The 71,768-nt window shown below is 44.8% G+C and overlaps 3 protein-coding genes across 8 annotated transcripts; 2 read left to right on the top strand and 1 right to left on the bottom strand.

The window, feature by feature from the left end:
• Positions 1-21,833: 21,833 nt before the first annotated feature.
• Positions 21,834-55,519, top strand: LOC120030080 (putative sodium-coupled neutral amino acid transporter 10). 5 transcript variants are annotated; one of them, XM_038975412.1, is made up of 17 exons: positions 21,834-22,040; positions 22,234-22,521; positions 22,853-23,016; positions 23,157-23,250; positions 28,495-28,638; positions 30,962-31,086; positions 42,556-42,658; positions 42,838-43,020; positions 43,137-43,248; positions 44,321-44,427; positions 44,727-44,886; positions 47,223-47,408; positions 47,621-48,001; positions 48,304-48,414; positions 50,414-50,434; positions 52,420-52,557; positions 52,732-55,519. In XM_038975412.1, the coding sequence occupies exons 2-17, from the start codon at positions 22,426-22,428 to the stop codon at positions 53,874-53,876; spliced, it is 3,270 nt and encodes a 1,089-aa protein (XP_038831340.1). In that variant the 5' UTR covers positions 21,834-22,040; positions 22,234-22,425; the 3' UTR covers positions 53,877-55,519. The 5 variants fall into 5 exon arrangements, with proteins under 5 accessions (XP_038831340.1, XP_038831339.1, XP_038831342.1 ...); XM_038975411.1 differs by having other exon boundaries at positions 21,834-22,045; XM_038975414.1 differs by having other exon boundaries at positions 21,834-22,521; positions 47,226-47,408.
• On the bottom strand, positions 55,474-57,636 carry ndufaf8 (NADH:ubiquinone oxidoreductase complex assembly factor 8). Of its 2 annotated transcripts, none has more exons than XM_038975443.1 (3): positions 57,333-57,636; positions 56,118-56,228; positions 55,474-56,019 (listed from the first exon to the last, which is right to left on the bottom strand). In XM_038975443.1, exons 1-3 carry the CDS (start codon positions 57,411-57,413, stop codon positions 55,999-56,001), a joined length of 213 nt encoding a protein of 70 aa, XP_038831371.1. In that variant the 5' UTR covers positions 57,414-57,636; the 3' UTR covers positions 55,474-55,998. The 2 variants fall into 2 exon arrangements, with proteins under 2 accessions (XP_038831371.1, XP_038831370.1); XM_038975442.1 differs by having other exon boundaries at positions 56,159-56,228.
• A 4,569-nt stretch (positions 57,637-62,205) lies between these two features.
• LOC120029430 (AP-4 complex accessory subunit tepsin-like) lies at positions 62,206-66,286 on the top strand. Its single transcript, XM_038974642.1, has 5 exons — positions 62,206-62,210; positions 62,260-62,320; positions 65,725-65,815; positions 65,949-66,016; positions 66,114-66,286. The coding sequence occupies exons 1-5, from the start codon at positions 62,206-62,208 to the stop codon at positions 66,243-66,245; spliced, it is 357 nt and encodes a 118-aa protein (XP_038830570.1). The 3' UTR covers positions 66,246-66,286.
• The last annotated feature ends 5,482 nt before the right edge of the window (positions 66,287-71,768 follow it).

Genomic DNA, 71,768 nt, shown 5'->3' with positions numbered 1-71,768 from the left:
CCACGTGCCCTCATGCGGGATTTCGAAGCAACGATTACAGAACGCTACACAGCTCAGCGCACCGGGGCTCCCTCCAACTACCCCCCCCCCCCCGCTCGGCTGAGAGAAGAGAAGGGGAGGGGGAGATCGCTTCTTCGCGTCTCTCCCCTGGCAGCCGTGCAGTCTGCAAGAACACTTGAACAGAGGTAATGGCGTTGTTTGGATATGGATAGGGCTACACGGCAATGAGAGAGGTAAAGCACACGGCTGGACCAGGACTGGATGGACCAGGGCAACGCGGGAGGATATTTATCTGAAGAGGGCATCTAGGTCTTCGATATGGGAGAATTTTGGCAAAGGAAAGTCGTCTTGCGGAAAAACTGTTCGCTTTTCAGAGAGGGGGGATGGGGACATTGGACACGGCACCATCGATACCCAAAATCAACCCCTTTTCACTTAGAAAAACGCAAGAACGCCAAAACATTTAGTCTGGTAACGTGTGTTTTCGTAAGGAACATCCTCGGCTACCGGCAAATACCAGGGATTGGTTTCATATTCGAATTCTACAACAACATAGGAACGCAGCCTATGCGCGCGACACAACGCCGTTTGGAACGCCCCCCATGAAAAAGGAGGTGTCAGCTCCAGGGCGCGAGATTCAAATTTTTGCATAATGTGGTATATTTGTATTCTTGAGCTAAACTGCATCCGTGCTCACTTCTCATGTTACATGCAATCTGCCAGCTCTGAATGAGTTTAAATCCTGGAAAATCGAACAATTGCGTTTTCATCCACTTTGCGTTAACAATTATAGAGGAGTTCCAAATCAATTGCAACGCTTTATGGAAAATATTTTGTAAAATAATAATCGGAGCTGCAAAGGATTTATTTTTAACAAGAAAAGGTGGGCAATGTACTAAATGTGTTTCCCCCCTATTATATTATTAATTCATAGTTGTGATGCAGATTGCAGAGCTAATTCATTAATCTGAATTTATTTTGTATTCGATCATTTGGATAGTCTTTGCGGAACATAAAATGCATGAAATTATCAGCAACAATTTAATGTAGCATTATGAAAAAGCTAATATAACTTCTATAGTTAGTTTGAAAATGTAGGATATAGTAGTCTATTGTCCATATTACTATAATAGGGACAATTTCAGAAAGATTATTATCCAGCATTTGTAAATTGTGTGCATGTTAGTAATTAAATTATTTACCATACACATAACAAAGTATGTTGTTTAGGACGCGTTTCTATTCAATTTGAAATAATTAGATTTATTTCACTATGTACATTTAATTCTCCTTTGTTTTAAATATCAAACGTAGTAGAATACTAACCAGATATACTAATAATATATATACATATCTACAGAATTGTTGTGAAAGTGCCCTTTCACTCCTGTAGGAGCCATTGGTGCATTGAAGGCATAAAATCCACAGCAATAAAACCTTAAAATCGATCAAACGGGCGGGGTGAGCGCGCCTCTTTCGCCATGTTGAAATCCTTTGTGTAGCCTATATAGATAAAGACTATAGCCTGTTGTTAACCATAAACGTATTTTTTTTTTTACTTCAATACAATCAACTATATCTGGTTAAACATTAAGCATGGTGTGACCCTGAATTGTTTTTGAGGATAATAGGTTTAGAAGATTTTATTTCAAAATCAACTCATTTGACTTGATTTTACAATGTGTTTATAGATAAGACTACTTCAATTCCACTTTAAACTCCTTTCTGATAATTTATTTTCAACGTGTGAGTGTGATACAGTATAATTAAAAACCATGACTAAGTTTGCCAATTTTGTGTGCACATTAGTATGTTAATTGATTAATATCTAGTCGTTGACACTGCATTATTTGATAATGCTACAATTTATTTTGCATTACAATTAAGCCTATATATGATCTAAGAATAAACCATTTTAGTAATATTATTTCTTCATTTTTAAATGTGTTTAAAAATAAGTTATTGTTGTCAAGGCCACTGGAAAATTTCATCCTAAAGTAGAGTCTGCAAAATAAAAAGTTAGCTACAAAGGGTTAGAGTTGAATGATATTTTGTATAAAATAAAATCCTAAATGACCATGTTAGTGTTTATAAACATGACTTAATGTGAACGAACACATTTTGCAAAAACAAAGAAACCTTAATGAGTTAGAGTTTAAAGAGACTTCTCAAAATGTATACAAATCCTTATTATACATGTATTATAATTATAATGATTATAATAATAAGGCTGTAACAAAAAAACGTTATTTTGGAACGTCTTGCTTCACTATCTTCTCCCATATCGTGTTCCCACATACAGGCCTTTAACACAGTTTGACTGCTTGGTTTAATCTTGGCCTAAACAAAATTCCACCATGCACACTACCATTCACATAGAATAAAAGACGTGTTTATTTATTGTCGATTATGAACGACATATAGGGCCTACACACACAAGTCTGCATTATGTGGTGTGCTTTTGATTAACAACAAGTGGGCATTGAGACAAATTAGAAATAGCTCTAGCTCTTTTTTTTGTCAGAACGTTTGAACGTAACGTTTTTGAGGAATGGAATGGAGCCTATGGAGGCTCAAGCAGGGACCTGTGCACGGCTGTAGTGAAGTTAATTCGAAGTGACTGCGGCGGGAGGGGGAGCTTTTGACTATGAACATGATGACGGCGATAATAGCAATAATAACAACACCGCCAGTCTGAACACAGGGCCTAACCTTAAATATATTAGGAAGAGAATATCAACATTTTCACGACATTGATCTCGTTTGAGTTAACATTGTCCCGTGTGGCTCAGTTGGTTGAGCATGGTGCTTGCAACACTAGGGTTGTGGGTTCGATTCCCACAGGGGACCAGCACGAAAATATATGCACGTACTACTGTAAATCGCCCTGGATAACAGCGTCTGCTAAATTACGTAAATGAAGAAAAAAAATTACTTGAAGAAGAGATAACTACAAGGCAGTCTTCAGAATTTCAATGTAGGTTATAGGACAAACCCTGAGTATCTTAAAACATATATTGTAGTTAGATGGTTATTGCATGACTCTTTAGGAGCATAAATGCACAGAAGGAAACTGGGGGCAGCATACTGGTGCGTCGATGTTGCATGTTTTACTTTTGGATGGGGGCACTTTCCGTAGCGTTTAGCTAGCCAAACAAACAATTCAGTCCCCTTAGATAAGATTGTCAGTAACAATGGCTTATTTGTTGAAAGAAAAAAATATTATCAAAATTCCAGTAGGCCCAAATTCAGTGTAATATTAATAATAATATATAAATATTCATATTTATATAAAACGTAGGCCTACAGTAAATATAGTATATCACACATGTAGGTATGGCTGCAAGACCACCTCCCAGTTTAGAGAAATGTAGCCTACAATGTCCTTATTTGTATTTCGAGTATTCAAATACTTCCAAAATGTTACATTAGGAACATATTTTGTTGTGCGTAAAGATAAAACATCTCGAATTCGTTGTAGAATTTAAAAAATACCTACATCTAATATGTGAGGGGAAGGGGCAATTATAGCGTTGAGACCTGCAGAATCATGTAATGAGGTAGGGCTACTGATCAACAACTTGGACATGGGCAGGAAGCTATAGCCTATAAGCCCCTGCATTTAACTTGCAATAATTTACTACAAAGGCTAATAGAATATGTTTCTAAACAACTACATTTGTTTCACGAGAAGCACCGGTGTGAAGAAAACACTTCAAATCAGAAAGCAAGGACTATTCAGACTCCGTAGATGTAGGCTGTCCTTTGATGGCTTGCGTTCCAAACCCCCATTTTGTACTCTGGCCCTTTACGCAGGATGTTTTGTAAGCTGAACGCGTCTTAAATATTAAAGAAACCCACCAGCCTCCTGAAACATTATTTGTTCATCAGGGGATAGGCCAAGAGAGCCTTATTTTACACAGCTTGGGGATTTCTCCACAAATAGGCCTGTGAGCCGCTTATATGGGCGTTATACCAGCTGGCTACCATCTCGCCTCATACAACTGCACCATGTTTTGTATCACGCACAAACTTTTGACTAGAGGTTATGTGATTTTAAACAATAGTGGAGATAGTGTGGTCCATAGTAGAGGATAGCAGCAGCCACGTCGAAGTAGTCAACCGATTTCAGTTCAGATCATTAAGTTGCCTTATTTGCATAGATAAATCATTAGGCTACCGTCTCTGATAGTCTACAATACTTCCAGTAGGCCTACTTTGCCTTGGGGACTTGGCTGCATCAGAATTTATTTCTTATTTTTCTCGACGTAGATGATAGGCCTGTACAGTTTTCTTAGGCAAGACAGGCCAGAACTACCCGTGGTCAAAGATACAAGATGCCTTCCTTCGCTACCAGTTGATTGTTTGGTGGCCAGCAAGGCAGAGTAGCTGCCTGCCTGCAGCGGGGGAAGGGGCCTCCATCGCGGCGGGGGCTTCACTCGCCACCCCGCTGAGTTGGGACGGGCAGAGAGCGAATCCTCACCCTAGGCATACTGCGCCCAGCTAAGAAATACAATACAACGTCAATTAAATGCAGTCTCCGCTGCGATTTACTGCAATGAATTATAAATTGGTAGTCTTTCTCACATACTAGGATCTTTCAAATTGTAATAATAGGCAAAATCGTTATGTAAAATATGCATACATTTACCACATTTAGTCTCGCTGGTAAACCATCTCTCGCTTTTGTTGCAAATTCCAGTCTAAATAACCAGGTTTGTTTCAAGGCGTCAGTGTTTAAGGTCAAATGGTTTTATTGCTAGATTGCTAGTTATCCTTTTTACCAGACGTTGGAAAATAAAAATGTACACATTTGCGAATAACAAAATAATTTCGTTGCTGTCGACCGTGAAATGAGAACAGGGAAAATATGGTTTAGCGGTAAACAGTGTAAACAATAATTACAAACAGAAGGGGGAGGACGTGGCCTGACAGACAGACACGCAGGGCTGCTATCCCAGGTCTGCAGGCCATAGGGCTGAAAGAGAAGCGCGGGGGGGGGGGGGGGGGGGGGGTCTACCTTCTAGACCTCAGGTATTTTAGAAGTAGACCTACATACGATATAAACTCGTACTTATTTAATGAAATAACTTCGATAATGGAACAGAATGACATGGTTTCATCATTCTGGTTTCAATCTAGTAAACTATGGATTTCACAATCTGTTGTTGCAAGTAGGCTTCCATGGATCCAACCATGCACATTCAATAGCCGTTTCTTCTATGTGCCTATACATACTAGGCAACTATAAGGCTTTTCATTTGCAGATGTACCATGATATGTTCACGTACAAGCCTTACCCAATTACCTCGTCCGTGTAGAAAAATGTGATAAAACAACAACATCGATTCAATGTTTCCCTCCTTCAGCCTTTCATTTCGCAGACACATTCATGTTAACAGGGCGAGACGAGGCGTGTTGGGAACTGTGAAGAAATATTATCAAGGTACATTTATTGAGGTAGCTAGAATATAGAACAATTGCGCCCGCGCGTCAGAAGCATATCTCCATCGTGGATCTTGGCACGTGAAGTCCATGCCTGGTCAAGTGATTTTACCTTCTATTTTAAAAGTAGGACTGTTCAATGATTCAATTTCAATGGGTCAAATGTCTGTTTTAATCGTGTATTTGGAGATAAAAATGTCGATTTATAATTAAAGAAAAAATCTGATTAAACAATCTAAACTCACAGCAATAGCCTGCCACCTTTTCTATAATTTACATTCCTTAAATTTACAATGTTGACATGTACAAATTGATGCCCCTGTCAGTGTCAATGCCTTTTATGGGTTTTGTTTGGTACGATTTCTTAATCTGTAATTGAGCCAAATATGAATTCTTGATTTTATGATGTTTTCAATTTACATAATACAATTCATCAAATCTTACTAAAATATGATGGGGACAGAAAGTAATTTAATGATAGATAGTCTGGACCTTTATATAGTAGCTAAGTCATTTCAGGATTTCCTATGTAAACTGTAAATGGGATTGCATTTATTTAGGCTATGACAAATGTTTTGTCAGACTTGTACCTATGGACATGCCTCTTCTTCCGGATCTCTTTCTTTGCATTCCCTCTTTCTTTCTCTCAATCTCCTCCTCAGCGGTATGGGCCATGGATGAGAGGCGTTTTATACCTCTCCTCCACCCTCCATCCTGTATTAAATCCCACTACAAATGTTTTGACAGCAATAAAAATCATTTTTAAAAGATCAGCACACGCAAATCCTCTGTTGCTGAACCTTTAGCTCTCTGTCTCTATCCTGCTCTCCCGTCTCTCTCTCCCCTCCTCCCTCCCTCTCTCTTTCTCCAGGGTGTAGGAGAGTCGGGTGTGGGGTTGTAGGGAGAAGAGCAGTGGTGCTTATTTAATTAGTTGTGGACCTCCCAGAGTTTCAGTATTTCCAATGAATGGTTAGAACCCCCTCTGATCAACTATTTTATGCTGATCTATTGTAATGTATGGTTTGCATTGAAATGTGCCAAAGTCTCATGTCATTTTATGTTGTTGTGTTACAATGTAATGTACAATGTTATCATAATATCCAATAATAAAGAGATGAACTCACATTTGGCCTTGTACTCATTGCCTTTTTTGCACTGACACATATGTAGGCCTACACACACAAACAGACAGAAGCAGACACAAACATTTTCTATCCTTGTGGGGACCTACAATTTCCCCTAACCTTAATCCTGAACCTAACCATAACCATAACCCAAAACCTAATTTTATCCCTAACCCCTAAACTTAAAATAGTCTATGTCCTCATGGGGATGTGGGAAATGTCCCCACAAACGAGAATTTTCCTTGTTTTACTATCCTTGTGGGGACTTTTGCAGATTTCAGGTCCGCAGGAGGATAGAAGAACAAGACCACACACACACACACACACACACACACACACACACACACACACACACACACACACACACACACACACACACACACACACACACACACACACACACACACACACACACACACACCACCAGGGGGCAGTGTCAGATGTTAAGGTCATGGGGGAGTCCAGTGGAACCACACACACCTACCTATCCCAGGCACCAGACCACAGGCAGGGATAACCAGACCCCAGCCAGCAGCAATGCAAGCCAGGGCCCATGGCTGAGACTGACAGGCCAGAGGACCACTGGGGCAGACGAAGGGGGCAGGTGTTCTGCTTTCAGAGGAAAGAAGGAGACAGGGGAGGTCAGCAGGGCCAGCAGAGGAAGAGAGGAGGGAGATGGCTGGGGAAGAATAAACGAGGGGAGAGAGAAGAGGTGAAGAGAAAAGGGAGAGAGAGGGAGAGAAAATAAGAAAAAGATAGGAGAGAGTGAGGGAATGGTAGGGGGTCTTTCCTAACGTGTGTATCCGGTGTGGGATAGTCCATTTATTACCCTCACGTGCTGGGGGTTTACTTTGCCAATGATCGAGAGTGGAGAGACCAGAACACTACGGGGAGAATTAATGTGTGTGTGTATGTAGAGGGGGGAGGGGTATGGTCTGGGCCCCCTCGAACAGAGACACAGACATTCAAGTTCGAGTTGCGTCTTCTTTTGTACAGGGGTGCAGTCAGTGTTGCTAGCTCTCTTGGACCACATCCCTCCCTCCCTACCAAAACGAACCCCCCTCCTCCTTGCCTGCCTAACGGCTAGGCGCACAACTGCATTGTCGGGGTGGAAACAGGGTGTTTGTTGCTAGCCTTCTGTCTCTGTATGCTGAGTGCTTGACCATGGGATGTTTTTTTAATACGCAGACAATGAAAAGAAATACAAATTCCTCCCTCCTGTCTGTTGTCACTTTTTAAAAGCTCTGCCCTTCTACATTTCCCTCTTTTTTCTTCAGACTTTCTTCAGCTTTATTCAACCCGTTTGAATCTTATGGCACAGCTGAAAACATTTCATGGCATTTGGCATTGAAAAAGTTAGCACTGAAAAGTTTAGTGCTGAAATTTGGGCATTGTTATTATCTCTTTATACAGTATTATTCCCTAGTTTGACATCAACCAAAACGATTGTGCAAAGGTGAAGGTTGTCATTATACTTGAACGTTTTTTTCTAATGACTAGCTTAAATAGCTGATGCAACAGTTTATGTATCATTCATGGCTTCATTATAACCTATACAGCAAGACTTCTAATTCTCGAATAGAAACAGTGCTGCCAATCTGCCTTTAATTGTTTAACAGTGTTCTTTTACCTCCAACAATGTGTGCAGTTTGCGGTCGTGGGGGGTTTAAGATGGATCTTCCCTATGTAACTGGACACTTAATAAGTCCTATTTAGTATTCATATTTGTAACTTCACAGTTAGTGTTTGCGAGGGGTGAGGAGAAAGGGGGAGGGGGTACATCAGTAGAGAGGAAACGATTGCCAAACCAGATGTTTAAGGGGGGGGTTGAGTCTTTCCCCCTCCCCTTCCCTACCTGCCGATGAAATGAATGACAATAAAACACTGTCACACACGTAGGTGTTTACGGAACCTATGTACAGAAACCTCAACCCAACCATTACTTCTCTCTCTCTCCCAAATACACACACACACACACACACACACACACACACACACACACACACACACACACACACACACACACACACACACACACACACACACACACACACACACACACACACACACACACACACACACACACACACACACCACCAGGGGGCAGTGTCAGATGTTAAGGTCATGGGGGAGTCCAGTGGAACCACACACACCTACCTATCCCAGGCACCAGACCCCAGGCAGGGATAACCAGACCCCAGCCAGCAGCAATGCAAGCCAGGGCCCATGGCTGAGACTGACAGGCCAGAGGACCACTGGGGCAGACGAAGGGGGCAGGTGTTCTGCTTTCAGAGGAAAGAAGGAGACAGGGGAGGTCAGCAGGGCCAGCAGAGGAAGAGAGGAGGGAGATGGCTGGGGAAGAATAAACGAGGGGAGAGAGAAGAGGTGAAGAGAAAAGGGAGAGAGAGGGAGAGAAAATAAGAAAAAGATAGGAGAGAGTGAGGGAATGGTAGGGGGTCTTTCCTAACGTGTGTATCCGGTGTGGGATAGTCCATTTATTACCCTCACGTGCTGGGGGTTTACTTTGCCAATGATCGAGAGTGGAGAGACCAGAACACTACGGGGAGAATTAATGTGTGTGTGTATGTAGAGGGGGGAGGGGTATGGTCTGGGCCCCCTCGAACAGAGACACAGACATTCAAGTTCGAGTTGCGTCTTCTTTTGTACAGGGGTGCAGTCAGTGTTGCTAGCTCTCTTGGACCACATCCCTCCCTCCCTACCAAAACGAACCCCCCTCCTCCTTGCCTGCCTAACGGCTAGGCGCACAACTGCATTGTCGGGGTGGAAACAGGGTGTTTGTTGCTAGCCTTCTGTCTCTGTATGCTGAGTGCTTGACCATGGGATGTTTTTTTAATACGCAGACAATGAAAAGAAATACAAATTCCTCCCTCCTGTCTGTTGTCACTTTTTAAAAGCTCTGCCCTTCTACATTTCCCTCTTTTTTCTTCAGACTTTCTTCAGCTTTATTCAACCCGTTTGAATCTTATGGCACAGCTGAAAACATTTCATGGCATTTGGCATTGAAAAAGTTAGCACTGAAAAGTTTAGTGCTGAAATTTGGGCATTGTTATTATATCTTTATACAGTATTATTCCCTAGTTTGACATCAACCAAAACGATTGTGCAAAGGTGAAGGTTGTCATTATACTTGAACGTTTTTTTCTAATGACTAGCTTAAATAGCTGATGCAACAGTTTATGTATCATTCATGGCTTCATTATAACCTATACAGCAAGACTTCTAATTCTCGAATAGAAACAGTGCTGCCAATCTGCCTTTAATTGTTTAACAGTGTTCTTTTACCTCCAACAATGTGTGCAGTTTGCGGTCGTGGGGGGTTTAAGATGGATCTTCCCTATGTAACTGGACACTTAATAAGTCCTATTTAGTATTCATATTTGTAACTTCACAGTTAGTGTTTGCGAGGGGTGAGGAGAAAGGGGGAGGGGGTACATCAGTAGAGAGGAAACGATTGCCAAACCAGATGTTTAAGGGGGGGGTTGAGTCTTTCCCCCTCCCCTTCCCTACCTGCCGATGAAATGAATGACAATAAAACACTGTCACACACGTAGGTGTTTACGGAACCTATGTACAGAAACCTCAACCCAACCATTACTTCTCTCTCTCTCCCAAATACACACACACACACACACACACACACACACACACACACACACACACACACACACACACACACACACACACACACACACACACACACACACACACACACACACACACACACACACACACACACACACACACACACACACACACACATCAATAGGACATCATGGCAGAAGATCACACTGTTGCAGCCACAGCCCTCTCCAGGAACTGACTCTGTGTTTGCAATGACATCAGCCTGAAAGAGTGTGTGTATGTGTCTGTGTGTCAGAGAGAGTTCAGGGTGAGATCAGGTGACATAACAGATGACTTGGTTGGAATCTCTAACAATTCAGCGTTGCCATGACAAACAGAAGATTATGCAACAGGCTGGAATGGGATGAGAAACAGAAATGGAGGGAGGAGTAGGGAGATGAAGGTGCCTCTAGATACTGATCTTAGGTCAGTTTCCCCCACAGCTTCCCCTCCCCCAAACCTAAACTTAAACATTAATTAACGTGAAAGCACAAAACTGACCTTAGAAAAGGATCTATGCGCAACCTCAATTTATACTTCAATGATATCACTCTCTGAATGAGAGAATGAAAGGATGCTTTGGGGCCCCCCCTACTGGTAAATACACAAAACTACATGTTGATGCAGGAAGGAGGCAACAGAGGAGTATGGATAGTGTGTGAACAATATAATGTTCTAATGGTGGCAAACAGATATTTGTAAAATATTTAATGACTATCATTGGTATACCAGCTGATCAACATACAGATCTACTACAATTACTACCAAAACTGTTGATCAATCTGCATGGAGGTCTGTGAGTCTGCATTGGGATGTCTGGCAGCCAGCTGTAGAATAACAGGACAGTTTCTCTTCAGTTTGTGGAGGAGGGAAAGAGGGGAGGTTCATATCAGTAAACTGTAACACCTGTAGGATATACAGCATATGATTGGTCATAACATAGACATGTGCACACACTCAGAAAGAGGCACGTACGCACACACGCGCGCTAAGAGGCGCACGTGCAAGCACACGTGGCGTGCACACACACATACGTGGGCGCACACACACACAAACACACACAGACACAGGGACACACACACACACACAGGCATGCACACACACAGGCATGAACACACACAGGCATGCACAGGAGGCAAACATCTGTAAGGGATTTGTACAGTGAGATGACACCCAATAATAAATAATGCCAACATTTGAAACTCATTTTGGTCCCCCTCTGTGTGTCAGAGGTGTGTGTGTGTATGTGTGCGTGTGTGTCAGTGAGTGACTTCAAGAGAAATGAAGGATGATCTTTATGTGGTAGTTTACTTGTTTTTGAATGCAGGTAACTCTGAGCCCCAGGGGAGAGGGCTCCAAATACAGCATGTTACTACCAGAGGGCAGGCACACAGAACTAAATAGGGCTACATAACGTTACAGAGAGTTGCATAGAATAACCCATAGCTACATAGTATTTTGTATTGGACACACACACACACACACACACACACACACACACACACACACACACACACACACACACACACACACACACACACACACACACACACACACACACACACACACACACACACACACACACACATACACACACACACACAGCAGGATTGGCCAAAAAACCCTCCATGGCCTAACTACTAACTATGTGGCCTCTGGACAGGAAGGGACACTGATCAGCGGCTGGATAGCAGCTAAGGATTTAGGGAGAGGGGTCAAATAAAATAAAATTGTATTTGTCACATGCTTCGAAAACAACCGTAAAATGCTTACAATATAGGCCCTTCCCAACAACGCAGAGAGAAAAATATAGAAACAAATAATAACACACTGAATAAATACACGAGTAACAATAACTTGGCTATATACACGTGGTACCAGTACTGAGTCGATGTGCAGGGGCACGAAGTAATTGAGGTAGATATGTATATATAGGTAGGGTTAAAGTGACTAGGCAACAGGATAGATAATAAACAGTAGCAGCAGTACGTGATGAGTCAAAAGAGTTTGAGCAAAGAGGGTCAATGGAGATAGTTCGGGTAGCTATTTGGTTAACTATTTAGTAGCGTTATTGCTTACCGGTAGAAGCTGTTCAGGGTCCTGTTAGATCCAGACTTGGTGCATCAGTACCGCTTGCTGTGCGGTAGCAGAGAGAACAGTCTGTGACTTGGGTGGCAGGAGTCTCTATAGGCGGTCTCATCGTCGTTGGTGATCAGGCCTACCACCGTTCTGTCGTCAGCAAACTTAATGATGGTGTTGGAGTTGTGCACGGCCACGCAGTCATGGGTAAACAGAGAATACAATAGGGGACTAAGAATGCACCCCTGAGGGACCCCCGTGTTGAGGGTCAGTGTGGCGGATGTGTTGTTGCTTACCCTCACCACCTGGGGGTGGCTCGTCAGGAAGTCCAGGATCCAGTTGCAGAGGGAGGTGTTCAGTTCCAGGGTCCTGAGCTTAGTAATGAGCTTGAAGGGCACTATGGCGTTGAACGCTGAGCTGTAGTCAATGAACCGCATTCTCACATAGATGTTCCTCTTGTCCAGGTGGAAGGGCAGTGTGGAGTGCAATAGAGATTGTGTAATATGTGGATCTGTTGGGGCGGTATGCAAATTGGAGTGGGTCCAGGGTGTCTGGGATGATGATGTTGATGTGAGCCATGACCAGCCTTTCAAAGCATTTAATGGCTACAGATGTGAGTGCTACGGGGCGAAAGTCAATTAGACAGGTTCCCTTCACGGTCTTGGACACAGGGACTATGCTGGTCTGCTTGAAACATGTAGGCATTACAGACTGGGTTAGGGAGAGGTTGAAAATGTCAGTGAAGACACCCGCCAGCTGGTCAGCGCATGCTCAGAGTACGCATCCTGCTAATATGTCTGTCCCCACGGCCTTGTGAATGTTAACCTGTTTAAAGGTTTTACTCACATCGGCTACGAAGAGCGTGATCACACAGTTGTCCGGAACAGCTGGTTCTCTCATGCATGGTTCAGAGTTGCTTGCCTCGAAGCAAGCATAGAAGGTATTTAGCTTGTTTGATAGGCTGTCACTGGGCAGCTCGCAGCTGGTTTTCCCTTTGTAATCTGTGATAGTTTGCAAGCCCTGCCACATCCGACGAGTGCCAGAACCGGCGTAGTAGGATTTGATCTTAGTCCTGTATTGCCGTTTTTCCTGTTTTTTCCTGTCTCGTCGGAGGTCGTAGCGGGATTTATTATAAGCGTCCAGATTAGTGTCCCGCTCCTTGGAAGCGGCAGCTCTAGCCTTTAGCTCAGTGTGGATGTTGCCTGTAATCCATGGCTTTTGGTTGGGATATGTATTTACGGTCACTGTGGGGACGATGTCGTCAATGCACTTTATTAATGAAGATGGTGACTGATGTGGTAAACTCCTCAATGTTATTGGATGAGTCCGGGAACATATTCCAGTCTGTGCTAGCGAAGCACTCCTGTAGCTTAGCATCCGCTTCATCGGACCATTTCCGTATTGAGCGCATCACTGGTACTTCCTGTTTGAATTTTTGCTTGTAAGCAGGATTGAGGAGGATAGAGTTATGGTCAGATTTGCCAAAGGGAGGGTGAGGGAGAGCCTTGTATGCGTTTCTGTGTGGAGTAAAGGTGATCTAGGTGTGTGTGTTTGTTTCCCGGGCGAAAGGGGACAGAGGAGGTACAGGTCATATATAAATGCACCCACATGTTGCAGGGGGATACACATCTCTCTCCCCTATGGGGTTTTTCCTTGTGGGTGGGTGATTGGGGTGTTGAATATCAGAGGCATGCATATACGCATAACTCCATACTCCAACACAGAGGGATCCGACAAAGAGTCTGTGAAAGAGAGAGAGAAAGAGAGAGACGGATGTAGAGATAGAGACAGAGAGAGAGAGAGAGAGACACAGGGAGACAAGAGTCCCTGGCAGAGGCTGCATTCAGGAAAGTAAATAAATGTCCCCATTATGTGGGCCTACAATAGCTAGCCGCTCCCTTGTTTCTCTTCTATTCAAAAAGAGGGGCAGAACATGTAATCACAAAGGGAACCCGTGTCTTTTCTTCTTAAACCACAGCGGTACTGCTCTCCTCTTCTCCCCCTCTCGCTCCCTTTCTCCTCTATCTCATTTCTCTCTCTGATCTAAAATAACCATTTAAGTTGATGTTTCTCAAATATGTAGGAAGCAGATCAATCAGGTCCACCGACAGTGAATTAAACAGCTGAATTTTGATGAGAGAAGAAGAAAGGAAGGAGACTAGAACTAAGTATGGGAGAAGAGGGGAGGGGGTGATGTGTGTGGGTCATCTGGACTGTAAAGTGTTTAGTGTGGTCAGGGTTGTAGGCGACAAATATGTATGGAGTGCGGAGTACACAGACAAAACACAAATAGGATCTGGGCAGGAACCAGGAACACACATTCAGTGTTAAGTGTACACATCTCAAGTTATGATTCAGACCTTAATGATTTAGACTTCATTGCACAATTTCTAATACATTACACATTCCCTTATAATGAAGATCCACATTCTCCATCATGATCTGTTTACATTGCTGTACATAATGTTCACTGCTGCTTCACATTTTTGTCATGAAGTAGGACAAGCAGCCATGTTATGAGGTCAGGGTTCGCCTGGGATAATGAATGGCTGCGTCTGTGTTCTATTTACTGGTATTAAAGAGATATTTCCTGTTTATGAGAACCTTAATGTTTTTTTCCCCAGAAGCAACTGCTTCTCAGCCACCAGCTGCTGTGGGGCCATCCACACGCATAGTTGAGTGACAGAGGAAAGGGGGAAGAGGAAGGAGAGAGCGAGAGAAGGAGAGTTTGGAGAATGAGAGAGCAAGGAGGAAGACATATAGAGGAGAGAAAGAAAGAAAGTATGAGGGGTTGCGGGATGATGCAGAATAGTGAGACAGAGGAGGGGGAAAAGGAGAGAAAGGAGGATAGATGTGCGAGTTAAATTAACTAATGGATCCAGACAATCTATGAATATTGTCTATACAGTCAATGGGCTTAACTGGAAACCAGCGGAGGCGAGGGTTCAACAACAGGACCAAGATGGCATCGACTTCTCTTAGCTCAGTAAGAGTTAAGGTCAACTTCACCCCAGTAAAGACAGTAAAGTCTAATCACAGAGTTGGTAGACTCAGTTATGAACGAGAGAAATGGAAGGATGGAGTGAAGGATGGAAGAAGGGATGAAGGGAGGGAGTGGGGGGTGGTGTCAATTAAGGAGTAATATGGCAGGGTTCATTTCCGCCAATCACTGAGTGACTTCAGTTTTACCCCGGCCAGTCAGTGTGAAAGTGAAAAGCCTGTGTAAATGATCATCCCTAGATCCCTGATTTTCTACATTTCGAACTCCACCAAAGAGACCTCTATCTCCATTTAAATGTGAAGGAATTTCCTCCCTACACTGAACTACACTCATCACCACACACACACACTGACACACACGGGCTGTAGATCATAGGTGTGGGCAGGAGTGTCAGCACTCAAACACACACTGTACCTTATAGCCTGGTTTAATAGAGGAGACCCAGCATGAATCCACACAGACGCTCTGTTCCATTCACTCACACAGGTAACAGTCTCCGCCATTCACACTGCACGCTGTCCCCGGAGGGTAATATACCGTCTGTGCGTGCGTGTGCGTGCGTGTGTGTATATACATCGTTCTGTGTGTGTGACTGTGTGTATGTATCTGTACGTGTGTGCATCCCTATATGTGTGTTCCCATAAGTGTGTATCTGTGTGTGTATCTGTGTGTGTGTGTGTGTGTGTGTATGTGTGTGTGTGTGTGTGTATCTGTGTGTTTGAGCTGATGTAGACAGTGTAGAGGGGCCATCAGTGCAGCGTTTCCACCTCTCCTCTTTATGAGTCTGGCCTTTTAAAAACACACTGGATTTATGGTCAGTTTAGGCGGTATTTCATAGAAAGAGGGTGTGTGTGTGTGTGTGTGTGTCCAGGCCTAAAATAGGTGACGGTTAGAAAGAGGCACCATTCGTATACGAGAAGAGTGTTAGAGGGAGGATTGAGCTGTCCTCCTTACCAAAAATGTTACACTGACACTTTTACTGTCCCAAGCTCCCCCTCCACACACTGGAAATAGATGTTATTTAGACAGGACCATAACGGAACTTTATTAAGACATTATAAGAGTGTCTGTATATATTTGACATAACAACTACATCATAATGCATTAAACCTGCCAACATTAAGAAATGGATTAAGGATTCCACGGTAACGGAATTATGCTTTCAGTCAGTTTTTTTTCACTTTAAAATGTATGCCAAACAAAAACCATTGATTTCAAAGTTTAACAAACCATATAACTCTATGCACAAGGACTATTTTTAACAATTTCCATTGAAAAATTACAATAACTAATTTAGTGGAAGAACTGTGCAATGCTAACTTTTTGTTACAGTAAAATTCCCTTATTCTACTGTACTGTACACTACCTTTCTTTACTGTACTGTTGTCACGCCCTGACCTTAGAGATCCTTTTTATGTCTCTATTTTGGTTGGTCAGGGCGTGAGTTGGGGTGGGCATTCTGTTTTTGTTCTATGTTGTCTATTTCTATGTGTTTGGCCGGGTGTGGTTCTCAATCAGAGGCAGCTGTCTATCGTTGTCTCTGATTGAGAACCATACTTAGGTAGCCTTTCCCCACCTGTATTTTGTGGGTAGTTGTTTTCTGTTTTGTGTCTGCACCAGACAGGACTGTTTCGTTTTTGTTCCACTTTTGTTTTTTGTTTCAGTGTTCAGGTTATTAATTAACATCATGAACACGCACCACGCTGCACCTTGGTCCTCTTCTTCAAACAGCCGTTACAACTGTACACTACCTTTCTTTATTGTACTGTACTTTACTGTGCTCTACTCACTGTACTGGTACTGTATTGTACTCTACTGTGCTTTACTCACTATACTATCCAAACTTGTGAAACATACATCTATGATTGATTTGATTTGACCAAATCTGAACCTATCAAATTAAATTAAAGTCTGTGGGCATTAACATCAAGGCCAGGGTGGACTGACCAAATGTCAACTACTTTCCAACGTCCATGGACGTCCCGTGTCGATAGGTGCTCAGTTGGTTCTGGTTCCAGTACATGGGAAAAGAGGGAGCCCATCGGTAGGTGTCAGTAAGTGCTGGGAGAGATTACATTAACTGGAGAGTGAGAGGCAGAGAGGGAGAGAGAGTAGGAGGGGTTGTCCAGACTCACACTCTTGGTTTGACCACCAGAAAACAGAAAGACAAAGAAAACAGTTATGAGCTGAACATAACAGTATGCCAGTAGAAGGGAGGACAGTGGCAGGTGGCCAAACTGTGATTTGTGAATATTATGATTTCCCATTGTAGCCAATTCAGTTGCAGTAACTCCATTATTGATTTTGGGGTAATTCTGTTAATTTGAGAACGGAGTTACACGTCTGAATAAGTTAACAATTCTTAACCAAAATAAATATTTAAAAAATAATCACTATAACTAATTGGTAGGTCTACCATTACTTGTTACTTCTGTGAACTTTCATTACCCTCCCTCTTGAGGGAGAGAAATTAGAAAATATCTTCAAGATATGTGGGGTTTGGTAACGGAATTACAAGGCAATATTTCTTAAACTTACAGAAGGTAAAACATTTCTCCAAAACTAAATATAAGTGTTGATATTACACTGAACAAAAATATAAAAGTAACATGTAAAGTGTTGGTCCCATGTTTCATTTAGCTGAAATAAAAGTTTCCAGAAATGTTCAATACGCACAAAAAGCTTATTTCTCTCAAATCTTGTGCACAAATGTGTTACATCTCTGTTAGTGAGGATTTCTCCTTTACCAAGATAATCCATCCACCTGACAGGTGTGGCATATCAAGAAGCTGATTCAACAGCATGATCATTACACAGGTGCACCTTGTGTTGGGGGCAGCAAAAGGCCACCCTAAAATGTGCCGTTTTGTCACACAACAATGCCACAGATGTCTCAAGTTTTGAGGGAGCATGCAATTGGCATGCTGACTGCAGGAATGTCCACCAGAGCTGTTGCCAGAGAATTGAATGTTCATAATGCACAGCCTCATGTCTTGGATGCTGAAAATGTCCCAGTTCTTCCATGGCCTGTATACTCACCAGCCATGTCACCAATTGAGAATGTTTGGGATGCTCTGGATCGACGTGTATGACAGTGTGTTCCCGTTTCTGCCAATATCCAGCAACTTCACATAGCCATTTGAAGAGGAGTGGAACAACATTCCACAGGCCACAATCAACAGCCTGATCAACTCTACGTGAAGGAGATGTGTTGCGCTGGATGAAGCAAATGGTGGTCACATCAGATACTGACTGGTATTCATATCCACACCCATACCTTTTTTTAAAGGTATCTGTGACCAACAGATGCATATCTGTATTCCCAGTCCTGTGAAATCCATAGATTTGGGCCTAAGGAATTAATTTCTAATGACTCATTTCCTTATATGAACTGTAGCTCTGTAAAATCTTTGAAATTGTTGCATGTCGCATTTATATATTTGTTCAGTATAGTTGGCAGGGGTCTTCACGTCAACATTATTGTATTTTGATGTATTTCTGATAACTTTTAAGACTTTTTATGCTCTATGTTTTCCATGCCAACATCTGTTTATCCAAAAATAAAAGCACTTACAGTACTACCTCATTTTTAAGCTGAAAAATGGTTGAAAATGTATTCTATGCCTTAATTTAAAAAAAAATATGGACTCTTATTTGACACCCAATTTGATATGCTCCTATAAACTTCACATGTTGGTACTCATGGGTCCTTTAGATGGAAATTCCCATAACTAGCTTTCTCATGACCCAAATACTTAGAACATAACCCTCAATTTTTCAAAGACAGAATCAACTAAAATGAACTGAAGTTTAATTTTAGAGCTTCATTCCGATTCTACATGGCCTCCCCATTTAACAACAACAACACCAGACCTAACCATCCAGCCCAGAAGACATCTTTTGTCCATTCCTTCATTCTATCTGTAGTCTAGTAGCCTATTAGCAGAGTGGTCATTAGAGCCTCTAGCCCCCAGTGTATTACTGATGGTCAAATGACAGGGGGTTAATAGAATGTTGAGGGGCCAGAGGCACAAAGGTAGGCAATGTTCAGTTGGATAGGCAGGGCCATGCAGTCTCTCTCTCTGTATAGGAGGCTGGTTGAAAACCCCATTCATGGCCAGGGCTAATGCTGCGTTGTAATTAACTGTGATTACTGGAGCAGAGGGCTCTCTCTCCCTCTCCCTCTCCCTCCCTCCCTCCCTCCCCTGGTTTCCTGGGCAGACTTAGGACCTCAAGCCCCCGGTGCTCATGGGAAATCGTGTGCATGCCTGGCCCCAGAAAGGCCTCCATTCAGCCGTCCGCATGCTTGACCTCTCAGGGGTCAGAGCTCTGCTTTGTGTCCCGCGACCCCACCGCGACCTGGGGTCACCTACAGAGGTCAGTAGGTCAAATCCAGATGCCTGTGTCTAATTTCACCCCGACTGGATTATACTCCCAAATCTGCCCTGAAATGTGTCCCCAGAAAAATGCCCCTAACTACAACTGCTGGCCATGTACCTGGTCCTGCCTCCGCCAGTCTTATCAAGGCAACTGCCTTCCATACCTTCATGCACCCATCTCCCGCCGGCCTCATTGCACGCAAGCACACACACACTCCCTCAGACCCCAGCCGTATCCCAACCGAGGCCATGGGCCTACCTTGAGGGATTAGGTGTGGACAGCCAGGACCCTCCAGCCAATCAACCAGTCTGTCACATTGATTTTGAGGGGTCACTGGAGCACAATGGCCAGGCTTTTCGTGTCTTAACCTTCCCATACCTCCGTGACGCACACACACTTGCGCATGCACCCACACACACACTCTTTCCCCTTCCCACCAACGAAAGCTCCATCGGATCCCTGCCTGTCAAATCCCCCTTCCCCAGAGCCCCTACTGGCGTAAAGTGCTCGGGTCATCCCCCTCCTCTGGTCCCACACCTTCCTGGTCAGATGACACAATAACCACTAGGGCTCAGGGAAGTTACCCTAACCACAGATCTAGCCTATAGGATAGTCTTCCTTTCCCCCAGTCATAACTGTAACATTTGGAAGAAATACACAAAACTGAAGCAAAGAATCTGAAGCAAAGAACATCTATTCTTCTTTAAAGTTTTATGTCATACTACACCTATTGGTGTATTGCCGCCACCTACTGTATGGGTTCTTCTTCTTTGTTATTAGTGTGGTCTGCAAACAAATGCTATAGGTGCATGCCTCCACCTACTGTTTTGGCTGTATATCAGCAAAAAATAATTAACATAAAAGTAAACTAAATAAACTAAACTAAACTCAATGTACTCCTTTATTCAGATTCAACTGCCAACGTCCATCCCTACAGGCTCTGGTGCCTGAGATGGAAGAGCATCTTCAAATCAAATCAAATTGTCTTTGTCACATGTGCAAAATACAACAGGTGTAGACCTTACAGTGAAATGCTTACTTACAAGCCCTTAACCAACAATGCAGTTTAAAAATATTGACTTGGCGCTAGATCTTTGGACAGTAATCTTTGCAATGTTTCGTCAGTGAAGTCCTGGAAACCCAAAAACCTTTCAGCCGCAGATACTATTAAGGCCAGTTTGTTGGACTTTTTGTTTGTGTGTGCAGTACAATTAATCACATGCATAATAAACACCATAAAATAAGATTGTCTATTCTCTGCCTGAAGGTTTTTCATATGGTCGCGGCTGCGCAAACACAGTTCATTGGTTGGATCTAGGGACGCTACTTTTCCGAAATGCTCTAACACGCCTGGCCGCTAGAGTCCGCCCAAGCGCATCATGCAGTCTTGTCACGATTCAACGACAAAAGAGATAGGAATCACAACGGGCAATGAATAAGACCGTATAACACCCCACCCAGGAGACTATCGACCAATTGTGTTCACGTTGTCATGCTGCGTCACGCAATCCCTTCTTAAAGTCAGGAGTCGAGAAACTTCACTATTTTCCACGAAAGTACGTAATGTCACGATTCCAAAGCTATACGATATTACAGAGAATAGGTTAGTTATCTTACATCTCGGAAAAGATTTGTAATGTTGTACTCCTTGTTCCCGAATTTCATGCTAATGTTGAGTTCTAAGCAAGCGCCCAATTGACTCCCATTGCCTCCTTGAATGAGAACTCGCCTTGTCCCAAAATAGCCCAGAATGCATCGTGCGACGTATGGATAATTTACACAATGGGCGTTAATACGATTTCAAAGGGCTTTCCCATGTCCTCAAAAGTATCTCTGGGTGTAATAAGAGCCAGATGCATTGGTAATAAACTGCACAGCTCTAACAAAGAATAAATAAGAGAAAATAGGCATCGTTGTGAGTGCGGGACTCCGCGATTGTAAAGCAGAGGCATTACAAGGAATCCTGTCGATGAATGTTCCTTCCACATAGGCACCTGGAGTGGGGTGGGGATTTGGGGGATTTATTTTGTTTGTATTGTATATGACGTTGGTATTTTCCCCCAATGGATATTTTTATTTTTCGTTCAGTACCCGTACAGTAGGTGGCGGCAATACACCAATAGGTGTAGTCTGCCATAAAACCTTAAAGACGAAGAAGAGTAAGAGCCAGATTCATACTTCCTGTTTACACGTTCAGGAAATAGTGATTTCCGTAGCTTTTGTAGTTGTTTATCTCATGGTAAATATGAACATAAAACTTTATAGCGTTATGTGATGGATATAAATTGATAACGGTCTATTTTAATCCAGTGGACGAGTCACCGATGATAACATAAGCTTCAACATCAAGGGAATCGAATACTGTTAAGGTTAGGTGTGTGTTGAACAAAGTTTTTGCAACAACAAAAGCTCGATTTCCTTTCAGCTGTCAATTTTTCCTTTTGAACGTACATGCACGATGCAGATAAACGTATTTTATTTCGTGAAATTAAATATACATAGCTACATGTATTTTAGCTGAATGATCTAGTTTGCCTGTTCGGTATGTTTTGGTTTCTCTAGCTATCCTACTAGCGCCACGTCACATAACTCTTGAAAAGGATACGCTTTGGAAAAAGCAAAGCAGAATCAGACGGATTCAACTACTGTCATCATCGTTACTTGGACTAAATAACGGCCGCCACTTTACCGTGGTCATTTCTCTACGTAGTATTGAACGGTTTTTGTGTGGTGAAGAAAACCTAACCATTCAAAATGACGGCGGCGGCTTCAAACTGGGGTTTGATCATGAACGTGGTCAACAGCATCGTTGGAGTGAGCGTTCTGACCATGCCGTTCTGTTTCAAACAGGTACGGTTTCCGCTATCTTATATCGGTCACACGATTATTCCATTGCAGAGGTAGTTTATCTTATCGTGTGTAGCGACTTTGAACTCACGATAAGCTACTGGTGTGACGGCAGTTAATGCGTGAACATTTGTTCGGTGTTTACCTTTCCACGAGCCCTAACAGGTGCATTATACAGGCTGTGCACCTCATGCTTTATGCTGATCTTGACATCTTTGTACCGAATTGCAGTTTTAGGCCCCCATCATGCCCCTGTCAATATGAAATGTGTATGACAGAGTTGCCATATTTGCAGTTTTGAAATAACCCTCTGTCTCTGCTTCTCTCGCTCTAGTGTGGGATAGTGCTGGGGACTTTGTTGCTGTTCTTCTGTTCGTGGATGACCCACCAGTCGTGCATGTTTCTGGTCCACACGGCTAACAGCACCAAACGCAGAACCTATGCTGGCCTAGCTTTCCATGCCTATGGCAAACCAGGCAAAACACTGGTGGAGACCAGGTATGTGTCCTTTCCTTTGAGAGCCAATACTGTTGTGATGTATATCTTGTGTCTTTAGAGCCTTGATCAAATGCTAATATCTGAATGTCTCTCCCTCTTCCTCCCACTCTCTCTTGGGCTCTCTCGCTCTTCCTCTACAGTATGATAGGTCTGATGTTGGGGACCTGTATTGCCTTCTATGTCGTCATCGCTGACCTGGGCTCTAATTTCTTCGCCCAGTTGTTGGGCCTACCGGTAGGAGTCATGAGTTTTGAATTACAGAAGCAATCAGAGAATACAATAGGGCTGCATGATTTGGACAAAATATCTAAGTGCACATGTTTTGGGCCAGATATTGCGATTATGAATTGCGATTTTTTTAAAGCGTGGTAATTCCATCAGCCATGGTTAATACAAGTGTCTGGGTAGAGAACATCACTTCTAAAATGAGATAATATGAATTAATACATACCGTGCTAACTGAATAAAAAACAAATTGAACAAATGTTTTCCAATATTGTTATACATATGATAGCAGATAGGATTATTGCACCTACATATTAACCGATGGAATAGAAAGCTTATGATTGTGTAATTATGTATAAGTAGGCCCAATCATTGTTATAATTTAAATGAAGTCAAATTGCTTTAAAAACATCTAACACGTAGCCTACTGATTGCAAGGTGCAGCCTGTGACCAAAACATTGGAGTCTGGTCCAGTCATCAACGCGATGGCCTTTACCGCGTTTGGTCCAGTCATCAACGCGATGGCCTTTACTGCGTTTGGTCCAGTCAACAACGCGATGGCCTTTACCGCGTTTGGTCCAGTCAACAACGCGATGGCCTTTACTGCGTTTGGTCCAGTCATCAACGCGATGGCCTTTACCGCGTTTGGTCCAGTCATCAACGCGATGGCCTTTACCGCGTTTGGTCCAGTCAACAACGCGATGGCCTTTACTGCGTTTGGTCCAGTCATCAACGCGATGGCCTTTACCGCGTTTGGTCCAGTCATCAACGCGATGGCCTTAACTGCGTTTGGTCCAGTCATTCAACGCGATGGCCTTAACTGCGTTTGGTCCAGTCATCAACGCGATGACCTTTACCGCGTTTGGTCCAGTCATCAACGCGATGGCCTTTACTGCGTTTGGTCCAGTCATTCAACGCGATGGCCTTTACCGCGTTTGGTCCAGTCATCAACGCGATGGCCTTTACCGCGTTTGGTCCAGTCATCAACGCGATGGCCTTTACTGCGTTTGGTCCAGTCATCAACGCGATGGCCTTTACCGCGTTTGGTCCAGTCATCAACGCGATGGCCTTTACCGCGCTTGGTCCAGTCAACAATGCGATGGCCTTTACCGCGTTTGGTCCAGTCATCAACGCGATGGCCTTTACCGCGTTTGGTCCAGTCATCAACGCGATGGCCTTTACCGCGTTTGGTCCAGTCAACAACGCGATGGCCTTTACCGCGTTTGGTCCAGTCATCAACGCGATGGCCTTTACCGCGTTTGGTCCAGTCATCAACGCGATGGCCTTTACCGCGTTTGGTCCAGTCAACAATGCGATGGCCTTTACCGCGTTTGGTCCAGTCAACAATGCAATGGCCTTTACCGCGTTTGGTCCAGTCATCAACGCGATGGCCTTTACCGCGTTTGGTCCAGTCAACAACGCGATGGCCTTTACCGCGTTTGGTCCAGTCAACAATGCGATGGCCTTTACCGCGTTTGGTCCAGTCATCAACGCGATGGCCTTTACCGCGTTTGGTCCAGTCATCAACGCGATGGCCTTTACCGCGTTTGGTCCAGTCATCAACGCGATGGCCTTTACCGCGTTTGGTCCAGTCATCAACGCGATGGCCTTTACCGCGTTTGGTCCAGTCAACAACGCGATGGCCTTTACCGCGTTTGGTCCAGTCAACAACGCGATGGCCTTTACCGCGTTTGGTCCAGTCATCAACGCGATGGCCTTTACTGCGTTTGGTCCAGTCATCAACGCGATGGCCTTTACTGCGTTTGGTCCAGTCAACAATGCGATGGCCTTTACCGCGTTTGGTCCAGTCATCAACGCGATGGCCTTTACCGCGTTTGGTCCAGTCATCAACGCGATGGCCTTTACCGCGTTTGGTCCAGTCATCAACGCGATGGCCTTTACCGCGTTTGGTCCAGTCAACAATGCGATGGCCTTTACCGCGTTTGGTCCAGTCATCAACGCGATGGCCTTTACCGCGTTTGGTCCAGTCAACAATGCGATGGCCTTTACCGCGTTTGGTCCAGTCATTCAACGCGATGGCCTTTACTGCGTTTGGTCCAGTCATCAACGCGATGGCCTTTACCGCGTTTGGTCCAGTCAACAATGCGATGGCCTTTACCGCGTTTGGTCCAGTCAACAATGCGATGGCCTTTACCGCGTTTGGTCCAGTCATTCAACGCGATGGCCTTTACTGCGTTTGGTCCAGTCATCAACGCGATGGCCTTTACCGCGTTTGGTCCAGTCATCAACGCGATGGCCTTTACTGCGTTTGGTCCAGTCATCAACGCGATGGCCTTTACCGCGTTTGGTCCAGTCATCAACGCGATGGCCTTTACCGCGTTTGGTCCAGTCATCAACGTGATGGCCTTTACCGCGTTTGGTCCAGTCATTCAACGCGATGGCCTTTACTGCGTTTAGTCCAGTCATCAACGCGATGGCCTTTACCGCGTTTGGTCCAGTCATCAACGCGATGGCCTTTACTGCGTTTGGTCCAGTCATCAACGCGATGGCCTTTACCGCGTTTGGTCCAGTCATCAACGCGATGGCCTTTACCGCGTTTGCGCCATTTTATTGTAATTCAGACTTGCTGCTCCTCATTCAGGCCCCAGGTGACTAAAGCTTCTCTCAAACCCAGAGTGATGTTTTCTCATGTGTGATCTCCGGGGAAGAAGCCTATGATGTTTGCAAGCACCGACCTTTCAGTTGAAACTACTCATCAAGTCGGTTGTAAACAACGTGTGAACTCTGTTTCAACTTCTCCCTTCATTTTGTTATATAGTGTTGGCATGGCGACTTGGGAGAAATGCAGTCTTTTATCTCCTGTCCAGTTTTTTTAAATAATCTTCTTGAAGACGTCTACAGTTACATGCACACAATAATATGATTATTGTGAATAGTCAGATTTAAACATTTACATTATTTGCAAGAATACTGATTTCCCTAATGATCCTGTTTACATGGATACATCTGAAATCAGGGTAGCCTATTTGATTCTGAGTTCGGACATATAAAGTTTCTATTTAAAAACAATTTCTAAGATTAATGCATTCAGTTTTTCCGAACTCACTTCATTCTTGGTTTTAATGTTCATGCGTCACATGCACAAAAGACGAAGGAAGCTTGTGCTTTTAATTGGTGTACACTTACTTTGAGTATGATTTAGGCAGATTAAGGTAAGCAGAGTAAGGTGTTTACGTGTCTAATGCCATACTCGGCCTAGTGCCATAATCAGTTTAATATAGAATTACTAGTGTGCATGTAAACGTACTACAGTAAGTGTAGATATGAGTCATGTCTTTGGCTATACGATAGATGGGTGACAGCCTCTGTAATTTCTGTGTGTCTGCGGGTTGTGTTTTCGTAGGGTGTTACACTTGAAAACGCATTAGCAATCAATGCCTGCCTAACGTACAGTGCATTCGGAAAGTATTCAGATCCCTTGACTTTTTCCACGTTTTGTTACATTAGTCTTATTCTAAAATGGATAAAATATTGTTTTCCTCATCAATCTACGCACAATACAAAATAATGACAAAGCGAAAACAGGTTTTTAGACATTTTTGCTATTTTATATATATAAAATAGCAAAAATGTCTAAAAACCTGTTTTCGCTTTGTCATTATTTTTTAATTTTTTTTTAAATAGCTTATTTACATAAGTATTCAGACCCTTTGCTATGAGACTCAAAATTGAGATCAGGTGCATCCTTTTTTCCATTGATCATCTTTGAGATGTTTCTACAACATGATTGGAGTAAATTCTATTTATTGGACATGATTTGGAAAGGCACACACCTGTCTATATAGTTGACAGTGCATGTCAGCGCATAAACCAAGCCATGAGGTCGAAGGAATTGTCCGTAGAGCTCCGAGACACGGTTGTGTCGAGGCACAGATCTGGGGAAGTGTACATTTCTGCAGCATTGAAGGTCCCCAAGAACACAGTGGCCTCCAACATTCTTAAATGGAAGAAGATTGGAACCACCAAGACTCTTCCTAGAACTGGTCGCCCGGCCAAACTGAGCAATCGGGGTAGAAGGGCCTTGGTCAGGGAGGTGACCAAGAACCCGATGGTCACTCTGATAGAGCTCCAGAGTTCCTCTGTGGAGATGGGAGAACCTTCCAGAAGGACAACCATCTCTGCAGCACTCCACCAATCAGGCCTTTATGGTAGAGTGGCCGGACAGTAGCCACTCCTCAGTAAAAGGCACATGACAGCCCGCTTGGAGTTTGCCAAAAGGCACCTAAAGGACTCTTAGAACAGGAGAAACAAGATTCTCTGGTCTGATGAAACCTAGATTGAACTCTTTGGCCTGAATGCTAAGCATCACGTCTGGAGGAAACCTGGCTCCATCCCTACAGTGAAGCATGGTGGTGGCAGCATCATGCTGTCAATGTTTTTCAGTGGCAGGGACTGGAAGACTAGTCAGGATCAAGGGAAAGATGAACGGAGTAAAGTACAGAGAGATACTTGATGAAAAGCTGCTCGATAGCACTCAGGACCTCAGACTGGGGTGAAGGTTCACCTTCCAACAGGACAACGACCCTAAGCACACAGCCAAGCCAACGCAGGAATGGCCTTTGGACAAGTATCTGAATGTCCTTGAGTGGCCCAGCCAGAACCCGGACTTGAACCTGATCGAACATCTCTGGAGAGACATGAAAATAGCTGTGTAGCGACACTCCCCATCCAACCTGTCAGCTTGAGAGGATTTGCAGAGAAGAATGGGAGAAACTTCTTAAATACAGTTGTGCCAAGCTTGTAGCGTCATACCCAAGAAGACTCAAGGCTGTAAACGCTGCCAAAGGTGCTTCAACAAAGTACTGAGTAAAGGTTCTGAATACTTGTGTAAATGTGATATTTCAATTTTGTATTTTTTTTATACATTTGGTAACATTTCTAAAAACCTGTTTTTGCTTTGTCGATATGGGGTATTGTGTGTAGATGAGGGGAGGGGGGGAAACAATTTTATCCATTTTAGAATAAGGCTGTAATGTAACAAAATGTGGAAAAAGTCAAGGGGTCTGAATACTTTCAGAATGCACTGTAGGTGGCTGGCTATGGCTCAATCTTCATAAAATAGGGGATGGTTCTTTTTCAAATGATTGAATAAATGTGTCGTGTTGTCTCCACAACTCAAAAGGTACTTTTTGCACAACACTTGGTTTCCTTGTACTGTTGCTGATTTGTTTGAACCGATTGTTTGTGTGATATGATTGGTTAGAGATTGTGTCCTTTCTTGCCCTCCGCAGGTGTCATTTGGTTTCCGTGTGCTGCTGCTGATCACGGTGTCTCTGGTCATCGTGCTGCCTCTCAGTCTGCAGAGAAACCTGATGTCATCCATCCAGTCCTTCTCTGCCATGGCCCTCATGTTCTACACGTTCTTCATGTTCACGGTGAGACCGCAACTACACGGGTAGGGGAAGGGGTACAGGGCTGCCTGCAGCAGGTGTAAGAGGGCCATACTCAGATGGGTAAAATGTTAAGAGTTTTGCTAATATACATTTTACTCGATAGGTTTTTACAAAGAATTATGGCTCTTCTATAATGATGATATGTGTTAAGTATCTAATTCCTGTTTCACACTGATAGAATAATGGCTGTTGACACTGTGTGACTCCCTTGCCTTTTCTTTGACCCTATTGCGAAAATGTATTGATGTTGTGATTGTTGTTGATGTTATTGTTGATGGCTCTATGTATTTCTGTAGTATTTTCACTGCTTACACAGTTAGTATTTAGCACTGCTACTGTAGTATAGTGTAGCCTCTTTGTGCTATCCTGTGCTCTGCCCCAACCTCCTGTAGTAAAACCATGACATCTCTACTGAACACCACTGTCAGTTGGAGTACTGTCATGTCTGGGATTAGAACCAGACCCAGTCCTGGCCCTGACCTCCACCTACCTTGGTCCAGACCACTAACCCTCTAACTGATGTATCTCCCTTCCTCTCCTACTTCCTTTTCTATCATTGCCGTTCCTGACCCCCCCCCCCCCCCCCTTCCTTTCTGACACCTCCTTTACGATTCTCTCTACCTTCCTCTCCCTTGTGACTGTTTCTCTACTCTCCTGTGTTGCTGCTGACTGCTGTCTGGCTGGCTGCTGTAGATAGTCATGTCTTCTCTGCGTTACGGCCTGATCTCAGGCTCCTGGTTCGAGCGTGTACACCTGTGGCGGGTCAGGGGCGTCATACAGTGCCTGCCCATTATCGCCACCACCTTCTGCTGTCACCCGTAAGTAACCATGGAAACAATCCTTGAACTCCGACCTGGGGGAAGGTATCAACTCCGAGGCTAAGGGGACAAAATTCAATCCCCAACCCACCTACCACCTCCTAAAACTAATAGCATCCTCCCTCTCAATCTCCAATCCAATCCTCGCATTTCCATTTCCTTTCCCCTCTTCAAATTCATTTTCGTTTGTCTTTAGGTTGTTTGTGTGTCTATGGTTTGGAGGCAAGGGGGTGCACAATTATTGATTGCTCAACCCCTGTCCCCCCAAACTGCCATCCTCTGATGTGGAGGATGCTCATGGAGCTCTCTTTCTCTGGTCCTCTGGAGCTGGATATGGGAATCAACTACAGACAGTAAATGCCGTACCGATCAAAACATCTGCCCCTCAGAAATATTTATTTATTTTCTTGATCAGTCTTTAAATTCTGCATTTTAGTTGGTTGGGCTGCACAAAATGAGTAAAAATCAAATTGCTATTTTTGTACCAAATATTGCTAGTTTACTTGCGATTATTGATCAAAACACTGGTTAAACTGTTGGAATCATAGAAATTGAATAATGATTTTAATTTTATGGTTGGAATATAGTGGGCACTTGGAATGCAGTTTTGTTTTGCATGACAACAAATGAAAAGTAAGGGAGGAGATGGTTGTGACAGAGCAGGAACCAAAGTGTTGGTCAGTCTTTCCCATGGGAACCTAATTAGATTTAAATGGATAGGTACATTCATACAAAGATTTTAGAATATTCTTCACCTTTTCCTCTCTGATTAAGAACAAGCTGTCTCTCATTAAGAACAAGTGGATTAGCATTAGGGGCTAACAGGAAACCTTTAGGCATATTTGCAGTTTCCTAAGGCCAACTAAGAGCAAGTTACACAAACAAATAGTATAATATAGAAAATATGTGGATTTATATTAAGAAGTAAGCTGGAAAGTTGCGTTGTTCTTGTTTGGGAAAAATCTGACAGCATGCTGTTTGGTCAATGCATGCAGAGTGAATCTCAAGCACGAGAAACTGCCTGGTTGAGTGACTGGACGGAGAGAACTCTGTCAACTAAAGCAATAAATCCAAAGTAAAAATACGGGCCTTACAGATGGTCGTTTCAAAATATCGCAGCCTCTTGTCATATGGATAATGCGCATGTCAATATCACAATTTAGATTACCATTAGATTAAATGTGCAGCCCTACTAGTTGGGCATTGGGCATGTGTAAATCTCTAACAGGTTCGAGAGGATGATTTCTGATATCGTCACAGCCTTATTTGGGCAGGAGGAGACTTTTTTATCAACATGGCATATTCTGTCTCATTTTTTAAATGTTGTGTTCAAATTCATTTTCTCCGGTTCCTCCCCTCTTCATTCTTTCACTCATGATCAGACAGGCCTTCAGAATGGGCTTCTCTCCTCCTCTTCAACCCTCCTGTTCTTCTTTTGGTTCAAGCCATAACTCCCCCCTGCTCTCCCCCCTCCCTCCCTCCCTCAGATGGTGCTGTCCTCATTCAAACACGGGCTACTCAGTGGCTTTTGGCTGGGGCGGGTCAGTTTGGTGCGCTGGGATGGTGTCTTTCGTTGCCTCCCTATCTGTGGCATGGCCTTCGCCTGTCAGTCGTAAGTACCTCCCAGTCCCTTCCCGCCCCTCCTGCGCAGTCCCTGAAATGGTGATAGGATATGGGTTGTGTTCATTAGGCACAAAAAGAAGTCCGAGACACTTTATAAACTAAAAAAAAACATAATAATAATGAAGGGGTACATACCTAAACTTGTCCAATAAGTTTTCAAAAGTTTCCTGTTTCGTGCCTATTGAACATGACCAGGATGTAGAGTCTAGAGTAGAGGTCGACCGATTATTATTTTTCAACGCCGATACCGATTATTGGAGGACCAAAAAAAGCCGATACCGATTAATCGGCCGATTTTTTTATTTATTTATTTATTTGTAATAATGACAATTACAACAATGCTGAATGAACACTTATTTTAACTTAATATAATACATCAATAAAATCTATTTAGCCTCAAATAAATAATGAAACATGTTCAATTTGGTTTAAATAATGCAAAAACAAAGTGTTGGAGAAGAAAGTAAAAGTGCAATATGTGCCATGTAAGAAAGCTAACGTTTAAGTTCCTTGCTCAGAACATGAGAACATATGAAAGCTGGTGGTTCCTTTTAACATGAGTCTTCAATATTCCCAGGTAAGAAGTTTTAGGTTGTAGTTATTATAGGAATTATAGGACTATTTCTCTCTATACGATTTGTATTTCATATACCTTTTGACTATTGGATGTTCTTATAGTATTGCCAGTGTAACAGTATAGCTTCCGTCCCTCTCCTCGCTCCTCCTACCTGGGCTCGAAGCAGGAACACATCGATAACAGCCACCCTCGAAGCAGCGTTACCCATGCAGAGCAAGGGGATCAACTACTCCAAGTCTCAGAGCGAGTGATGTTTGAAACGCTATTAGCGCGCACCCTGCTAACTAGCTAGCCATTTCACATCGGTTACACCAGCCTAATCTCGGGAGTTGATAGGCTTGAAGTCATAAACAGCGCAATGCTTGAAGCATTGCGAAGAGCTGCTGGCAAAACGCACGAAAGTGCTGTTTGAATGAATGCTTACGAGCCTGCTGCTGCCTACTACCGCTCAGTCAGACTGCTCTATCAAATCATAGACTTAATTATAACATAGGTCATTAATATGGTCGAATCCGGAAACTATCATCTCGAAAACAAAACATTTATTCTTTCAGTGAAACATGGAACCGTTCCGTATTTTATCTAACGGTTGGCATCCATAAGTCTAAATATTCCTGTTACATTGCACAACCTTCAATGTTATGTCATAATTACGTAAAATTCTGGCAAATTAGTTCGCAACGAGCCAGGCGGCCCAAACTGTTGCATATACCCTGACTCTGCGTGCAATGAACGCAAGAGAAGTGACACAATTTCACCTGGTTAATATTGCTAACCTGGATTTCTTTTAGCTAAATATGCAGGTTTAAAAAGATATACTTCTGTGTATTGATTTTAAGAAAGGCATTGATGCTTATGGTTAGGTACAGTCGTGCCACGATTGTGCTTTTTTCGCAAATGCGAAAAATGTTAAATCATCCCACGTTTGGCGAAGTTTGCTGTCTTTGTTAGGAAGAAATAGTCTTCACACAGTTCGCAACGAGCCAGGCGGCCCAAACTGCTGTATATACACTGACTCTGTTACAAGAGAAGTGACACAATTCCCTAGTTAAAAGAAATTCATGTTAGCAGGCAATATTAACTAAATATGCATGTTTAAAAATATATACTTGTGTATTGATTTTAAGAAAGGCATTGATGTTTATGGTTAGGTACACGTTGGAGCAACGACAGTCCTGTTTTGCGAATGCGCACCGCATCGATTATATGCAACGCAGGACACGCTAGATAAACTAGTAATATCATCAATCATGTGTAGTTAACTAGTGATTATGATTGATTGTTTGTTTTTTATAAGATAAGTTTAATGCTAGCTAGCAACTTACCTTGGCTTCTTACTGCATTCACGTAACAGGCAGGCTCCTCGTGGAGTGCAATGTAAAGCAGGTGGTTAGAGCGTTGGACTAGTTAACCGTAAGGTTGCAAGATTGAATCCCTGAGCTGAAAAGGTAAAAATCTGTCCTTTTGCCCCACCGTTCCTAGGCCGTCATTGAAAATAAGAATGTGTTCTTAACTGACTTGCCTAGTTAAATAAAGGTGTAAAAAAAACTTAAAAAACGGCCAAATCGGTGTCCAAAAATACCGATTTCCGATTGTTATGAAAACTTGAAATCGGCCCTAATTAATCGGCCATTCCGATTAATCGGTCGACCTCTAGTCTAGAGACAGAAATAGAATGGGTAGAATGGACATGATAGTTCACGTGGTCTTTCTTTCATGCTGCTCCTAATATGTTGTAAATGTGCTATTGTTGCATGTAGAACACTGATAAATGTACTGAATGGAGCATGACTACCTGCATTCATAAAGACAACACAAAGGCTATAGGGTTAGTCTGCAAGGTGATGGAGACAGAGTTTTTGGATGGAGAGTTAGGGGTGGGGGATGTTTGTAGGGGGAGTTTGCTGTTTCACTTTCACGGCTTCACACTTAACCAATCGGCTACTTCATTCCCTGTTCTATCGCCAGGTACTTCTACTTCTAGACGCAGTCGCCTGCTGTAGTTGTATCTGTCTAACATCATGTTGTTTCGGTGTGGGTTTTTTAATGTGTTGCCAGGAACTGCATTCTAGCCCTGGGAAAATATGTTATTTATCACAACAGCACTGCTTGCACACCGGCTGTTGAAGCCTGGAGACAAGATGTTGATTGGAGATCTTGAGGAGTAAAGAGTAGGATCTACAATATAACTAGCGAGAGATGGACCACGAGAGCATTTTCTTCCTCTACATTTAACATGAGTCATTTAGGACACGCTCTCATACAGAGTGACTTACAGTTTGTGCATTCATCTTAAAATAACTAGATCGGACAACTGAAAGGCAATAATTTGTTGTATTCTTTTGGGGGGTAGGGGTGGTGCGAGGCAGGGTGCTGTGGGATTAATTAAAATACTCTTTGAAGAGGTAGGGTTTCAGGTTATTTTCGGAAGATGGGCAGGGACTCAGGGGGAAGCCAGGACAGCGAAGAGCTACTCTACTGTAGGGGTGGGAGGGCTAAGAGACCAGAGGTGGCAAAACAGAGTACTCGGGTTGGGGTGTAGGGTTTGAGCCTAGCCTGAAGGTAGTTGCTCCATAGGCAAGTACGATGGTCTTGTAGTGGATGCAACCTTTGACTGGAAGCCAGTGGATTGTGCAGAGGAGTGGGTTGACATGGGACAACTTCGGAAGGTTGAACACCAAGTGGGCTGCAGTGTTCTGGATAAGTTGCAGGGGTTTGATGGCACAAGCGGAGAACCCAGCCAACAGCGTGTTACAGTAGTCCAGACAGGAGAGGACAAGTGCCTGGATAAGGACCTGCACCACTTCCTGTGTCAGATAGGGTCGTACTCTACGGATGTAGAGCATGAACCTGCACGAGTGAGTCACTGCTTTGCTGTTTGCAGAGAATGACATGGTGTCCAGGGTCATGCCCAGGTTCTTTGCACTCTGGGAGGGGGACATGTGGAGTTGTCAACTGTTATGGAGAGGTCTTTGAACGAGCAGGCCTTCCCTGGGAGGAAGAGCAGCTCCTTCTTGTTGAGCTTGAGGTGGTGGGCCAACATCCCAGCTGAGATATCTGCGTTTCGCTACCTGGGTGTCAGTAGGGGAGGGAAGTTGAAAAGTAGTTGAGTGTCATCCGCATACAAATGATAGGAGAGACCATGTGAGGATATGACAGAGCCGAGTGACTTGGTATATAGAGAGAAGAGACGGCCTAGAACCGAGCCCTGTGAGAGAACGTGGTGCAGACAAAGATCCTCTTCACCTGATAGGAGCGGCGTGTCAGATAGGATGCGATCCAAGAGTGTGCAGAACCTGAGACACCCAGTCCTGACAGTGTCGAAAGGCAGCGGATAGATCTAGGAGGATGAGAACAGAGAGAGAGTCAGCTTTGGCAGTGCGGAGAGTCTCCGTGAAACAGGAGAGCAGTCTCAGTTGAGTGACCCGTCTTGAAGCCTGACTAGTTAGGGTCAAGAAGATCGTTCTGAGAGAGATGGTGAGAGAGTTGGTCAGAGACGGCACGCTCAAGTGTTTTGGAATAAAAAGAAACAAGGGATACCGGTAGGTCGTTTTTGACTTCAGAGGGGTTGAGTGTTGGTTTCTTAAGAAGGGGAGCGAACATTTTGAAGTCAGGGGACAAGCCAAATAAAATGTTATTTGTCACATGTTTCATATAACAACAGGTGTAGACTAACAGTTAAATCCTTACAGGCCCTTCCCAACAATGCAGAGAGAAAGAAAATTGAGACGTAATAATAAATACACAATGAATAACAATAACTTGGCAATATACTAGGACTGACCCCAATTATTCGACTGGTCGATTGTTTGGTCGATAGGCTGTTGGTCGACCCAAGATTTTCTTTAGTCGAGCAGAGGCAAAAATATACACTACCGTTCAAAAGTTTGGGGTCACATAGAAATGTCATTGTTTTTGAAAGAAAAATAACATCAAATTGATCAGAAATACAGTGTAGACATTGTTAATGTTGTAAATGACTATTGTAGCTGGAAACGCCAGATTTTTTTATGTAATATCTACATAGGCGTACCGAGGCCCATTATCAGCAACCATCACTCCTGTGTTCCAATGGCACGTTGTGTTAGCTAATCCAAGTTTATCATTTTAAAAGGCTAAATGATCATTAGAAAACCCTTTTGCAATTACGTAAGCACAGCTGAAAACTGTTGTTCTGATTTTAAAGAAGCAATAAAACTGGCCTTAGACTAGTTGAGTATCTGGAGCATCAGCATTTGTGGGTTCGATTACAGGCTCAAAATGGCTAGAAACAAAGACCTTTCTTCTGAAACTTGTCAGTCTATTCTTGTTCTGAGAAATTAATGCTATTCCATGCGAGAAATTGCCAAGAAACTGAAGATCTCGTACAACGCTGTGTACTATTTCCTTCACAGAACAGCGCAAAGTGGCTCTAACCAGAATAGAAGATTGAGTGGGAGGTCAACGTCAACAGTGAAGAGGCGACTCTGGGATGCTGGCCTTTTAGGCAGAGTTGCAAAGAAGAAGCCATATCTCAGACTGGCCAATAAAAGATTAAGATGGGCAAAAGAACACAGACACTGGACAGAGGAACTCTGCCTAGAAGGCCAGCATTCCGGAGTTGCCTCTTCACTGTTGATGCGCACCTGATTACGCATAGAATAAGGCCTATAGGCTACCTGGCCTGCTCGCAAATGTAGGCATATAAAATAGGCCCATTTGGGGATCTGGTAGTATTTCTGATTTGGGGATCTGGTAGTATTTCTGAATGCACCACCACGAATGAGCTGTGGAGCTTCTCAAAATAATGTTTTCTTCACCTCAAACGGCAAGTAAACAAAGTTTGTACACTCTGAGGGCCCAGAATTGTATACAATGTTCAATGAGCTTCAGGCCAGACCCAAGTTAATAGTTGATCCAATGTTTCAAGGTTATTGCAGACAGGCCATGTGTAGCCATTGCGATTTATAGGATATTTATTTTTATCAGGATATTTTCTACCTGCAGGCTGCAATGTTTTTATCTGTTGGCTTTATAGGCTATTTTTACATAGTTTATCATTTTCATTTAGATTTGGATATAATTTTGGTTAACCAATTGACAATGATTTTAAGATACGAATACGTTATTATAAACGAAAAGAAACTGTCCTACGAAAATGTTCTATGAAAACGATAACTGGCACACAGATCGGTAGAAATGGTAAGATAAATTGGCATTCCACATGAGAAAGGTTGCCGACTCCTTGTTTAGCCTGTTACCGACAACTTCAGGAGAGTAATGGCAAAATCGGCGAAAGCCAGTAGTTTTCTTCTTGTTATCTTGATCTCTGACTCCCTCTTGAGTCATTTGTGTCTTATTTCATCAAACAGTGAGCTTAATTTTGGGTCAAATCCCGTTAACGGGATCGATTTGACAACTGCAGGGCGCCAAATTCAAACAACAGAAATCTCATAATTAAAATTCCTCAAACATACAAGTATTATACACCATTTTAAAGATAAACTTGTTGTTAATCCCACCACAGTGTCTGATTTCAAAAAGGCTTTACGACGAAAGCATACCATGCGATTATGTTAGGTCAGTACCTAGTCACAAAAAACACAGCCATTCTTCCAGCCAAAGAGAGGAGTCACAAAAAGCAGAAATAGAGATAAAATGAATCACTAACCTTTGATGATCTTCATCAGATGACACTCATAGGACTTCATGTTACACAATACATGTATGTTTTGTTCATATTTATATAAAAAAATCTTTAGTTTACATTGGCGCGTTATGTTCAGTAATGTTTTGCTTCCAAAACATCCGGTGATTTTTCAGAGAGCCACGTCAATTTACAGAAATACTCATCATAAATGTTGATGAAAATACAAGTGTTATGCTTGGAATTAAAGATATACTTCTCCTTAATACAACCGCTGTGTCAGATTTCAATAAAGCTTTATGGCAAAAGCACACCATGCGATAATCTGAGTACAGCACTCAGGCACCAAAACAAGCCGTACAGGTACCCGCCAAGTTGTGGAGTCAACAAAAGTCAGAAATGGCATTATAAATATTCACTTACCTTTTGATGATCTTCATCGGAATGCACTCCCAGGAATCCCAGTTCCACAATAAATGTTAGTTTTGTTCGATAAAGTCCATCATTTATGTCCAAATACCTCCTTTTTGTTCGCGTGTTTAGTCCAGTAATCCAAATGCGCAGGCACTAGGTCCAGACAAAGTCAAAAAAGTTATATTACAGTTCGTAGAAACATGTCAAACGATGTATACAATCAATCTTTAGGATGTTTTTATCATAAATCTTCAATAATGTTTCAACCGGACAATTCCTTTAGAAATGAAAAGGAACAGAGCTCGCTCTCACGGTCGTGCGCCTGACTTAACTCATGGCATTCTGCCAGACACCTGGTTCAAACAGCTCTTATTCGCTCCCCCTTCACAGTAGAAGCCTTAAAGACTGTTGACATCTAGTGGAAGCTTTAGGAAGTGCAATATGACCCCATAGACACTGGATAGGCAAAGACTTGAAAACCTACAAATCTCAGATTTCCCACTTCCTGGTTGGATTTTTCTCTCAGGTTTTTGCCTGCCATATGAGTTCTGTTATACTCACATACATCATTCAAACAGTTTTAGAAACTTCAGAGTGTTTTCTATCCAAATCTACTAATTATATGCATATTCTAGCTTTTGGGCCTGAGTAGCAGGCAGTTTACTCTGGGCACCTTATTCATCCAAGCTACTCCATACTGCCCCTCAGTCCCAAAAAAGTTAAAGCATCAGGCATGCTCAATGCATATATAGTTGACCATTCGCAATACCAAGCGTCGGCTGGAGTGGTGTAAAGCTTGACACTATTGGACTGTGGAGCAGTGGAAATGGATTCTCTGGAGTGATGAATCACGCTTCACCATCTGGCAAGTCCGATGGACAAATCTGGGTTTGGCGGATGCCAGGAGAACGCTACCTGCCCGACTGCATAGTGCCGTCTGTAAAGTTTGGTGGAGGAGAATTAATGTTCTGGGGCTGTTTTTCATTCTAGACGATTCTGTTTCAGCAACAGTTTGGGGAAAGCCCTTTCCTGTTTCAGCATGACAATGGCCCTGTGCACAAAGCAAGAGCCATACAGAAATGCTTTGTCAAGATCGGTGTAGAAAAACATGACTGGCCTGCACAGATCCCTGACCTCAACCCCATCAAACACCTTTGGGATGATTTGGAATGCCGACTCCGAGCCAGGCCTAATTTCCCAACATCAGTGCCTGACCTCACTAATGCTCGTGTGGCTGAGTGGAAGCAAGTCCCTGCAGCAATGTTCCAACATCTAGTGGAAAGCCTTCCCAGAAGAGTTTAGGCTGTTATAGCAGCAAAGGGGAGACCAAGTCAAATTAATGCTCATGATTTTGGAATGAGATGTTCGATGAGCAGGTGTCTACACACTTTTGGTCATGTAGTGTACATGGGGTACAAGTACCAAGTCGATGTGCAGGGGTACGAGGTAATTGAGGTAGATATGTACATATAACCTATGAATGAAGTGACTATGCAATGTGATAGGTATTTAACAGTAGCAGCAGTGTATGTGATGAGTCCAAACAAAAGTTTTGCAAAAAGGGTCAATTCAGATAGTTTGAGTAGCTCTTTGATTAACTATTTAACTAACAATTTACCCGCTCCACTACAGCCCCATCGATGTGCTCGGCCCGCCAGTGGTCAGGGATGGGGGAAGTGAGGAATGGGAGGAGGTCTCCGGAGATGGTCTAGAGAAGGGAGGGGGAATTGGGTCAAGCAGGCAGGTTGTCGGGTGGCCAGACCTCACTAGTCGCAGGATTCCATTTGGAGATAGAGGGGAGAAAGAGGTCAAGGTGTAGGGTAGTTCTGTGTGAGTGGGATCAGCGGAATCAGTAGGCTGAGTGAATGAGGAGCGGATGTCGTCAACCTTCTTTTCAAAGTGGTTTTCAAAGTTGTCCGCAGAGGGAGATGGGTGGAGGATTAAGGAGGGAGGAGAAGGTGTAATAATTTCCTAGGGGTAGAGGTAGAAGCTTGAAATTTAGAGTGATAGAAAGTGGCTTTAGCAGTGGATACAGAGGAAGAGAAGATAGACAGGAGGGAGTGAAATTATGATAGGTTCTCCAATAGTTTAGCTTCCTCCATGCCCGCAGTCCTGTTCTGTACGCTCGCAATGAGTCACTCAGCCACGGGACAGGAGGGAATGGCTGAGCCGGCTGGGAGGAAAGGGGATTGTGCGAGTCATAGGATGCAGAAGGAGAGGAGAGTAGAGTCGAAGAGGCAGAATCAGGAGGCAGGAGGGAGGATTTAGCAGAAGGGGGAGATGATAGGATTGAAGAGGAGAGAGAGAGGGAGAAGATTGCAACAGCGCACAACCATCTGGGTAGGGGCTGAGTGGGTAGGGTTGGAGGAAATGGAGACCGAAAAGGAAACATATTAGTGATCAGAGACCTGGAGGGTGGTTGCAGTGAGATTAGTAGGCAAAAAGCCTCTAGTAAAGATGTCAAGCATATTTCCTGCCTTATGAGTGGGAGGGGACTGGGAGAGGTCAAAAGAGGCAAGGAGGGGAAAGAAAGAGGTGGAAAGAAATTAATTTAAGGCAGACGTTGGGAGGTTGAAGTCGCCCAGTATGAAGAGCGGTGAGCCATGTTCAGGAAATTAGCTTATCAAGGTGTCAAGTTCATTGAGGAACTCTCTAAAGGCACCTGGTGGACCAGATGACAACAATGTTAAGCTTGAGTGGACAAGTGACAGTAACAGCATGGAATTCAACAGCATAATCCACCCATCCCTCCCTCTATCCAATCCCTCCATCTTCACCTCCATCTGCATGTTCTGTCGCTGCCTCCTCTCTTCTGTCATTGCCATGCTGCCTGGGATGAAAGGGGAAGGGAGGGAAAGGTTTTGGGTGGGTGGGTGGGGGGTGGGGGGGGGGGGGTTAGGGGTGTGTTTGGGGTTGGACTGGGTTGTGTGTTTGGACTTTGGGGTTGACTTTGGTACATACGCTGACGGTTTGCATGTATGAAGTGTCTTAAGGGAGTTTGATGTGAGTTTTCTGGAGGTGGTTGGGTAAGGTTTATTGGGTGAGTTTTTTTTGGGGGGGTGGGAGAGGCTGACTGGTGCTGAGACTGGAACAAGAATAATTATCCCACTGAGGTAACAATACTCTCGTGTGTACGCACGCACGCACGCACCCACGCACGCACGCACGCACGCACGCACGCACGGGCCTGTCCTAGTGTGTGTGTGTGTGTGTGTGTGTGTGTGTCACACTAGCGGTGATGAATGTTATTTGGCAGGGCCCTCTGTTGGCCAGTGGTCAGACAGCGAGCGGAGCGCTGCTCGACTCCATGCTGCTTCAGCCAAACCACTAATCAGACCAATGGACGGCTGCCATCTAATGTATTCACACACTGATTAAACAGCTTTCAACACATACGCTTTTTATGACCTTTTATTAAAGCTGTTTACGCTCATTTATAACATGACTTAATATCACCATTAACCAGGCCAGGACTATAGAGTTATGAAACTGTGCAGTCATAGTATAGACAAACACGAATGAAAATGTCCCTCTGTGATACTGCTGTGGAATCAAACAAACGAGATAAGCAATATGAAGACAATGTCTGTCCCTCTACCCACACATGCTGGAGTGTTAGTTTCAGTTTGACGTCAAGAAGTATTTCAAATAAATAGGCATTGAACGCTGTTTTACAGACCGTATAAACCGAATAAGAAAACATACATTGGACTATTTTACAGATGGTGTAAACTATAAATAGAATGAAAAAACATTGGAAATGGAATGAGGTATATTGAGAGAATGTACAGTACTCTACAGGTTTGAGGTCTAGTTCCAGTAAGCTGTTTTATTTGAGCTCAGCTATAAGTTGGAATAGTTCCTGAGTTTAAACAGGCGTCAAAGAAAAGCACCGTGGGACAGTGCTGTACACCCATAAAAAAACGGAGAAAGAGGGAGTGAATGCGGTAGAGAGACACGGTAACTGTATGCTCTCTCTTTCTCTCTTTTTCACACACACACACACACACACACACACACACACACACACACACACACACACACACACACACACACACACACACACACACACACACAAAAGTGAGTGCAAAAAAGACAGCCAAGAAAGGTTATAACGCTCTAACCCTAGTCTAACACTAGCTGTTATATAAAGGGCCTGTAAATTCCCCTTTTAATGTGCTGCTGGCCTGTTCTTTTACAGTGCTGCTTGATGACAGACAGCCCGTTCTGTCGCTTCTTTGTTTCTCAGAGATAATAACCAGCACTTTACTGCACCCCTCCCTGACTGACAGACAGCCTCACCTACTCTCATTCTCACACACACACATACACTTGTGCATGGCATCGCACGAACATACACATGCACACACGGTGTCGCACACACACACACACACACACACACACACACACACACACACACACTGTGCGGAAACCACAACTGCCTTTTTGTGAAATGAGCTGTTTTTCTCTCCCTGTGTGTTAATCTAATATGATACCAATGCTGATCCTCGCTGTTCAATCTCACCATCTATAATGAGTAGAGATCTAAACCGTCAGATAAACCTTTTTACCCTCTCATGACCAATTTGCCTCGACCAATATCTTATTCTTTGATTCAAATATACAAATTTGATTATGATCTTTAAAAACCCCAAAACATTGAATTATCCCCAGTTGATGTTGACAGCTGTTGCGTCTTCGGTCTCCTCTCTCTAGACTACAAAGTTTGTACTAAAACTTTAGCTTTTTCCAGTGGAGCTCTAAGTTTGCCCTGAAATTTGACCTGTCTAGTCCTGTCTGATGTGGCAGCTGTAGTTTGTGCGCTGGTTGTTTGTTTACAGGCAGGTGTTGCCTACCTACGACAGTCTGGACGAGCCCTCCATCAAACGCATGAGCACCATCTTCACCACCTCCCTCAACGTCGTCACCACCTTCTACATCACGGTGAGTCGTGCATGCTGATGTCACTTCCTGTCTCGATGTCTTCACCGCATAGTACATTGTTCTATACTGCATGATGGTTTAGGTGTGTATGTGTGTGCATGACTTTTGAATTTAACACTTTGATATTCCCCTCTTCCCTCCTTCCTTCCTCTATTCATTCCCTTCTCTCCTCTCTCTAGGTGGGCTTCTTTGGTTACGTCAGTTTCACGGACGACATAGCCGGTAACGTTCTGATGAACTTCCCTTCTAACCTGGTGACAGAGATGATCCGGGTGGGCTTCATGATGTCAGTGGCTGTCGGCTTCCCCATGATGATACTGCCCTGTAGACAGGCCATCAACACCATGCTGTTCGAACAACAGGTGACTTTATACACAAATAAAGGTTAACACAGTAAATAGTGATAAGATATTATCATTCCCTAACCAGAAGAGCTTTACTGTAGAATACTGTTATAATGAATCTTTTTGTCCCTCAGCAGAAGGACGGGACGTTTGCTGCAGGGGGGTACATGCCTCCACTTCGTTTTAAGATGATCACCCTCGCCATCGTCTTCGGAACCATGCTGGGAGGCATCCTCATCCCCAATGGTGTGTGTTTGTATGTGCGTGTGGGGCAGGCGGGCATTCGTGTGTGTGTGTTCACGTGTGTGTGTGTGTGTGTGTGTGTCCTTCTTATGTTTGTATGTCCGCAGGCCTTTTAAGATGCATGTGTTGTTTTATGTGTGTGTTGTAACTCAAGCTTTTTACGACGTGTTTGAATATGAGTTTATGACTCAGTGACTGTCACACTCTAACACACTCCTTAAATCACACCTCTACTTTTATCTCCTCTGGACGAACAGGCAGGAAGATAGCGCTATTATTCTCCCTTCCGCACGCACGCACGCACGCACGCACGCACGCACACCCAGCCAGCCAGCCTCTGGTTCATAGACCCCCACAGAGCACATTTGTTCTTTAGCGGTCTCCGTTAGTTGTCTGTGTGCTGTAATAATGATCTAGATGTGAAGGTTGGGGTGAGTTTGAATGTTTTATTCATCTTGTGTGGTAAGGCTATTTGTTAGGGTTGTGTTTGGGTAGGTACACACACACACACACACACTGCTGTGTTTGGCTGGGGTGTGTGTATCTAATCAGGCTAATAGAGAGGAAGGGGGAGGAGGGACTCCAGGGGGAACAGACACTAAATCTGAGGGACACAATATAGCCTGGGTTCCCAGGATGAGAGATGGGGCCTGGGCCCAGCGCCCAGACAGACCTGCCCAGGGGAGGGAGGGGTTGGGTCGGGAGGAGGATGGCACTGGTACTGGCTTGAAACACAGGTTCTGGATGTGAAGCTTGTACTAGATTAGATCAGGGGGGTGTATGTTTGTGCTTCATTTGGGACAGGGCTGTGGGCCAGATGGGTTGAAAGATGGTATGGAGATACTGACTTCTGATTGAACAGGAAGGCTAAGCCCTGTCCCTGTACTGTATGTATGGTGTGGAGGTGCAGGAAGAGGTGGAGAGAAAGATGAGAGCGGATTAGGAGGATGAGGACTGTTAGCCTGGCTGACGCACAGACCCACGTGGTACACTGTCAGCTAGAGTATGTCGCTTTAGCCAACCAAGGGATTGTGAGTGTGTAACTAAATGTTTCTCTATGCTCTTATGTCTGTAGTGGAGACCATCCTGGGACTGACTGGAGCCACCATGGGCTCCCTCATCTGCTTCATCTGCCCCGCCCTCATCTACAGAAAGATACAGAAGAATGGACTCACTGCACAGGTACCACACAGACACACACACACACACACACACACACACACACACACACACACACACACACACTATCCCTACTAACCCCATCACTGACCAACATCCCTCTCTCGCTCTCTCTCTTTCTTTCTCTCTCTCTCTGGTGGTCTTCTGTAGCTCAGTTGATAGACCATGGCGCTTGCAACACCAGGATAATGTGTTTACATATGGGTGGTCCCAGGAATCAAAATGTATACACACTTTTGGATAAGCATCTGCTAAATGGTATATTTTATTATTATATAATCTTTCTCTCTCTCCCTCTATAGCTGGTGTTATGGGTGGGGTTAGGCATCCTGCTGGTCAGCACCCTTACCACGTTGTCAATCTCAGCCAGTGACTCCACCCCAAAGCAGGCCCCTCCTCCCCCTGCATCGGTCAAGAGTGCCATCTTTGGGGTCCTTCCTGATATTCCTGATTTACGGAACGGTACAGCCCATATATTACTATTATAGCCACAGGCCATGTTCCATCGCCGAGTGAACTTTCCATTCTATTCTGTTCTTTGTTATTCTATTCTAATCAGTTCCAAATCTGCAATGCTCCAAACTCCAAAGTTCACATTTTGATGTCATTGTTGGAGAGAGAGGTGCAGAAAAGTGAGAGTATAGAGAGCAAGAGCCAAAAGGTGAAAGAAATCTTAAAACAAAGAAATATGGAACCGCGGATAAATGGGGGAATATATTGAGTTTTTGACTGACGGACAGCTAGACAGACTGACAGACGGGGGTAGAGGATAACCACTTGATAATATCGAAGAGAAGCAGCGTTTGACATTGATGGAGCCAGAATGATGCCCTTCAAACTCCAGTGGTTTCTCATCTTCCCCTTATCCCCCCACTCTCTCCCCCTTTCCTTCTCCCTCTTTCCCCCTCACCTACTCTCTTCCCTCTTTCCTGGGCAGCTGAAATGCCTGCTAGCTCTTTCCTGTAACAGGGGTATCAGATGGAGGTGGTATGGAGGGAGGGGTTGAGAGGTACAGACAGAGGAAATGAGGGGAGAGATGAGTGAGACAGGAGGGCTGGGGTTAAGGGCTTGAGGGGTTTGGGTAAGAGGAGAAGAGGGGGATCGTAAAAATTAGAAAGAGCTCTACACATAGGAGCAAGGACAGTTCACACAGCCCCATCCTGCCTTCCGTTTTCCTCTTTCTATCACTCTTTCTTTATCTCTCTCCCTCCCTCTGACTGATAGTCGCCCACTTCCTTCCACACCTGTTTCCTGTTTATTGCAGATTAAGTGAGGCCAGTAGAACAGAAGCATGGGTCTCTCTCTGTACCCTCTCGTCATTTTCTCTCCATTCTCTCCTGATTCTCTCTTAGACTGTACTGTAGCAGGGATGTCAGCATTAGTGTTGCATCTCTTTTATAGTTTAGATCTCTGCTGCCATCTAGTGGATCTCACACTCACACATATTGGTATATACAGTGCGTTCAGGAAAGTATTCAGACCCCTTGACTTTTTCCACATTTTGGTACGTTACAGCATTATTCTAAAATGGATTAAATAAAATGTTCCTCATCAATCTACACACAATACCCCATATTTACTAAGCGAAAACAGGTTTTTAGACATTTTTGCAAATTGATTAAAAAAAAGACACCTTATTTACATACAGTACCAGTCAAGTTTGGACATTGTAGAATAATAGTGAAGACATCAAAACTATGACATAACACATCTGTAGCATTGAAGGTCTCCAAGAACACAGTGGCCTCCATCATTCTTAAATGGAAGAAGCTTGGAACCACCAAGAATCTTCCTAGAGCTGGCCGCCCGGCAAAACTGAGCAATCGGGGAAGAAGGGCCTTGGTCAGGGAGGTGACCAAGAACCCGATGGTCACTCTTACAGAGCTCCAGAGTTCCTCTGTGGAGATGGGAAAACCTTCCAGAAGGACAACCATCTATGCAGCACTAAACCAATCAGGCCTTTATGGTTGAGTGGCCAGACGGAAGCCACTCCTCAGTAAAAGGTACATGACAGCCCACCAAAAGGCACCTAAAGAACTCTTAGACCATGAGAAACAAGATTCTCTGGTCTGATGAAACCAAGATTGATCTCTTTGGCCTGAATGCCAAGTGTCACATCTGGAGGAAACCTGGCACCATCCCTACGGTGAAGCATGGTGGTGGCAGCATCATGCTGTGGGGATGTTTTTCAACAGCAGGGACTAGGAGACTAGTCAGGGAAAGTTGAACGGAGAAAAGTACAGAGAGATCCTTGATGAAAACCTGCTCCAGAGCGCTCAGGGACCTCAGAAGGGGGCGAATGTTCACCTTCCAACAGGACAATTACCCTCCGCACACAGCCAAAACAATGCAGGTGTGGCTTCGGGACAAGTCTCTGAATGTCCTTGAGTGGCCCAGCCAGAGCACAAACTTGAACCCGATCTAACATCTCTGGAGATACCTGGAAATAGCTGTGCATTGACTTTCCCCATCCAACCTGACAGAGCTTGAGAGGATCTGCAGAGAAGAATGGGAGAAACTCCCCAAATACAGGTGTGCCAAACTTGTAGCATCATACCCAAGAACACTTGAGGCTGTAATTGCTGCCAAAGGTGTTTTTGCTTTGTCTTTTATGGGATATTGTGTGTAGATTTATGATTGGAAAAAACTATTTTATCCATTTTAGAATAAAATGGATAAAATAACGTAACAATAACGTAACAAAATGTGGAAAAAGTCAAGGGGTCTGAATACTTTCCGAATGCACTGCATTCTCTCTCTCTTGTCTCTCTCCATTCTCTCCCCCCTCTCCCTCCCAGCAGTAGAGAAGCCAGTGGTAGTGAAACCGCCTGAGGTGAAGCCTAATGCCCCTGCTGCAGTAGAGCCAGACCGTCCAGTGGAGAGACAGCAGGAGCAGGCTGAGCCCCCCCAGATCAAAGGACCTGAACAAGCAGTAGCAGACATGAAAAAGAAGGAGGAGGTACAACTGGACCGCCCCGACGCAGGTATGGAACTACGGAGAACCTTTCAGAACTAGGGAGAAAGTTTCAGAACCTAGGAGAACCTGTTAGAACCAAGCAAAATCCACTAGACTGCAACATACAAGAAAACCAGTAATCTATAAGTGCTAGGTTTAAAAAAAAGTCAGGAATACTATTTACAGCACCACCTGAAAACCCATGTGTTATACCTGTGTGTCCCTCCTCCCTCCCTTCAGGTGTGGCGGTACCTGATGGGGAGGCCCATCGGCACGAGCCGCCCATCCCGCACGATGAGGTCCATATAGAGAAGAGGAAGAATGACGCCGAGCTGGAGGAGGAGAAGAACCAACCTGCAGTGGGAGGAGAAGAGGGGCAGTCTGAGGGAGGAGAGAAGGAGAAATTGGTGGTGAAAAAGGAGGAAGTGGAAGAGGCCGAGGCGCAGTTCAATGAGGTGCAGGAGAAGCCTGACCCGGGGGTGGGGCAGAAACAAGAAGTCCTGCCCCTAAAGGAAGTGGAGAAACTTGGCCCAGTGAAAGAGGTGCTTGCTGTGAAGCATATGGTGGCTGAGCAGGCGCTGGTTGAGGATTCGGCCAAAGCCCCAGATCCTGCTGGGAAACGTGCGTATTGTTAACTCGAAATGACACAACGACAAGGTTCCAGTTTAACAAAGTTTACTCTACTATATGAACACACTACAAGGTAGCCATTACACTCAAGGCTAGGTCCAACAACGACTAGACTTCATGCGCACTCTTGACTGAGTGATAGCCCCGTAATAACAGGAATATAGGGATACTTAAAACATGAACTTAACACGTATGACTGGTCTTTATCCAGAACATTCAATCAACTCAGATGCTCAGGGATTTGATTGGCTGTAGATGTTTGACGTCACCCGACCTTTGACCCTGTGGTTTAGGTGTGCCGGCGGCCCCAGTTCCTGTAGCAGTGGTTCCTGGGGCAGCGGAGATGGCTGCTGCTCCAGAAGCAAAGGAAGGGAAGGAGGGAGGAGCGGAGGACAAAATGGATGGTAAGTGGAAGAGTAAGAAGGAGTAAAGAATTGAAGTACAGATCAAGGACCAGGGTTAGCAGCTCATAGACTGGCAGAATGGATGGATTTATGAGAAATTCTTGTTATAGTGGATATACAGTGAAGTCGGAAGTTTACATACACTTTAACCAAATACATTTAAACTCAGTTTTTCACAATTCCTGACATTTAATCCTAGTAAAAATGCCCTGTCTTAGGTCAGTTAGAATCACCACTTTATTTTAAGAATGTGAAATAATAGTAGAGAGACTGATTTATTTCAGCTTTTATTTCTTTCATCATATTCCCAGTGGGTCAGAAGTTTACATAGACTCAATTAGTATTTGATAGCATTGACTTTAAATTGTTTAACTTGGGTCAAACATTTCGGGTAACCTTCCACAAGCTTCCCACAATAAGTTGGGTGAATTTTGGCCCATTCCTCCTGACAGAGCTGGTGTAACTGAGTCAGGTTTGTGGGCCTCCTTGCTCGCACACGCTTTTTCAGTTCTGCCCACAAATTTTCTATGGGATTGAGGTCAGGGCTTTCTGATGGCCCCTCTAATACCTTGACTTTGTTGTCCTTAAGCCATTTTGCCACAACTTTGGAAGTATGGTTGGGGTCATTGTCCATTTGGAAGACCCATTTGCGACCAAGCTTTAACTTCCTGACTGATGTCTTGAGATGTTGCTTCAATATATCCACATAATTGTCCTTGCTCATGATGCCATCTATTTTGCGAAGTGCACCAGTCCCTCCTGCAGCAAAGCACCCCCACAACATGATGCTTCCACCCCCGTGCTTCACGGTTGGGATGGTGTTCTTTGGCTTGCAATCCTCCCCCTTTTTCCTCCAAACATAACAATGGTCATTATGGCCAAACAGTTCTATTTTTGTTTCATCAGACCAGAGGACATTTCTCCCAAAAGTACAATCTTTGTCCCCATGTGCAGTTGCAAACCGTAGTCTGGATTTTTTTATGGCGATTTTGGAGCAGTGGCTTCTTCCTTGCTGAGCGACCTTTCAGGTTATGTCGATATAGGACTCGTTTTACTGTGGATATAGATACTTTTGTACCCTTTTCCTCCAGCATCTTCACAAGGTAATTTGCTGCTGTACTGGGATAGATTTGCACTTTTCGCACCAATGCACGTTCATCTCTAGGAGACAGAACGCGTCTCCTTCCTGAGCGGTATGACGGCTGCGTGGTCCCAAGGTGTTTATACTTGCGTACTATTGTTTGTACAGATGAACGTGGCACCTTCAGGCGTTTAGAAATTGCTCCCAAGGATGAACCAGACTTGTGGAGGTCTACAATTTTTTTTTTCTTAGGTCTTGGCTGATTTCTTTTGATTTTCCCATGACGTCAAGCAAAGAGGCACTGAGTTTGAAAGTAGGCCTTGAAATAAATCCACAGGTACACCTCCAATTGACTCAAATGATGTCAATTAGCCTATCAGAAGCTTCTAAAGCCATGACATTTTCTGGAATTTTCCAAGCTGTTTAAAGGCACAGTCAACTTAGTGTATGTAAACTTCTGACCAACTGGAATTGTGATTAAGTGAAATAATCTGTTGTAAAAATTACTTCTGTTATGCACAAAGTGGATGTCTTAACCGACATGCCAAAACTAGTTTGTAAACAAGAAATTTGTGGAGTGGTTGAAAAACGAGTTTTAATGACACCTAAGTGTATGTAAACTTTCGACTTCAATTGTACCATTCCATGCTATTCTTTCTCTCTCTGACTTGTACCGCTTCTTTGTCTGTCTGATTCGCTCTATCTCTGTCATTCTCGCTTTCGATCTCAAGTGTGTCTTTGGCAACAAGCTTTTGGCTGGTTGTTTTTAAAGTGGGATTCTCTCATTACTTTCTCGCTCTTTGGCTTGATTCACTCAGGACACACCGCAGCGCATTTTTGGTTTCTCTCTTCTGACTCACTCTTTCTTTTCTCTCTTTCTCGCTCCTTTTCTTTTCCTCTGCCGGGCTCCTGTCACAGTGATAAAAAAGATGGTTGCAGGTATGAACCCCTCTCTCTCCTACTGTATTCACATCTAGTCATTCAATCAACTAATGCAGTCTGGAGATGAGAGCGTAGTACCCAGTTTAGTCATATTTTCTAGTTCTGCCCCCCCCCCAACCCAAATGGCCATAACCCCCAAGTCCTAACCCACCTCACGCCCTCTCACACAGTATCCCCCCACCTTGCCTAAACTGCTCACATCTTGTTTGTAGCAACCATACTCTACATTAGTTTGACTGAGTTATCCCTCCTCCAGCCCCCCACCCTTAAACACATCCCTATGCTGTTTGTCTGGATAAATCAAATGCTCCTTCCCCCTCCGATGTAGATACCAATACTGCTCAATATACAGTGCATTGGAAACTATTCAGACCCCTTGACGTTTTGCACATTTTATGTTACAGCCTTATTCTAAAATGTATTCAATTGTTTATTTTTCTTCATTTATCTACACACATTACCCCATAATAAGAAAGTAAAAACAGGTTTGTCAAAATCTTTGTCAAATAATTGTTTAAAAACTGATCACATTTACATAAGTATTCAGACCCTTTACTCTGTACTTTGTTGACGCACCTTTGGCAGCGATTACAGCCTTGAGTCTTCTTGGGTATGACGCTACAAGCTTAGCATACCTGTATTTGGGGAGTTTCTCCCATTCTTCTCTGCAGATCCTCTCAAGCTCTGTCAGGTTGGATGGGGAGCATTGCTGCACATCTATTTCCAGGTCTCTCCAGAGATGTTTGATCGGGTTCAAGTCCGGGCTCAGAGACTTGTCCCGAAGCCACTCCTGCTTTATCTTAGCTGTGTGCTTAGTGTTGTTGTCCTGTTGGAAGGTGAACCTTCACCCCAGTCTGAGGTGCTGAGCACTCTGGAGCAGGTTTTCATCAAGGATCTCTGTACTTTGCTCTGTTCATCTTTCCCTCGATCCTGACTAGTCTCCCAGTCCCTGCTGTTGAAAAACATCCCCACAGCATGATTCTGCTACCACCATGCTTCACTGTAGGGATGGTGCCAGGTTTCCTCCAGACGTGACGCTTTGCATTCATGCCAAAGAATTCAATCTTGGTTTCATCAGACCAGAGAATCTTGTTCCTCATGATCTGAGAGTACTTTAGGTGCCTTTTTGCAAACTTCAAGTGGGCTGTTATGTGCCTTTTACTGAGTGGCTTCTGTCTTGCCACTCTATAAAGGTCTGATTGGTGGAGTGTTGCAGAGATGGTTGTCCTTCTGGAAGGTTTTCCCATCTCCCCAGAGGAACTCTAGAGCTCTGTCAGAGTTACCATCGGGTTCTTGGTCACCTCACTGACCAAGGCCCTTCTTCCCCGATTGCTCAGTTTGGCTGGGCGGCCAGCTCTAGGAAGAGTTTTGGTGGTTCCAAACTTCTTCCATTTAACAATGATGGAGGCCACTGTGTTCTTGGGGACCTTCAATGCTGCAGACATTCTTTTGGTCGCCTTCCCCAGCTATGTGCCTCGACACAATCCTGTCACGGAGCTCTACGGACAATTCCTTCAACGTAATGGCTTGGTTTTTGCTCTGACATGCACTGTCAACTGGGACTTTCCAAATCATGTCCAATCAATTGAATTTACCACAGGTTGACTCCAATCAAATTGTAGAAACATCTCAAGGATAATCAATGGAAACCGGATGCACCTGAGCTCAATTTCGAGTCTCATAGCAAAGGGTCTGAATACTTTAATACCATTTTTTTCCAAATGTATTAAAAATAAAGATATTCGCTTTGTCATTATGGGGTATTGTATGTAGATTGATTATTTAATACATTTTATAATATGGCTGTAACATAACAAAATATGGAAAAATGGAAGTAGTCTGAATACTTTCCGAATACACTGTATGATTTATGAACTTCACCCCATCGCTGTGCCATTTGGTACATTCCAACCCCTCTCACTTGTAATTGACTCCCCCTGTGTGTGTTTTGGTATGTTCTAACCCTGTCTCCCCCCATATAGAGGGTCAGTTGGACCATGCCGTTCTGCTGCAGGTTATAAAGGAGCAGCAGGAGCAGCAGAAGAGACTGTTGGACCAGCAGGAGAAACTACTGGCTGTCATACAGGAACAGCACCAGGAGATGCACCCCAAAAAGACAGGTGTGTACACACACACATACACACACATACTCACTCGTGGTCAGTGTGTGCACTCTCGTACATGTTCTAAGTTTATATTCTGATGCATGTCTAAGTGCTGAGTATGAGTAATTGAAATGTTAGGTCAGTTAAAGGGATAGTAAATAATGATCTTTGTATCTTGTGTTACATCAGATGAAGCTCCAGAGGCTGATGCAGAGAAGGGAGTACAGGAGGAGGGGGGAGCATCCAAGCCCAAAGACCCAGATCAAGATGGCCCTGCCCTGGCCTCAGACGCCAAGGAGCCCAACGGAGCAGGAGCTGGAGCTCTACAGGCCGGAGGGGCCGAGCATCACGTCCAGCCCCAGAATGAGGTCCTCCCTGTGGAGAAGAGTGCAGAAGAGCAGGTCGTCAAAGTGATTCTCCCCGTGATCCCCAAGGAAGTAGTCCAGGAAGTCCCTAAACAGGCGATTGTGGCAGGAGTATCAGTGGTGGCAGGGGCACCGTTGGAGGACCCTAAGGAGAGGGAGCTGGGAGCTAGAGGGGTACCGCTGGGTCAGAAGGTGGCAGAGGGGGTGAAAGTAGAACCAGACCAGCCCAAACACAGAAAGGAGCAGCCACCACCTGCTAAAGCTGAGGACGGGCCAGGGAAAGGATCGGTAGAGGCAGTAGACAAGGACAAGGAGAGGATGGAGAAAGAGACACTGGAGGAGGACAGGATCAATAGAGAGGTGCAGGCGAGAGTGGAGAAGGAACAGTTAGAGAGGGAGAGGAGAGGGAAACTGGTGAGAGAGCAGGAGATGGAAAAAGACCAAGTAAAGAAGGAGAAAGAGAGGCTGGGAAAGGAGCGAGCAGAGATGGAGAAGGCTTATAAGGAGAAAGCAGAGCGAGAGAGGATCCAGTGGGAGAAGGAAAAGACTGAGAGAGAGGTGATGGAGAGAGCGAAGAGGGGAGGAAGAGGGGAGGAACAGGCTCTGGCTGTAGCTGGGCCAGGACCTGTCGAACCAGGAGTAGTAGGAGGAGAACTAGGGGCTGTGAAGAAGAGTGGACGGGACCTGAAGGAGAGGGCAGCCGTCCAGTCAGACTCCAGGGACTTTGTGGAAGCCCAGCCCCAGGTGATCCACGAGAAGGAGAAGGCCAGGGATCAAGGAGACATGGACCTGAGGAGGAGAAGGAGAGCCCTGGGGGTAAGAGGTGCTGGAGGGGCAGGGGAGTCCAGGGAGGGTGACCTGGAGCCCTTCTTGGACATGGGGGACGCAGATCTCCATGCAGCCCTGGGGGGAGCACTGGTACACACACGCCAGATTAAACAGACCTCTGAGCTTGAGAGAGACGAGTAACTGGGATTGGGTAACGGCATACACGCACATGAATACGGTATAACACACTCACGGACCGTTGGGTTGGACTGTGCGAATCCCTATATTTAAACAAACACACTCACATAGTGGGTCAGACTGTGCACACACACACTGGGTCAGACTGCGCTAACCTTGTACACATATTCATACTAATCACAACGCATACACACTCTTTCTCTCCCCCACAGTCATGTACCGTGGATCACACTATATTGCTTTACCACCTGCCTTCACAATACCTGACCAGTACAGGAGGAGTGTGAGTGTGTGAGATGCATTGATGTGATAGGGAACATTCTGGCTACGTTTACACAGGCAACCCAATTCTGATCTTTTTCACAATTATTGGCAAAAGATCTGATCTGAATTGTGCTGCCTGTATGAATGCAGCCACTGTGTCTTCATGTGACCTTAGTCTGTGGGCTTCTATTACCAAATACTAGTGCTTTCTTTAGTGCTCCTTCCATGATTCCAGAAGATACAGGATAATAGTGATGATAAAGATATTGTAGCAATGATCACATATTATTCTATAATATGCTGTATAATGCTGCCATAAATCTAGTCTTTATTAAAAGTATATTTGTATGTAAATGTTAACTTATTTTTTGTTTTCTCTGGGGTGAGATTTGGACTAGAATGTATGTTAAGCTATGCAATACCACATAGTTTCTTTTTTTCCTGTGTTTGAGAGAGCAATGTACCATCTATCCAATGACTTGTATTTTAGTCATTTTAAATCCCTTGATACTTCTAAGTGATTTGGCGTTTTCATTTGGGCTCTGGAAAGATTACTTGCTGGTGTTTTTGTTAAGCCCAATGTATGTTGGTTATTGTGTGCTGTAAATAGCGTCTATATGCTCTCTGAACTGTAGCTAAATGTCCTCGTGCTGGCTTTTACATGTTCTTTGAACGCTTTCCAAAAATATTTAATTGGGGATCAATTGGTTATCTTCAGTGCTTCTTCCAGATAATTTGACTCTTGATTTTGAAAACAAGAATGTAGTGCTGTCGAAATGTGTATCCTTATCATACACATACAGTACAATTCCAATATGATTTTATATGTAAGTTCTGAATCCATAACTCTGTGATTCTACATTCCATGTTCTTGTGCCTTACATGTGCTACAGCAGTGTTTTTTTGTGACTTAAAAGGAATATGGTTCTTTTGTTTTGTCATATCCTGTGTGTGAGGGCTCCACTGCTTTGTGCCTCTATCCCAACTTGGGGTGAAATTAATGGGTCGAAGTGAACATCTTTATGCCTGTATTGAGATGTAAATGTAGAATTTCCAGAACTCGAGTGCAATTAGTCGTCATCTCTCGCTCTCTATTCTTGTAGCATTTGAAACAGTGGCTTGGACTTCTACAATGGTGCCCTGTGATGTGGCTACCATAAGAACAGTGAATGAAATGGACTTCATAGAGGGAGGACATCAACAGTGGCTTCATAACTGCTCATGACTTCTTTAGAGTTATTTAAGTCTGGGTCGACTCATATTTCTGAAAATGTCAAAATATGAAATGTTGGTTGTCAATGTGTGTTGTGTACATTAAAGAAAGAGACCCCATACACCAATTTGCATATTTCTACATTACATAAAGACACAGTCCTGCAAGTCTTCGGTGGTGGGTTACATGTTATTACATAGTCAAACGGTATGACCTTGACGCACTATTGAAGAGTAGTGGAAACACCATGCTAGCATTACCTCTGGGACCAACAACAGGTCAAACATATGCTTGTGGGACTAGTCAAGATATCTTTCAGCACCTGCCATCGCATTATTGATACAGTACTACATGATGTTCATGGAACAACGGGGACATTACACCCCAGGCAGTGGACCTAATCATTAGTGCAGACAAACGGATGCAAACCGAAAATGTTTTACAATGTAATTGAGAGTTTCTATTGAACAAATTCAGGTAGGTTCCTCCTCGTTTCCTTACGTTTAGTTCCTAGTGAATACACCCCTGTTTATGTTGACGATTAAAAAACTATGTCCAGCAGAGATGTGTTGGGCGGAATGGTCTACTTCACTATATGTCCAGCAGAATGCACTATATGTCCAGCAGAGATGTGTTGGGCGGAATGGTCTACTTCACTCCCTTCTTGGCCTGCAAGACAATAAGATGATCAAGTCAATTGAGTTTATACATCAAAGACAGACAAAATGTAATACAAAATGATGGAACACCTGTAATATGCCACTCACTGCTGTAACAAAGCAAGTCTTTAGAGTATCAAACTCTTTACCACACAGGTCCTTTCTCAGCTCCTGTCTGCCTGTGGTAGTAGCTGTCACACACTTCCCATAAGCTGCAGCCTGAGGACATGATATTCAAAAGTCAGTATTTAGATCAAACTTCTGTTGGAGGATAATTGCAGAAACACTATAGATACATTATTGTTCAAGGCAGTGTTTCCACCCTTTTATTTTTACGAGCTTCCCCCCCCCCAAAAGCATCATCCAGGGCCACAAGCCAAATTCCTTGGTGGGCCGCCCCAGTTATACAATGGTAGGAGAAACACTGGAACAAGTTCTCACATTGGCAGAATGACAACTTAACTTGGCTTTATGCTTTTGGATATTGTATGGCAAACAGTGGCCATCTATACTGAACAAAAATATAAACATGTAAAGTATTGGTCCCATGTTTAATGAGCTGAAATAAAGGATCACAGAAATGTTCCAGATGCACAAAAAGCTTACTTCAATTTTTGACACAAATTCATTTACATCACGCTTAGTGAGCATTTCCCCTTTTCCAAGATAACCCATCCACTTGACAGGTGTGGCATATCAAGAAGCTGATTAAAGCAGCATTATTATTACACAGGTGCACCTTGTGCTGGGGACAAAAAGTCACTGCAGTTTTGTCACACAACACAATGCCACAGATGTCTCATGTTTTGAGGGAGTGTGCAATTGCCACGCTGACTACAGAAATGTCCACCAGAGCTGTTGCTAGAGAATGTGACATTAATTTCTCTACCATAAGCCAACTCCAATGTCGTTTTAGAGAATTTGGCAGTATGTCAACCGGCCCCACAACCGCAGACCACGTGTAATCACGCCAGCCCAGGATCTCCACATCCGGCTTCTTCAACTGCGGGATCGTCTGAGACCAGCGACATGGACAGCTTTTGAAACTGAGGAGTATTTATGTCTGTAATAAAGGCCTTATGTGGGGAAAAACTAATTCTGATTGGCTGGACCTGGCTCCCCAGTGGGTGGGCCTATGCCCTCCCAGGCCCACCCATGGTTGCACCCCTGCCCAGTTATGTGAAATCCATAGATTAGGGCCTAATTTATTTATTTCAAATGACTGCTTTCTTTATATGAACTGTAACTCAGTAAAATCGTTGAAATGGTTGCATATTGCGTTTATATTTTTTTTCAGTATGAATTTGTTTGGTGGCTACGCACCTCACCAGAACACTGGGCAAACAGCTCTGGGAACCGTCTCATCCTCTCCCGACTGCGAGTCCACACATTTGTCCCCGACATGATCAGTTGAGTGAGAAGCAGCAAAGATGGACACTTGTTCAATAGTCTTTGACAGTGTAAAAACAACGAACACAATCAATTGAATAACAATCTAATGCCTCAGCATTAGCTCTTGTACAATATTAGCGAAATATCATAGAAATAAAAGGCATTCGTAGGAAAATATCCACTCAAATCATTAATTCGCACAGACCATGGACGGCACCATGTTGTTGACCCTGAATCAGGAAATGACACACATGTAATTTACAAACGTGATTTGTTAATTTCCACGTCCATCTTCTTCTGTGGGGTTTATCGGCGATTGGCAACCAACGTTATGGTGCATTACCGCCACCTACTGTACTGGGTGTGGGTCGGAGACGGAGAAACTAAATCATACCTGCTAGCCCGTTTAAAAAAAAGAACAACATATTTGATACTGTATCTAATGACGTTCTACTCAGTATACTCTTTAAACGAATTTCCTGTATACCCTTCTCCCTCATACTGGACTCAGCGTCTCTCTTCCCGCTCATACTGCCCACACTGTAGCAGTACATGCTCCACTGTCTCTGTTTCCTGGCAATAATCACACTTTCCTGCTGGATGCTTTTCTATCACATTTATAGTCTTATTCAGCCGGCTGCTACATGAGCTAAAGGACTGCAGACTCATCAATACTGCACATGAATAAGAGCAAATACCTTCTCTGTCTGCCTTGACTTCCTCCACCCACTGCAAGGCCAACAATACGGCCATCAGCTCCACCATCTATACAGCCAGATGATCTGTAATACGTTTCCTGACTGCCACCCCACATTCTTGCACTACAAATGCTGACCCAGTATGTCCTTGGATGTCCTTGGTCCTTGGCTGCCTAACCATACGCTATACTGCCATAGTCTATTACAGATTTGTTGCCGTGTCATGTACACGTTTAAAGTGGCGTTTAAATAACAAAACAAATTGACAATACAACTTTCATAACAGTTACATAACAATAAAAAGAGACTAGCCTGCTGGCCTTACTGGGTCGATAGGAACATTAGCCCGAGCTATTTAGGAGGGATTTCACACCTGGCACAAATGATTGTCTAGTTGTGTTTTTCCTACCGAGGGGTGCCCTAAACCTGCGCCCAGAGGGGAGTAGTTCAAAGTCCAGGTACAGGGAGTGACTTGGGTCTAAAATGATTTTGTGAGCCTTGCGGAGGGCCCTGACGTTAAAGATCTCATCCAGGCCTGTCTGTTTGACTCCAAGTACCTTGCTCGCTGTGGTGATAATCCTTCTCAGCATATTTCTCTGGCTGACAGTGGAATTGCCAAACCAATAAACAATACAAAAGTTAAAATACTCTAAATGAAAGATTTGTAAAACAGAGTCAGTATAGTACAATTAACATTAAAAGTTCTCAGCTTTTTGAGAAAATACAGTCTCTGTTGACTCTTTTTGTGGATCAGGTCTGCACATTTACTCCACTGAAGCTTATTGTCCAAGAGGACACCCACATATTTGCATTCCTCTACAATCTCTATGTTCTGACCTCTGATAGATGTTGCAGAGGTAAGTGTTGTATGCTTCCTGAAGTCTACGCACATCTCTTTGGTCTTATTGGTATTGAGGACCAAGTGTGATTGGTCACACCACTCTGCAGTCATTTAGGACCGGGCCATGGTGTTCCTCGTTATCATGCAACAGGCTGATCAAGGCAGTCATCAGCGAACTTAACGAGGTGTCTGTCAGGATGGGAACTAGTACAACTATTAGTGTACAAGATGTACAGGAGTGGGGACAAAACACATCCCTGAGGAGAGCCTGTGTTGGTGTTGCGTATGTCCGACACGTGGGGACCTATTTTGACCCGCTGTGACCCTTGGCTCAGGAAGTCCAACAGCCACAAAACCAGCCCCCCATCTAAGGGGAAGTCCCGAATGAATCTGTGCCAGAATGTAAGGCTGAATTGTGTTGAAGGCAGAAGAAAAGTCAACAAACAAAACCCTGACATGGGATTTGGCACCCTCTAGATGTCTGTAGACCATGTTGAGGAGAGTAAGAATGGCATCATCAACTCCTCTGCTGGGCTTCACAATTTTCTCAAGGCATTTCATTACTAAGGATGTCAAGGCGAAAGGGCGGTAGTCATTCAGCACAGATGGATTAGATGTGAGTAGACACTGTCTGAGTTCTCTACAGAGAACCTGAATCCTGACATTAATGCCCATCGCTCTACCTCATCAATTGCTTCCTGTACCTTCCTGACTATGTATGGCACATTTCTTCCCCTCTTCTGTAAGGCCCCTTCATCTACAAATAACGACATCCCAATATCTGTCCATACCTGAGAGTGAACATCATTGATCATGATTGAGAACAACACAGGACTAATCAGGCTCCCATGCGGTGTACCGTTATCCACCAGGTAAGCTGCCTGATAGAGACTTCTCCACCCTCACCTTGATAGACCTTCAGAACAGGAAGTCCTTTATCCAGTTGTATGTTCGTCCTCCTACCCCCATAATATCAAGCTTGATTAGCAACCCCTCCTTCCACATCATACCATAAGCCTTCTCCACATCAAAAAAGACAATTACAACAGTGTCCTTGTTCACCAGTGCATTGCATGTCAATCAACAGGGAAAATGCATTATGTTATTCACATAACACAAAAGTATTGGGCCAATGATATTGTATGAGTCATTTTTTCCTAACTGAATATTGTATGTGTATGTATATTACTGTAAATATTGATCACATTCCAAGTGTATGACCATATATTTTAATACATTGAATGTTAATATTGTGAAACTATGTTATACATTTTTTACCTCCTGTTTCAGGAAGTGATGTCACTGAGTACTTCCACCCACACCTGGGATATGGACGCCTGATGAAGGCCTAAGGGTCGAAATGTTGTTGTAAATAAATATCACCTGGGAGCATGAGCAGCAGTGTGCTCGTTTTCCTTTCTGTTTTCCATTGTATGAGTACTACCCATTGTTGTTTGATTGGCTACCTGTCATTACAGGCCCCGCCTCCCTTGTCTGTCCCTCAAGATGGCGCCGGCTCAAATCGAGTCCTTAGGAAACTTTTCACAAGCATTTTGCTACACTCGCAATAACATCTGCAAACCATGTGTATGTGACCAATACAATTTGATTTGATTTGAAGAGAAGTGCAGCCTCCAGTCAAGATTGCAAAATGTACGAGATTTGATGTCAGACAAGTTACAGGGTGTGTTGAGCGGTCGTGTCCCGTCCTTTCAGGCTTTTAGGCTGAGGTAGGACTAGATACTGTAGTTTTAAATTGTGGAGTAAGGTGGTGGGTTTTTAATGAGTGTAGGGTTAGATGGTAGGGTATTGGTTGACTTATTTCCCTTTGTCCAAGGAAAGTATAAAGGAGTTTTACTCCAGTCTAGTTGGTGGCGGTAATGCAACATTTATTGGATGCCAACCGCCGTTAAACCTCATGAAGAAGAAGAACGGGATGGCAAAATCATAGCAATATTCAAGGAATGACTGGCTTTCTTTCAAAAAGTTGGTGCTATTTACAAATATAAACACTTTGAAAAATAATATTTTGATATAATGTGTATATGTCACGTTTTGCGGGAACAGTAAATAGTTTTGTATATTCCATTACGCCCACTGTTTACTGTATCACTACAGCAGCCTAACTAACGATAGAATGCTAGCACATCATATGAGATCACACTCTCTGAACAGAAATCGTATGTAATCGTCAGACTATACTTGAGTTTTACAGTCTATTGATATGATTTCTTCCCACACTGTACCCACCCTGTGTGTCCTGTTTGTGCTAAAGACAAAATTGATGCTTTGGCCTCCCGAGTGGCGCAGTGGTCTAAAGAACTGCATCGCAGTGCTTGAGGTGTCACTACAGACCTGGTGTTTGATCCCAGGTTGTGTCACAGCCAGCCGTAACCAGGAGACCCATGAGGCGGCACACAATCGGTCCAGTGTTGTCCGGGTTAGGGGAGGGTTTGGCTGGCCGGGATTTCCTTGTCCCATTGCGCTCTAGCTACTCCTTGTGGCGGGCCGGGCACCTGCAAGCTGACCTCGTCGCCAGCTGGACGGTGTTTCCTCCGACCCATTGGTGCGGCTCGCTTCCGGGTTAAGCGAGCAGTGTGTCAAGAAGCAGTGTGGCTTGGCAGGGTCGTGTTTCAGAGGACGCATGGCTCTCGACCTTCGCCTCTCCCGAGTCCGTAGGGGAGTTGAAGCGATGGGACAAGACTGTAACTACCAATTGGGGAGAAAAAGGGTTAAAGTAAAACTTCTTTTTTGAATAACTGAAGCTTTGACATGACAGCAATCCTTGCTAAATGTTCTATTCTGGGGTTCACCTGGCCATGCCTGATGATAGATCTCTCTCTCAGGTTCCCATTCTGATGAAAGCAACAGTAGATGATGAATCGCCTTGTCCTAGCTACCTATTTGAAGAAATCGGAAGTATCCTTTTAACCCCATCACCTCCCACTGTATGATGATACAGTACTGTGTTCTGATATGAAAGATCATTTAGCAAGATTCACCTCTTTTCAATGTCAACCCAAAGACAGTACAGTATGCATCCTTTATCCTCCTGGCCGTGTAGAAATCTCCCAGGAGTCCACTGGGTGTGGTCAGTTCCTGTTGGAGTACCTGTTGAAGAGGCTGGAGGTAGAATCCTGCCATGTCAAAATAAAGGTGAGCTCAGCTAGCCAGGTTAGCAGGCTTTCACCTGCATTAAGAAACCCCAAACACTGAATTTTACCATAGTTTGTTAACTGAGGCTGAAGAGGAATCATGTAGAAGAATGCAGCTAATCTTCACCATAAATAATATAATGTATTAATCTGTTCCTCCTGAGCCTTATCCCTCTTCCCTTTCCATCGTTTCTGTCCTTCCAGGTTCTGAAGATCTTCGTCCATGTAACGTCCTGACCAGAGTTCTTATGTGTTTTGCTTGTTTAGTGTTGGTCAGGACGTGAGCTGGGTGGGAATTCTATGTTGTGTGTCTAGTTCGTCTGTTTCTATGTTCAGCCTGATATGGTTCTCAATCAGAGACAGCTGTCAATCGTTGTCCCTGATTGAGAATCATATATAGGTGGCTTGTTTTGTGTTGGGGATTGTGGGTGGTTATTTCCTGTCTCTGTGTTTGTGTTCTGCACCAGCTAGGACTGTGACGGTATGTTCTTTTGTATAGTGTATTGTTTTGTGTTGATTAAATTCATTATGGAAAATTACCACGCTGCGTATTGGTCCTCTGATCCTTCTCGCCTCTCCTCGTCTGAGGAGGAGGACGAAGTAGACTGCCGTTACAGAACCACCCACCAAACAAGGATCAAGCAGCGTGGCAACGGGCAGCAGCGACAGCAGCAGCGGTACCAGGAGGAATGGTCATGGGAGCAAATATTTAACGGAGAAGGACCCTGGGCTAAGGTTGGAGAATATCGCCGCTCTCGGGAAGAGATGGAGGCAGCTAAAGCCCAGGAGCGGTGGTCTGAGGAGGCAGCACGGAAGCGGGGCTGGAAGCCCGTGAAGAAACCCCAAAAAGTTATTGGGGGGGGGGCTAAAGGGTAGTGTGGCGAGGGCAGGTAGGAAACCTGCGCCCACTTCCCATGCTTACCGTGGAGAGCAGGAGTACGGGCAGACACCGTGTTATGCGGAAGAGCGCACGGTGTCTCCTGTACGGGTGCATAGCCCGGTGCGGGTTATTCCACCTCCCCGCACTGGGCGGGCTAGAGTGAGCATTGAGCCAAGTGCCATGAAGCCGGCTCTACATATCTGGCCTCCAGTACGTCTCCTCGGGCCGGTGTACATGGCACCAGCCTTACGCATGGTGTCCCCGGTTCGCCAACACAGCCCACTGCGGGTTATTCCACCTCCCCGCACTGGGCGGGCTAGAGTGAGCATTGAGCCAAGTGCCATGAAGCCGGCTCTACATATCTGGCCTCCAGTACGTCTCCTCGGGCCGGTGTACATGGCACCAGCCTTACGCATGGTGTCCCCGGTTCGCCAACACAGCCCAGTGCGGGTTATTCCACCTCCCCGCACTGGGCGGGCTAGAGTGAGCATTGAGCCAAGTGCCATGAAGCCGGCTCTACATATCTGGCCTCCAGTACGTCTCCTCGGGCCGGTGTACATGGCACCAGCCTTACGCATGGTGTCCCCGGTTCGCCAACACAGCCCAGTGCGGGTTATTCCACCTCCCCGCACTGGACGGGCTACGGGGAGCATGCAACCAGGTAAGGTTGGGCAGGCTCAGTGCTCAAGGGAGTTCCGGCACCACGTACCAAGCCTCCTGTGCGTCTCCAGAGCCCTGTACGCACTGTTCCTTCTCCCCGCACTCGCCCTGAGGTGCGTGCCCTCAGCCCGGTACCACCAGTGCCGGTACCACGCACCAGGCCTATAGTGCGCATCGAGAGTCCAGTGTGCCCTGTTCCTGCTCCCCGCACTAGCCTTGAGGTGCGTGTCTCCAGTCCGGTACCATCAGTTCCGGCACCACGCACCAGGCCTACTGTGCGCCTCAGCAGGTCAGAGTCGGCCGTCTGCCCAACGCCGCCTGCACTGCTCGTCTGTCCAGCGCCGTCTGAGCTGCCTGCCTGCCCAGCGCCGTCTGAACTGCCTGCACTGCTCGTCTGCTCAACGCCGCCTGCACTGCTCGTCTGTCCAGCGCCGTCTGAGCTGCCTGCCTGCCCAGCGCCGTCTGAACTGCCTGCACTGCTCGTCTGCTCAACGCCGCCTGCACTGCTCGTCTGCCCAGCGCCGTCTGAGCTGCCTGCACTGCCTGCCTGCCCAGCACCATCTGAGCCATCCGTCTGCCCAGCGCCGTCTGAGCCATCCGTCTGCCCAGCGCCGTCTGAGCCATCCGTCTGCCCAGCGCCGTCTGAGCCATCCGTCTGCCCAGCGCCATCTGAGCCATCTGTCTGCCCAGCGCCATCTGAGCCATCCGTCTGCCACGAGCCATTAGAGCCGCCCGTCTGTCCCGAGCCATTAGAGCCGTCCGTCAGTCAGGAGCCGCTAGAGCCGTCCGTCAGTCAGGAGCCGCCAGAGCCGCCAGCCAGTCAGGAGCCGCCAGAGACGCCAGCCAGTCAGGAGCCGCCAGAGACGCCAGCCAGTCAGGAGCCGCCAGAGACGCCAGCCAGTCAGGAGCCGCCAGAGACGCCAGCCAGTCAGGAGCCGCCAGAGCCGCCAGCCAGTCAGGAGCCGCCAGAGCCGCCAGCCAGTCAGGAGCCGCCAGAGCCGCCAGCCAGTCAGGAGCCGCCAGAGCCGCCAGCCAGTCAGGAGCCGCCAGAGCCGCCAGCCAGTCAGGAGCCGCCAGAGCCGCCAGCCAGTCAGGAGCTGCCAGAGCTGCCCTACAGTCATGAGCTGCCCTCCAGTCATGAGCTGCCCTCCAGTCATGAGCTGCCACCCAGTCCGGAGCTGCCACCCAGTCCGGAGCTGCCACCCAGTCCGGAGCTGCCACCCAGTCCGGAGCTGCCACCCAGTCCGGAGCTGCCACCCAGTCCGGAGCTGCCACTCAGTCCGGAGCTGCCACTCTGTCCTGAGCTGCCTCTCTGTCCTGAGCTGCCTCTCTGTCCTGAGCTGCCCCTCTGTCCCGAGTTGCCCCTCTGTCCCGAGCTGCCCCTCTGTCCCGAGCTGCCCCTCTGTCCCGAGCTGCCCCTCTGTCCCGAGCTGCCCCTCTGTCCCGAGCTACCTCTCTGTCCCGAGCTACCTCTCTGTCCCGAGCTACCTCCTAAATCATGTGGGGGCCTTGGGGAGGATTCTTAGGCCAAGGTCGTGGGCGAGGGTCGCCACTCAAAGGACGCTAAGGAGGGGGACAAAGACAGTGGTGGAGTGGTGTCCTCGTCCACCGCCGGAGCCGCCACCGCGGACAGATGCCCACCCAGACCCTCCCCTTGAGTTTTAGGGGTGCGTTCGGAGTCCGCACCTCAGGGGGGGGTACTGTAACGTCCTGACCAGAGTTCTTATGTGTTTTGCTTGTTTAGTGTTGGTCAGGACGTGAGCTGGGTGGGAATTCTATGTTGTGTGTCTAGTTCGTCTGTTTCTATGTTCAGCCTGATATGGTTCTCAATCAGAGACAGCTGTCAATCGTTGTCCCTGATTGAGAATCATATATAGGTGGCTTGTTTTGTGTTGGGGATTGTGGGTGGTTATTTCCTGTCTCTGTGTTTGTGTTCTGCACCAGCTAGGACTGTGACGGTATGTTCTTTTGTTGTTTTGTATAGTGTATTGTTTTGTGTTGATTAAATTCATTATGGAAAATTACCACGCTGCGTATTGGTCCTCTGATCCTTCTCACCTCTCCTCGTCTGAGGAGGAGGACGAAGTAGACTGCCGTTACAGTCCATCTCTGTGGCCACGGATCGCCTCACTTTCTGACAGAACTTAGACGGAACTCCACCTTCATCCAGCAGGCCTCAGGTGAGATGATGAACATGACGATGATGATATGACCACTAACACACCTCACTGTCTCCATTTCATCTTTCTATTTACGACAGTAGCATTTCAGAGAGCCATGAGTGTTCTACTGAATCTGTGTTTTTCCCTTCAGTTTACAGTGGTCCCCCTGATCCCATCCATGGCATTGCTCTGTATCAGAAAGTGAGGGCCACAGCACAGGTAAGCCAACAAAATTGACAGACAATGTCTAAGCCAATCACTATCCCTCTATGTATCTCACACACACAATGCTAATCCTGTCATTATCTGTCTCCAGGACATAGTCAGGTTACTTTTCTCAGGCACAGCCTCTCCCCAGAGCAGCAAACTAGCCATGCCCAACATGGGTGAGTACATTATATTGTTGTTATTCCATGTTCTGCATGTCTACCTTACATTTACATGTTAGTCATTTAGCAGGTGCTCTTATCCAGCACTACTAACAATTAGTGCATTCATCTTAAGATAGCTAGGTGGGACAACCACATGTCTCAGTCATAGTAAGTAAGATTTTCCTCAAAGTAGCTATCAGCAAGGTCAGAGTTAGTAAGGGGGAGCTGTGCGATTACTTAAGATAAAATCAAATCAAATTTTATTGGTCACATACACGTGTTTAACAGATGTTACTGCGGGTGTAGCGAAATCCTTGTGTTTCTAGCTCCGACAGTGTAGTAATATTTAACAATTTCCCAACATATACCCAATACACACATCTAAGAATATAAAAATATATGGATGAGCAATGTCAGAGCGGCATAGACTAAGATACAGTAGAATAGTATAGAATACAGTATATACATATGAGATGAGTAATGCAAGATATGTAAACATTATTAAAGTGACTAGTGTTCCATTTATTAAAGTGGCCAGTAATTTCAAGTCTATGTCACACCCTGATCTGTTTCACCTGTCCTTGTGCTTGTCTCCACCCCATCCAGGTGTCACCCATCTTCCCCATTATCCCCTGGGTATTTATACCTGTGTTTTCTGTCTGTCTGTGCCAGTTAGGCTTGTTTTGTCAAGTCAACCAGCGTGTTACTCCATGCGCCTGCCTTTTCCTTTTCTCTGTTTTTTGCTAGTCCTCCTGGTTTTGACCCTTGCCTGCCTTGACTCTGTACCCGCCTGCCTGACCATGCTGCCTGCCCTGACCTCGAGCCTGCCTGCCACTCTGTACCTCCTGGACTCTGACCTTGTTATGATCTTTTGCCTGTCCACGACCATTCTCTTGCCTGCCCCTTGGATACTAATAAACATCAGGAACTCGAACCATCTGCCTCCCGTGTCTGCATCTGGGTCTCACCCTATGCCCTTATAGTCTATGTATATAGGCAGCAGCCTCTAACTGCTAGTGATGGCTATTTAACAGGCTATTTAATAGCCTTGAGATAGAAGCTGTTTTTCAGTCTCTCTGTCCCGGCTTTGATGCACCTGTACTGACCTTGCCTTCTGGATGATAGTGGGGTGAACAGGCAGTGGCTCGGGTGGTTGTTGTCTTTGATGATTTTTTGGGCCTTCCTGTGACATCGGGTGCTGTAGGTGTCCTGGAGGGCAGGTAGTTTGCCCCCGGTGAAGCGTTGGGCAGACCGCACCACCCTCTGGAGAGCCCTGCAGTTGCCGTACCAAGTGGTGATACAGCCCGACAGGATGCTCTCAATTGTGCATCTGTAAAGGTTTGTGAGGGTTTTAGGTGCCAAGTCAAATTTCTTCAGAGGTTGAAGAGGCTCTGGTGCGCCTTCTTCTCTACACTGTCTGTGTGGGTGGACCATTTCAGTTTGTCAGTGATCTGTACGCAGAGGAACTTGATGCGTTCCACCTTCTCCACTGCGGTCCCGTCGATGTGGATAGAAGGGTGCTCCCCCTGCTGTTTCCTTAGGTCCACGATCATCTCCTTTCTTTTGTTGATGTTGAGTGCGAGGTTATTTTCCTGGCTCCCAGAGCCCTCACCTACTCCCTGTAGGCTGTCTCATCATTGTTGGTAATCAAGCCTACTACTGTTGTGTCATCTGCAAACTTGATAATTGAGTTGGAGGCGTGCTTGGCCACCCAGTCATGGGTGATCAGGGAGTACAGGAGGGGGCTGAGCACGCACCCTTGTGGGGCCCCAGTGCTGAGGATCAGTGGAGTGGAGGTGTTGTTTCCTACCTTCACCACCTGGGGGCGGCCCATCAGAAAGTCCAGGACTCAGTTGCACAGGGCGGGTTCAGACCTAGAGCCTCGAACTTAATGATGAGCTTGGAGGGTACTATGGTGTTGAATGCTGAGCTATAGTCAATGAACAGCATTCGTACGTAGGTTTTCCCCTTGTCCAGATGGGATAGGGCATTGTGCAGTGTGATGGCGATTGCATCGTCTGTGGATCTATTGGGGCGGTAAGCAAATTTAAGTGGGTCTAGGGTGTCAGGTAAGGTAGAGGTGATAGGATTCTTGACAAGTCTCTCAAAGCACTTCATGATGACAGAAGTGTATTAGAGGACACAGGCTTCAGTGCGGGAAAGCGTCCAAAAGCTACTGCAGTTTGCCTTACCACTGACTGCTGGACATCAAGGGTAACCACTTCTTACATGTCGGTTACATGTCACTTCATTGAAGATTTATCCATGTCTAGCTGCCTTCTGGACTGCTTTGAGTTCAGCGACAGACACACCTAAGAGAACGTGGCAGAGGAACTGTTGAGTGGTCAGAGAATGGCAAGTAGATGGAAAAGTGGTCTGTTGTGTTAGCGACAATGCAGCTAACATAACCAAAGCCATGAACATTTTTAAATGGACCCATCATCCATGTCTTGCCCACACAATCAACCTGATTGTAAGAGATGCTCTGAAGGTGATGAAGCCCCATGAAGCCCACAGGAGCACAGTAGGTGCTGAAAAACTAAAGTCTACACAACGCCAGATGGGGATGCCTGAGCTGAGGCCTAAACAAGACTGCACTACAAGGTGGAATTCAACATTTTATATATTGAAGCGGTTTCTTGAGTAAAAGGATGTCATCATCTCTACCCTGGCCATTGTCAATGCACCTGTTGATGCTCTAACCCAAGAGGAATGGGAGGTGGTGGAGGAGGTGTGCAGAGTCCTGGAACCCTTTGAGCAGGTCACTGTGGAAATCAGTGGAGAGAGGTACAGTAAGCAGGTATTACTACATCATTATTTAATCCAGTATTATATATGTATATGAGCAGTAGATGAGAATGTAGTATCAGTAGACAAAACATGAACCTGAACTAATAAGTTACTGTTCTCTCTTTTCAGCTATGTGACAGCCTCAAAAATGATACTCCTGTGTAAGGGTGTGCAGCGAATCACAGCCAGCCGCCAGAGAGAAGCAAATGTAACCACAGGACATGTGACAAAGTTGATGGACACCCTATGTTCATCAATGGACAGAAAGTTCATCAATGGACAGAAAGTTCCACAGAATGGAATATAATCACGTGCTATCAGAAACCACTACACTTGACCCCAGGTTTAAGAAGTTAGCCTTCAGTGATGTCAGAGCGATTAAGGCTCTTCAAAGAATAACCTCAGCAGCAGGGAGGGACAGCCCCAGCAGTCAGCTGGCTCAGGCACCAGGGCAACAGGAAGAAGAGGGATCAGATGGAGCAGAAGCACCAGCAGTAGTGCCACAAACGTCTGCTGTTTGGATGCTGTTTGACGAGAGAGCAACTGGGGATGCAGCACGAAGGAATCCCTCAGCAGATGCCATAATGGAGGTCCGATCCTATTTGGAGGAGCCCCTCCTCCAAAGATCTGCAGATCCTTTGAGCTGGTGGAAGAACAAGGCCTCTGTCTACCCACGGCTTACTAAAGTCATGACAGGGAGACTGCATAGTGGCCACATCCGTTCCCTCTGAGAGAGTCTTCTCGAAAACGGGACAAATAATTACTGAGAGAAGAACCCGCATCAGCCCCTCGAAAGTGAGGCAGCTTGCATTTCTGAATGAAAATCTCTCATAAAAGCAAAATATGGTCAGCATTGCCGTGTGCTGCTGGTTATAACATGGCAATAAAGAAGAGAGAAAAGAGGGATCAGTTTAATGTTTTAAGTGGGATGCTGCAGTTTTGCACATTGTTATTTATTTTTCTTTAATATGGTGCAATATTCTATTATGCTGTTCAGATTGTATTCGTTTTGAATGGTTAGATATATATGCACTTTGTTAATATACATTAAAAAGTTATACTTTAAATGCAAATGTTTAATAGCATTATTTTTCATAACAAATCAATGCATTTTTAAATACATTGTGGTTCAGGTAGAGTATGATTTCATTTAATTATAATTGTTTTAACACCAATCATAGTCAAACTGTTTGACTTGAAAAAATACAAAACATATTTTTTTTAAAGAGCCGTTTGGGAGCCAAAAGAGCCGGCTCTCCTTGGTGAGCTGAGCCGAACAAGCCGGCTCACTGAAAAGAGCCGGAATGCCCATCACTAGTGGGGACAGCAGACTGGGATAGGGAGAGATTGAATATGTCCATAAACACACTAGCCAGCTGGTCTGCGCATGCTCTGAGGATGCGGCTAGGGATGCCGTCTGGGCCCGGCAGCCTTGTGAGGGTTAATGCGCTTAAATGTCTTACTCACGTCGGCCATGGAGAAGTAGAGCCCATAGTCCTTGGTAGCGAGCCGCGTCAGTGGCACCGTGTTATCCTCAAAGCGGGCGAAGAAGGTGTTTAGCTTGTCCGGAAGAAAGATATCAGTGTCCACGACATGGCTGGTTTTCCTTTAGTAGTCCGTGATTGTCTGTAGACCCTGCCACATACGTCTCGTGTCTGAGCCGTTGAATTGCGACTCCACTTTGTCTCTATTGTCTCTATACTGACGTTTTGCCTGTTTGCCTTGCGGAGGGAATAGCTACACTGTATTCTGCCATATTCCCAGTCACCTTGCCATGGTTAAATGCAGTGGTTCGTGCTTTCAGTTTTGCCCAAATAATATCCACGGTTTCTGGTTAGGGTAGGTTTTAATAGTCACAGTGGGTACAATATCTCCTTTACACTTCCTGATAAACTCAGTCACCATATCAGTATGTTTGTCGATATTATTCTTAGAAGCTACCCGGAACATATCCCAGTCCACGTGATCAAAACAATCTTGAAGCGTGGATTCCGATTGGTCAGACCAGCATTGAATAGTCCTTAGCACGGGTACCTCCTGTTTGAATTTCTGCCTATAGGAAGTGAGGAGCAAAATGGAGTCGTGGTCAGATTTGCCGAAAGGAGGGCGGGCGAGGGCCTTGTAGGCATCCCGGAAGTTGTAGTAACAGTGGTCGAGTTTTAGCAGCGCAAGTACTACAGTCGATATGTTGATAGAACTTCGGCAGCCTTTTTCTCAAATTTGCTTTGTTAAAATCTCCAGCTACAATAAATTCAGCCTCAGGATATGTGGTTTCCAATTTGCAAAAAGTTCAGTGAAGTTCTTTGAGGGCCGTCCTGGTATGGTCTTGAGGGTGGATATAAACTCAGCAAAAAAAAGAAACGTCCTTTTTTCAGGACCCTGCCTTTCAAAGATAATTAGTAAAAATCCAAATAACTTTACAGATCTTCATTGTAAAGAGTTTAAACACTGTTTCCCATGCTTGTTCAATGAACCATAAACAATTAATGAACATGCACCTGTGGAACGGTCGTTAAGACACTAACAGCTTACAGATGGTACACAATTAAGGTCACTGTTATGAAAACTTAGGACACTAAAGAGGCCTTTCTACTGACTCTGAAAAACATCAAAAGAAAGATGCCCAGGGTCCCTGCTCATCTGCGTGAACGTGCCTTAGGCATGCTGCAAGGAGGCAGGAGGACTGCAGACGTGGCCGGGGCAATGAATTGCAATGTCCGTACTGTGAGACGCCTAAGACAGCGCTACAGGGAGACAGGACGGACAGCTGATCATCCTCGCAGTGGCAGACCATGTGGAACAACACCTGC

The sequence above is a fragment of the Salvelinus namaycush genome, chromosome 35 (genome assembly GCF_016432855.1).
Source record: "Salvelinus namaycush isolate Seneca chromosome 35, SaNama_1.0, whole genome shotgun sequence".
In the NCBI taxonomy this organism is placed as follows: Eukaryota; Metazoa; Chordata; class Actinopteri; order Salmoniformes; family Salmonidae; genus Salvelinus; species Salvelinus namaycush.
The sequence above is the reverse complement of the archived record's forward strand: the minus strand, read 5'-3'. Positions and strand labels throughout refer to the sequence as shown.

Bases quoted from the DNA above. Each gene is read 5' to 3' on its own strand.
- LOC120030080 (XM_038975412.1), top strand. From the start codon at position 22,426: ATGACGGCGGCGGCTTCAAACTGGGGTTTGATCATGAACGTGGTCAAC. The intron at 44,428-44,726 runs GTACCACACAGA...CTCCCTCTATAG, and splicing joins AGAATGGACTCACTGCACAG to CTGGTGTTATGGGTGGGGTT. The intron at 52,558-52,731 runs GTGTGTACACAC...GTGTTACATCAG, and splicing joins GATGCACCCCAAAAAGACAG to ATGAAGCTCCAGAGGCTGAT.
- ndufaf8 (XM_038975442.1), bottom strand. From the start codon at position 57,413: ATGTCGGGGACAAATGTGTGGACTCGCAGTCGGGAGAGGATGAGACGG. The intron at 56,229-57,332 runs GTGCGTAGCCAC...TCATGTCCTCAG, and splicing joins TTGCCCAGTGTTCTGGTGAG to GCTGCAGCTTATGGGAAGTG. The intron at 56,020-56,158 runs GTAAAGAGTTTG...ATTGTCTTGCAG, and splicing joins GCTGAGAAAGGACCTGTGTG to GCCAAGAAGGGAGTGAAGTA.
- LOC120029430 (XM_038974642.1), top strand. The intron at 65,816-65,948 runs GTGAGATGATGA...TTTTCCCTTCAG, and splicing joins CTTCATCCAGCAGGCCTCAG to TTTACAGTGGTCCCCCTGAT. The intron at 66,017-66,113 runs GTAAGCCAACAA...ATCTGTCTCCAG, and splicing joins AAGTGAGGGCCACAGCACAG to GACATAGTCAGGTTACTTTT.